We start from the raw sequence: 63,335 nt of genomic DNA on the forward strand, positions 1-63,335 counted from the left end.
TGAGTGTTTGTGATGTGGCCCCTTCATTTGTTGCATGTCAGCTGGCACTCAGTTAAAGGTGAGGAGGCCAGGGGGCCAATACTACACTCCAAAGGCAGCCCAACTATTTTGCTTTAGTGGTCAACATAATGGGCTCTGATGTGAATTGCAGCGAGTGATTACAGCCCTGAGATTCTAATAGGTGGCTGTGGACTTTTTCTCTTCTCTCTCTGGATCCTCTGGAAGCTATGACATGAGGCTGCCCTGAATGAAGGCTTTCTTTTATCTGATACTTTGCATCAGTTGTTCTCTGATCTTCTTGTCCACTCTCTTGTTGATGTATCATGAAGACTAAAGTGTAAATGCAGACAAGATAGAGTCGGGGAAAAAAATTGGAAAATGGCTGACATCTTTACTCTTTTGATGATGCTTTTTGTTGTTGTTTTCTATCAAAACAACCATTAACACAAAGCTTGCTCATTCATAATCAAAAGCTTAAGACCGCTTCAAGCTGCAGCTGTCACGGCCTCTGTTCTCACTGGCTGCACAGAATAAAAACTGTTTTCTTTTCATAAATACTCAATCATATTTAAAGTCTTAATTAATTTTGAATGGCTTTAGTATAATTTGAAGTAAAATGTATGTTCAATATTTCATATGCCTTTCATTAATTGATTTAGAAATGTTTGGATTAAAGGATTTGACTGTCAGTAGCAATGAGGAGCTGAGGAGCCTGAGTGTACGTTATATAGTGACATGATGTAATGAAGCACCTCTTAGCAGACGGTGCACCAACAGGAAGCTTCTCATTCCTATTACATTACATATTTTCTCATGTTTGACTGACCCCAGGATGCATGTTTGGGTTTTCCAGCCCTGCAGAGTAACTCCAGTGTGATGTCAGTGTGGCTAACTGTATAACATGCTTCAAGTGAGCTGCTCTGAGTATGAAGTAATGTCTGTCAAGGCTGTCTGTCCTTACTGTGCCCAATTCTGTTCTTGCATAATGTTCCAAAACTGTAACGAAGCAATGTTTTGTTGATTTCTTAGTGCTAAACTCTCATTTTTTAAATTTATAACGTAATCATTACTGACACAAAATTCAGCAAATCAAGAGCTTCTACTTTTAATCATAACCACTAAATACATATATATATATATATATATATATATATATATATATGTATATATATAAAATGTGCATTTCTTTCTGCTCTAAACTCCAATGTGAAGAAAAATTCCAACCCACTGACATTTCAAGGCACGTGCAACTTCCTCCCCACCCATGTTTGCAGCTGCATGGTGATGGAAGATACAAGTTCTGTGAAACAGCTGGCATAGTGCAAGAGATTTCATCCTCAAGTCTCTAAAGGCTCGTGAGGCATTCTCTTCAATAGATGAACTCGATAAATCGTTTAAACTCATCCAGTTCTCTTTAAAAGACGATTTTTAGAGGGCTTTTAATGCCTTTATTAAGTAGAAATGACAGTGAAGAGGAAACCAAGAAGAGCGAGTGACTGTGTTGAACCCAGGCGAGCTACTCTGAGGGTTTAAGTCTGCACTTGGGCGCACACTGTAACCTCTGAGCTAAACCAGCAGCCTGAGTTTTCTTTTTAAAACTGTAAAATGTGACCTTACTGTTTTGTCAGTTACCATATTCTTTGGATAAACACAGGGAACATTGTTGTTTGTGATGCCTTGGTCAAAATATGTTTCACATGTACAACACACTAAAGGACAAACACATGGCTGCTGGTTGTTTCAAACACACGTGTTGAAAAAGAAACAGAACTGAGTGGATTTGATTGGACAAAGAGAGGGATTCAAATTTCCTTCTTCCTGTGATAAACAACCAGCCCAAAGCACATGGTCTCTTCTCTCTCCTCTTGTTCCTACCTGAGAAATACTTTCCATCGTTCTGCAAAGACAGCGACTGTTCAAACAGCACGTGCGCTGCCTCTCACAGACAGTGTTTACAAAGCCATGTCTATCGGCTGTTGTGCTCTTGTTTGCTCTGCATCTCGCCCTGTTATGTCTTCAATTTAAGAAAATGGAAATGTTTTCTTACGACCAATCCTCTACAATTCTCCGCGCCAAAACCCATTAGGGTTATATTATGTGTACGCGTTGCCTGGCAACTCCAAATGAATGGGCACTAGCCGAACAATGTTGGACCGTTTAATTTTAACTCCAAAGCGGAACGACCTGATAGTGCAGTGCTGAGAGATATTTTAACTGGGCTCCTGAAAGATCCGCCTTTCAAAGAGTCATTTAGTCGAGACAAATGGAATACCACAGAAAGGTGGTCACATTTTCCACACTCGCTCATTTTCCTCAGTCATGGGTATAATTCAAAGGAGAGGAGTGAAAAGCAGGCCTATATTTGGGAGGATTTAGATATCCAGCAGTGAACATGAGACTAATGAGGCTGTCGGATTAAGACCAAAGACAGGACTCGGAGCTATTTCTAATAAAACAGTACGGGAACAGCTTTCTTGTGTTTGTCTCTTTAGAAAAATGTATCATTTGACTTCATCTTTTATTGCAGTGTGTAATATCTTTATAATGGGGTGAGAAGAATATGCTTGTCAAGTTTCATAAAATGAAAATGTCTCAATTCAAGAGACCAAGCAAGTTCTTCTTACCCAGTTGGAAGTTGTTGTTTTTACTCTTTCATTCAGGCATCCTTTTCTCCTTTTTTTGTATCTTGAAATAAGAAATCATTTTGGAATTTTTTTGTAAATTGGGCAAATATTATGTCTACCAAGACATCTGCAAACACTTGCTTAGATATCAGTCTTTGCAGTACGGTGGTGAACAGGTTCAGTAGCAGGTTTGTGGAGAGTATATCAACCATAGACTGTATATAGAAGGGGACAGCATGGCTCCGCAATTTACCATTGTACGGTTTGGAAGCCAAAAAACTCCATCACAGGTGCCGCCATTGGTAGCAGTTATGCAGCCAGAGTCTGTGCAGTAGAGGCTGTGAGAGATTCTGGGAGAATCTGAGAGGAGCTAAGTGAAAAAAAAAAACATATATATATTTTTTTTCTTTTGAGAGTTCCATCTCTTCTTCGCTCTTCTTCCTACAGCAGCTATCAATCATTGTGAAACCTTGTTTTTAAACTCTTATAACTAATGAAAACGAAACTTTTTTTAAAAAAAGGACTTGAATACAAGGCAGCCAATGGTATCTTCAAATCACCAAAACAATCAGATGTTAAAAACATTTCTACGAGGCGTATTAAATTTGTATAGTTTGACCACAACTCATCTGGAATGACTGGAGAGACGGATTTTTTGACCTATACCGCAGCCAGCCACCAAGGGGAGCAGTTTTTGTCGCAACCTAACATCAAGCTGTGCAAGATGACATCCATTTCTTTTTACAGTCTATGGTATCAACATTTACGAGGCCTCAGTGATGTCACCCACTTGTTTCCGATGCAGAGTTTTGAAGCCCAACAATGGCGGTCACAATATTGAAAACCAAACATACAGTTGAATCAAAATGAAGCAATGGGAATAAGCTAAGGTGGGCACTAGGTATCCCACCAAACAGCAACAATGTGCCCACCCATCAGTCTTGTTTTCTATCTGCATACATAAGCAGCTGTGAATATACTTGAAGTGGACAGGAACACTCAGGTTACTCTGTGTTTCCTCCAGGAGCCTTCTCACATACCAGAAATCGCCTCTGGTTGTGAAGTTATGACTGTGTTTGTAGGTTTTCAAACCTCTGGAGTCAAAGTCTGTCAAACTACTCGGGTAATTTTTGCTGTTTGTTTCCTATTTCTAAGTGTAAACAAAATGAAGTCCACCTATGACCCCTTTGACTATGATGAATAGATTTGATTAGGTTAAGTTGGCTAAATAAACTTAATAAAATCCAATAAATAAAGCAAACCTTGTTTTTTTTTCTAATTGTTAAAAAGCTAAAAATGCCAGTCACAGTATATATCCATGCTGTTATATCCATCACTTTATATTTAAAAAGGAATCTTTATGTGAGATTCAGCTCTGGAGACTTTCGATACCATGTCCTTCTTTGGTTTGCATGTCTCTGGAGGGTTGTGGTTGTGTGAGTGTGGAACATGGAGAGTCTCTGGGTAGCATGGGAACAGCTCTCCTTAGCCTGGGAAAGGAAGCAGCCTGTCCATTTTTGTTGCACAATCCAATTAGCTCTGAGTTGCACTGATAAGCAACCACACAGAAGCTTTTTGCAACCAGTTGTGCTTCCGTCAATCGGTTGATTGTCCATTAGGAGCATCTTCAGCAAAAGCTCTGTTCTGAGGCGTTTGCCAGGGATCCAAAAGGAAATAATAATTCTTCAAACAGCAGCGCAAAGGCTGGGGTATGTGCTTACAGAGAGTTTTCTCTTTGCTTATCATTTTAGCTTTAAACTGTTGAAACATGCCACATATATGTGCTTATTGAATAACTGTAAGTGTTCCTTTTTTGTAAAAGTAAAATGTGTATATTTCAAAAAGATAAAACCCATCTTGTGTTTATGATTATATCTGTCCACTTTTACCATATGGATCCATTGTCAGTTTTAGAGTGCACAGAATTTACAGTATACACTCCAGTGTTTATTTCTAACACAACAGACATAATATTTGTGTTACCAGAAAGAATCCTCCTCTGGCTGCTTCCCCTGGTAACATCTGTTTCCAGAGTCTCCCACGAGATAAATTCATTAATTTAAGGGAATGTCCAGAACACAGATGGCCATCACTTCTGTTTTGCACAGAGCTTTATGTCTCTTTCTTTTCAAAATATGAAGCAGGTGTTCAAATGTTCAGATTTTGCATGAGGGCAGAGTTTGAGTAATGTTTAGACCATCAGTACACATCAGTGAGTAAAGTCTGCTCAGTCTGTATGTCCTTTTGTTGTCTGTTGGTCTGCATGTTCATTACATTATGTAGCAAAAACTGATAAACATGACTGTCATGTAATTTAGACACTTTTTTTTTTTTTTTTTTTTTTTTTTTTTTTTTAAGGAGGGGAAAGTCTGTCTTTATGACTGATACCAAAAAAAGTGAAAACAAACATTTGGTAAACTGGGTTTTGTTGATTCTGACACTGATTCTGGCATAGACTTAATATCCATATACCTAATTTTTGTTGTGTATATATCTAGAAGAGTGAGTTTGGAGTCTTTTTTTTAGAGTTTAACAGCTGATACAACACTGAGCAAAAAAACACATACTACACAAGTTCATATACACATACTTTATGTGCTTAATTTTTCAGTTAGATGGTGCTGACTGCATACTTTATGGTCCTTCCCTTCATTTGGACAGGTATGTAACAGTACTGGAGGATACAGAAGGTCGGTCAATATTGATTACTTTATATGATTAAAAAGAAAGTTATTTATGTATTTTAAAATCGTTTTAAGGGATTCTGTGTAGATTAAGGAACTAAGAAGAGGGAGCGGGGGTTGACATACAGTGTGGGTGTGAGTGGGTATGGCGTTACACTGCAAAAAAACAAACTCTTATCAAGTGTTTTTGTCTTATTTTAAGTAAAAACTTGTCTTGCAATACGCAATATTAGCCACATTCACCTAACCTGACACACCAGATGGACAGTTTCATATATCCGCAACACATATATTTCACTAGTCCATCTGGGTAGCAGCTCTTCGGATTTGTTTTCAGAGGCGGGACCTTCAAAAAAAAAAAAAAACAGGAGCTGGTGATTGGACGACTGTTCTGATTGACACACTCACCACAGACTAATCCACATCAAGCCATGGTATGACGTAGCTTATGTGCGCTGCTGCTGAGAAACAATAGACGAACAGCTAAAGGAACATGAGAAACAGCTGTGATAATGGCGTTTGACGACAGCTGCCATTTTTTTAAAAGTTAACTTAAGAATCAAAGGAACGCTGACACCTACGGAAGTCTGCTGACATCACATTTTTACAAGGTTAACATTCACTTAACCAGTCCAGAAAAATGTCTTGCTTCAAGTTATTTAAAGACAAAAATGAGGTCTGTATTGCTTGTAACAAGTAAAAAAAAAAATCTGCAATTTGCTCAAAACTAGAATTACCTCTTAATACAACTAACTTTTCTCTTGTTCCACTGGCAGATTTTTTAACTGTATACAAGCGTTTCAGACCTCATTTTTGTTTTTAAATAAGTTAAAACAGGACATTCTTCAGATGAAAGTGGCTTATATTAAACCTAAAGACATTTTCTACTAAAAATACAACAAAAATACTTGATAAGGTTTCAGTTTTTGGCTGCGTAGCATCCGGACATGGGATGGGTGATTCAGCTTAAAATTTAACTCATGTCTGAAAGTGTCTCCCAGGAGCTTTAATCTCCCTTTTATGAGCAATAAAAAAGCTGTCTCAAAAGTATGAGTGTCTTTGCTTGTAACAATGTGTTTCTAAAGTTAACATTTTCTGTTTCCTCCAGTAGTAGCTGCAAAATTACTCATCCTGCCATGTAATGAGCACATGTTTGATAGTAATGTGGCAAACTGCCTGTCAGAGTTCAACAGGAGCATGGAGGCGAGAGATAACAGGGATAGCTGCCCATGGCCTGACGTCAAAGGGTAACTTTCCCACTTTTTTTCTTTTTCTTTTTTTTTTTAACCCTTCAGGTTTAGATACATTAGCAGATTTCACACATATTCTATATTTGTTTGGGTTATAAAGGACTAAAAAAGTAGGAAATGCTGCAGTAGATCCCGTCAGCCTGCAGATGCCAGCGGGCTTTAATGACTGCATTATGTTAGTTCTGTCAGATGCTCTCATTCAATTTATGTCCATTTAGAGAGCTTGTTTTTCCCCTCAAGCAAACCTTAATGGTTTTGTAGTGTTTTATTCCCACATGGACACACCAACAAATTGGTTTTGACCCGGTACAGCTTTAACCTCACAACCCCACCGGACTCTGTTGGCACAAGCGGTGTTATCCACTGAAACACGTGACTGCAAACTAGTCATCGCAGCAATACAAAAATAACTGCTGTGTTCTCAATGAAAAATAACAAATTACACAATGCAAAATTACAGCTACAATCACAGGAGTGCCTCTGATGAAACCAATGTATCAACAATCGATTAGGCTGTAGCTGTTGCAGCCAAAACAGCCTGTTCAGAAATTTCCAAAACTTTTGTAAATATTTCATTTTGACCCTCCTAAAAAAATACATTTGGTCCATCTGGGTTGAAAAACTTGATTTGGACATCTCCATTTTTAAGATAAGTTGTTTGAGATAAACAGACAAGTATTCCCAGAGCACCATGTTGTAGAGCCCAGGGACATAAATCACATGAATGAGGCTGGATATAGTTGCATTACGTACTTTTATTGGGTTTTTTTTAGGGAAGATATATGACCTGTCGTCATGGGAAAGTCAGTTACTTTCATGTTTCCTGGCTACATTTAAGGCTAATTACTCAACTCGTGATGATAAAAACACTACAGTGTTGCTCCTGAGCTTAAATTTCCAGACAGCAGATGTAAGAGGAGACTTTTCCCTCTTGCTTTGCTGCCTACAGTAGAGTGCAGTAGTTACTAATTATGGCTGTAGTAATCCATATTTTACTTTAAATGGTTTATATGGTTTGAGGCTGAGCTACCTGACAAATGAAATGGTGTATTATGATTGAGTGTCCATCATCACTGCTAGTACAGCGTGTTGATCAGGCCTCTTGCTGTCAGACTCACTGGCTCTCGGTGGATGTTTTCCACACCAAAACCTTGTAGTGACAACTGCTCATGTGATTTATGCTGCTTTAGTGAAGCTTTGGTTGCTTCTCCACCCAGAGGACGTGACATATCAAAACTTAACAGTGAAATTTAAGCCTTCTCCACAACATCAGTGGGTGATTTCTCCGTTAATAAAAGGCTTGGAGACGCCAAGGCTAGATGTTTTTGGCACATTTTATGTGATCCCCAAATAGTTAAGCACAATCACATGAAGACATACCTTCAAAAGAGAAGATTGGTGCACTTTTTAATCAACTCTTGCCACTTTCCGACTCGTGCCTTACCAAAAAAAAGACCTGCTGAAAGCAACCAAAACACCCAGCATTGTGCCACCCACCTTAAAAACAGTGGAACAGTAGATAGATGTTGATAAAACAAAAGAAGAAATTAGAGTGGAATACAAATGCATATATTTTAGGTACTCCTAGCTAGTCTTAACATCTGTCCTTTATCTTGCTCTCTTCCTCCACAGCATCTATAACCAACTAAAGACCTGTGTGGACGACTGGGCCAAGGAATCTTGGTGTACTGGTCATGGATTTTTGGTTGACAACATCTTCTTGGAGGTCCATCAAACATACTTTCATCAATGTGGACAAATACAAGACCCCCCACTCTTCACTCTCATTATGTTAATAGCACCCGTCATCATTGCCACACTCCTCATGCCGATTCTGTGTGTTCATCTCACCACCTACGACAAAGAGATGCCCAGCACCACGGGGCTGTGAGTTGCTGTGTTGTCACACGACTGTAGAGTTCCCAGCCTGGGATGTTCCAGTCTGAAAAACCTGAATTAGTTTATTCCTACTTAAAGAATTACGTGTTGTATAAGTAAATCAGTATGCATTCGCTACGTGAAACTTTCTGCGCATATAAATCCATACTTGACTGTGTAAATACATCACTGTGCTTTCTGGAACTCATTATTTTGTCATATATGCTGAAGCCCACCCAACTTGCACCTACAGAACGTAAAGGAAAACAAAACTCTGTTAATGATTTACTGCACTGTTTCACACCAGCCTCACTCCAGCAGTTAGTGATGCCTAAATCTCTTTTGTACTGACACTTGATGAGAGATGATGGAAAAAAAAAAAAAAAAAAAAAAGCTTTGTCTTGTGCTTAAAATGTACAATAGATTTTTATTTCAGACAAAAAATAAATAAATAAAGCACAAGATGGACGTGCCATGTGTGCATGTGTGACCATCGTGTCAGTTTGTGTCAAGACTATGAATATACTACTATCATTTTAACCTTAGTTCATCACACATCAATGAAGTTTAAAGCAGATCACATGGAGATGTGCATTACGCTGTGTTTTCAGTTTGAAAACTATATCCCGTATGATATGGGTGAATGAAGCACTTCCAACACTTCTGAGAATCAACACCCAAATCTAAAGTTCTATGTTACGCTAATTGAGCTATTCCTGTATGTAGATTAAGTTGGTAATGGGACTTTAAATAAAGTCAAACATTTTCCTCAATTTGGGGTCTTCTTTGTTCCATTTCTGTTTCTTTGAGGTACCTGTTTTACCACTGTCTGAGTTCATCAAGGTAAACAGCACAGACGTGTCGGATTAGTGAATACAGCTGATAAAATATATGATCTGTAACTCCAGCTCTCTGTGCCAACTCGTAATTTCACCTTCAGAGGTAGTGAGAGGTTGCTCATATGGGTTCAATGTACTGTTTATTTGCACAACACACATCTTTAATGACTTCTACAAAGTTGAAAATAGTCTTTTGTTTTAAACCCAGCTCTTTGTTTTTGGACTGTTTGGACTAAATGTCTCCACTTGTGCTGCTTAGTGTCTTGTTTTCTGACACATTTCATATTGCACCAAATGTTTTCAATGGGTGGCAAGTCAGGGCTTCAGGCAGGCCAGTTAGGCCTCTTCATCTTTGACTACAGAGCTGACAAGGATGCTGACTTTTGAACTGTGAATGTATTCAGACAGGTGATTCCCAGCCCCTCTTTGGAGCAGAGAATCTGGCATCCATGATTTTGAAAATAACATAACTAATGTAACACCGATTTGTCAGACTACAGGACAATATTCTACTTCTCCTCAGTTCATCTTAAATTGGCTGTTGATATAGTTTCCTTTTTAATTGGTAGTTTTAACATTTATTCATGGATGCAGTGACAAAGCAGACAGTGGTTTGAGGGAGTGATTCTGGGCTTACGCAGTCACTTCCACTACAGTCATGTATGTTTTTAATGCAGTGCCGTACAAGTGCACAAACCAGAGGCTTAAAACAAACCTAACAATAGAGGAGAGAAACTTCTGTGCTGTTTAGATGTGAAAACTGTACGAGAAGCGACCAAATGTTGTGTGCGGTAACAGCTCACTTAAACAAAAATATCTGAACCAGAGGCAGCCTTTTCTGCAGTCTGAATCCCATCCACAGGTCCCTGCCTCACTTGACACCTCTGTAATGGCTTTTTAGATCATGGAAGGTAAAACAGAAAAATCATAGAAGCCTCAGCTTTTTTAAATTAGCTGGGTGAGGTAGACCCGCCACATTCTGAACAGTACACCAACTGTTACAGTACTCAGTAAAATATATCTTCTGTATAGTTGTGTAATTGTTAAAGCTATTACTGCATATCATGTGGTAGTACTCCATCATCACCAGACGTCTCCTCTTAAAAAATAAAGGATGAGGAGGTTAAAAAACAACAGAGTACAGTGTTGGAATTGAGTGGGTGGTCTGCCCGGCCATCATGGTGGTATTAGGTGACGAATTGCAGAGAAGTCTGAACATTGAGAAGGCAAAACCTTTCAAGGGTCAGAAAACTATTTTTCTCTTTCAACTTGCCTGTGTAAGATCCAGCCGCTAGACAGAAAAGAGTGGCAGCACCATACCTTCTATTATCTAAAATAACACCCACAATTCCCTGTTTTCCCCTGTGTAAGCATGGAAAGGAAGTTTGTTTAAGGATATGTTCACTGGCTGGTTCTTCGCTCATACCTAAAGATCTCAAAACATACCCAGTCAGACACACCGGTTCTTGACATAACAGGAGCACGTGGATGTGTTGGATAGTCAGACAGACTTTTACTCTCAGACAGTAAGGGATGTTGACCTTTTGAACTCCTTAAACCACTCTAGGTGAACTAAAACAGGTGTAAGATACCAGACAGAGTACTAAGACTGGAAAATCTTTGGTCAAAGCCAGAGTAGATTTCACAGACATACTCAAAGTACCCGTGAGGAACTTAACGTCTGTGATGGTTTTGGAGTTTCTTGTGGACAAATCAGTAGACCTGGCTTTTGTTTTTGCAGAAGAGAAACAAATATATACAACTAAATATCGTTTTTTTTTTCAGACTATAATTTAATTTGAAAAGGGCAGAAAGCTCTATGACAAAGACAATCATTTCAGACAATCCTGTAGGGACACGCTGAGACATTACTCAAAATAAATACAATAAAGATAAAACAAAATTAGATGTACATTTTGTTTGGTTTCCTAAAGTTATCTGTTAGGGGGATGAGATGGCTCAAAAGCAGTATATCAGAAAGTTTGGTTACAACTTTGAGCATCTAACACAATCTGTCTTGTGTTCTTCAAGCATGAACATTCAGCTATCACTCAGTGGCTTTTTGTCCTTCATGGAGCTCCATAAGTTGATTCAGCTTCACCTGCCAAGCAACACCATGAGCCTGAAAATACACACAACTGGACATTTACATTCATTCATGTCAAGAACACAGTTTGACCATGTACAACGAAGCTGTGTTACGTATCATTGCCCAAAGTTTGCCATTCAAGTCTTTGTAAACCCTGAAACATTATCGTGTGGTTGAAAACGTCCAGTAATGATTATTTTTTAAAATGAAACTGTTATCCTGTGCTAATGAAAAGCACATTCAGTAACTCATTAACTTGAGGAGCTGCAGAATTAAACACAGCCTAGCAGATGCACACTTCACATCAAAGTATAGCTTCAAATGTGGGCTTACAGACAACAATGGAGGGAAAATAAAGGTTTTAATTTACAGTTTGAATTCCATGTGACTGCACTCGAGCAAACACATCATTCTCTTCAACTTGACCTCCTTTTCTCCTTTGTCTAACACAAAAGCCTGAACTGTAAGCCATATATTTTTACATCGCAAGTGTTGGATTGCCTTGACCGCTTTATGTACACAAAGGAGACAACAAACTGAAAGGCTGGGAAGCAATATTTACAGATCAAAGGTCAGTTTCCCCTGAGACAGAATTCCTGCATGGCTCGTTAGTAGGGCATGGTCACGTAAAATGAGATGTACTAATCTGTGTGGTTTCAATACAAAATCTCTGCTACACTGCTCATCATTGAGAGGATGCTTTGATTTGAATGTATTTTTAATGTCATAATGTGTCTTTTTTTAAGTGATTGTTTGTCTGCAGTAGTAGTCATACTTATCAGATAAATACAAATATATATGAATTTATGAGCTTTTTTTGTCATATTTTACATCTATTTACAGTACGTTTCAGCTTAAACACTGTACTTACTGATTCCAACATATACTTCCTGCACATTTAAGCCAATACAGTGGAAACCAGACTATAAAAAGAAACACAGTTAAGAAGGAAAATAACATTTTTTTGAAATATTTTTGCAGATTCATTTTGTCTCAATTCAAAACTTTGCCACAACACTCCTACTTTTGCTTTGTTTCCTGCTTTATCAACTATCCTGTTCTCTCTAAATTAGATGAATAAAGACTTTAAAAACTCTTTATTCAAAAAAACAAAACAAACAAAACACCTTAAATCAGAGTTGTCAGAGTATTTTAAGGCCTTTTCAATAACTTTGTGTTTCTTTTTTTCTCTAGGTGTCAACCATATACTGTATAAAAGGTGTGTACACAGCCTCTTTGACATCACTTTGTTGCATATCCCCCCTGCCCCACCTAGGGATAGGTACATTTCACATTTGAAACCATACGATACCAAAGCCTGGTACTTGGCAATCAGTACTGGTACTCAGTGGTACCAATTTTCGGTACTTTTTTGTGTTTATGTGTTATGTGTTATCAATATTTAACCTTGCAATGCTGTGTTCATGTCCAGCATGTAAAATTGCCTACCCTTCCACTCCCTAACAGTCAAAAGGATGCATTTAGGTACCAAAACATGGTACCTTTTGATTTTATGTGAATTGGTTCGCTGCACTTTTGACAGAATTCAGTCGGTACCTATGAAGTACCTAATTCGGTACCCATCCCTAACCCCACCCATCTGTTAAGACTCAAAGTCTACACCTTGGCTGTTGCAGTCTTGTACTTTTTAGATTTTGAAGTCATATTAATAAAATTTGATCTAAATAGGATCTTAAGATCAAGTTTTGATTTTTGTAACATTTAAACCTATTAATCAAGATCATTAATGTTTTAGTGCGGCGATAAATTAAACCTGAAGTACGGTCTTTTTATCATCTGCTCTGATGCAGTCGGACACAGAGTTGCCCCCTGTTGGCTATCAAAAGTACTGCGTGTTTAAGGCACTTATATCTTTTTTATTTGTTTGTTTTACTTTTGGAACCAAGAGGCTTTATCCACTTTTTATCCACAGTCTATGGTGGAGTGTTAGTCTAAGAGTCCAATCAACTAGTGTTTCACAAAACCATACACAGCACAGGCCTCCTGTGAAATTATGTGTATTTCCTCTGTGCAGACAACTGACAACTGGTGTTTTTGTGCAGCAGAAGTAGTGTTTCTGAATATGCTGAAGTGTCACAGCTGAGTGGTAATTAGAATTCTATAGTGGGCTCGAAAATATAGGAGGTGAAAACTAAATCTCTGGGCATTTCAAAACAAGGCTGAACACAGATGGTACATTATAATTCCAAGCTCACAGTGGTTCTGTACAATGCATCATTCATACATCCTGCCAACACTCAACTGTTCCCAAGTGTTTTCAGTGCTTGTGTGTTTGCTTAGTTTCTATGCTTTTTCACTCAAGTGTGTTTTTATATTATTTATGACATGTGTGAAAAATGCACCACGCCATGGAAATAGTGCAGAGAGATGAAAGAAAGGGTGAATAATGACATTTTCTGTTTTCAATGTCTCAATCTACACAATGTTCTTTTTATTTTATACTAGTATATCTATAGGTATTTGGAGTCTAAACACCACAAAGAATCTTGTATGAAGTCCAAAGGTCACGAAATAAATAGGTACAACAAAGTAGAAAAATAAGGTTTAGACCATGTCAGCTATTTACGTACAGTATACATCCAAGGTAACAATGGGAGGGTAAGAGTCCTGGTATGTTGGGCATTCAACACCTAACAAAGTACAGTAACACCCCATGAAGAGGCTTGCACAGTCTCTGGTGAGGTTTTGGCTTTGAGGGGAGACTACATTCAGGGAGGAGGATTTGTGCCAGGGAGCTTGGTTGGCAGCGACAAAGGTAAAGTTTTGCCCAGTCAAAGTGCTCATTACAAGACGTCTGTACAGAAAAGGAAAAGGACAATTTAACTCCTTGTTTGCACATCATTGCAACCTATAGGCAATGGCAGTGGTTCAAAGAAAATCGGGCAGCTAACTTACATAGGCAGTAGAATTCAGGGCTTTGAGATTTAGGGTCAGTCTGCCAAAAAATATCATAACTTTTGCTGAAAATCTGCTTAAATATGTGCAGACTAACCCAAGCTCTCACCTTCAGGCAAAAACAAGGGTTAAGTTATTCTACTTCCTGTAGTCATAAAGGAGGTCCTCAACAACATTGCACTTATGCCCACAACCTGCAGAGTAATTAAAGGGATATTTAGGAAAAAAGGATGGTAAAATATATAAGTTAAGCTTTTTCTGCTGTACTTGCATCGTCCACCTCAGGAAGGTGCTCAGGGTTGTTTTTTTTATGGCCTCTGATACACAGAGATCAAACATCAGGTGAGCGCTTTAAAAAAACCTGGACTTAACAAGGGTAAAAAGTGATCATCACTTCATCATTTCCTCCCGCTCTGCAGAGAAATGCTGAGATTTCAAAGCTGTAGAGCTGTAGGATGGAGGAGGAAGTTCGGTTTTGAATGAGTCCAATTTTGAACTTAAACAAGCATGTGGATCTCGTTGTACTCATCTCGTCCATCTTCGTCAAAGTTTGGAGAATCCTCATCACAATCCAGCTGTTAAAAAGAACAACAAGATAACTTTAGGATTTTATATCAGAGGTTTGCTAAAAGAGAAAAATACTACACTGTAAGATGCTTCTTCTAGTTGGTGAGAAATACAAGATCTGGTGTCTCTTGTACTGTGGGTTGAGTGAATCACATTGTAGATAAAGTGTCACTGCACTTCATAAGTCTGCTGCCAAACATGATTCAACATTTTCATCCTGATAGGAGAGGCAAGGTCAAGGAAGTTCAGGTATGAAAAAAGAGTAGTAAGGCAGCTCTGCAGTGCTTTGGGTTCACGAGACCTTTGGCTGAACACGAAATGAATGGTGGTCAGGTCAGAACCAAGCTGTTTATCCTTGATCTTGAATAAATTGACATTTTGGAAAGGGGAGGTTTTAATGTCACAGTGATGACATGTATGGGTTTGGGGGATCCGACCAGGAAAACAAGCAGCCCTGCCTCAGGATAGGCTGTGAAACTTTTTCTGGTTAAAACTCAGAGCAAAGAGAAATATTTGCATATCGTATGAAAATATTTGGATGAGAAAACTGTCCATGATCACAGGGGAGGAAATAATTTGTAGATCATTTGTAGGATTTCTTTCTGGATTGTTAGCAGATTCATAAACATGCCGACATCCATCCAATGTCAAATTTACAGTGAAATAAGGATCCAGAGGCTATTGCTGTGGCAAAAGTCCAAACATTCCTGGAAAGTGTCTGCTACCAAACTTACCGCCTGCAGCTCACGTTCCTCAAAGATGCGGGAGAGGATGAGGCGACGCAGCGGCACCGTCATGATGAGGACGAAGGGGAACGCCAGCGAAGCCTCTGTGGATTTCACCACCCACAGAGCCACAATGCAACCCAGCTGCACGATGGTGAACATGTTCATGCGCCATGTCTTCACCTGAAACAGTGGATTTTTATCTTTACTTATTTATGAAGATAAAACATTATCTCTTTAACTTAAAACACACTCAGACATGTTGTATATGGGGATACTCAGAGACACGTTAAGAAACACTAAACTGTATTGAATCCTGGAGTTTCCTTGGCATAAAGAAAATCTTACATGTTTCTGGCTCCATCTAGTGGACAATCCATTTCCCACCTAAGTGTGGAAATGTGTACAAGAGAGAATTTCCTTTGTTTTAGCTGTGTTCTAAGAGCTTCATATCAAACATAATGAGACAATTCCATGGAAACAAATTGCACACTTTGTTTTCATTTGTTTTTTTTTGTTTTTTGTTTTTTTTTTTTTATTTTGGAAATCACTCCATTAAATGCACAAAAGGATATTTTTTGTTTTGTTTTTGTGATAACTTCACACATGGTAATTCATGAGGTGCAAGTCCATGTCATCCTCTAATTTTTTGCCTTTGAATGAAAAAGTAAAATGTTTACATTTAACATGTTTATGAGTGCGTTTCATCAAAAGTGAATCAATATATATTTTTATGTACTTTTAAGGCTTCATCTCGAAACTTTTAACACTCTTTGTAAGCCATTTAATGTGATGTAGGAAAAGTTTGTTTTCAATCCATCAGAGTTTTTCCAATAAAATTCCTTGGACATATTATCATCAAATGAAAGATGTTTTTTTAATGGTCAGTATAACAAACAACACAAAGATCTCTTTTGAACAAGCTTTCAATGGGAGGGATCGGAGACATGATCTTTAGTTCTTGTGCAGTGGAAAAATGTATTCATATGTTTACTGAAAGATAATACGTTGAATCTCTTTCACATGAAATACTCTCTAAATGTTCCCAAAGACAGTGTCTCTTGGCGGAGCTGTTTCAGTCTAACCAAAAACAAAAGAGGGAATTTTGTAATAAAATCACAAAGTTTGGATAAAGCATATCATCTTTCTTACTTTAGATAAACTTAAAGAAGACTTTTATTGTGCTGAACAAAGAGACTGGGTGTAGCCTCTCATCACTTACACTTGAAGCTTATTATGAAGAGATCTCTGAAGAGCCAATGTGAACAAATACAAAATCTTAGTGTTTACATCAGCACTTGGAGACCACTTGTAAAAGCTACACACACCTATCTTTAAATATTAGCCTCCGCTGCTACTTTATCCACTTTATTACTTTCCAATATGAATTACAGCCAGAGCTGACACAAACTTAGAAGATGCAGTCTGGAGAAATCTGAATTTGAAACTCCAAACTTACTGACCTGTGTTAAAAGCAGGCAGCAGTGATTATTCTCTTTTGTGTGTGTACTATATGTACAAGAGGACATCAAATTCTTTAAACACTGACAACCAGATAGAAACCAAACTGTATACATCTTAAACCTTTGAGATAACTCTTTTTTAAGGAAGAGCTACCTCCCTCCATGGGCCTTTTGTGCTCGGAATCTCTGCTCTTTGGTGGTAAAGGATTAACATTTGCTTGATGTAACAGAGCTGACTCTTTTCACAGTAATCAAAGCCAGTGCAATTATCATGTAGCACGTGAAAAGGAATCTAAATAATCAGATAATCCTACCAAACCAAGCTAAAAACCAACAGTGCAAACCAATGGCTGCCTGAACTTTGCTGCAGTCACCACTCAGCTGGGTTTGGCTTTTCCATCTCACCACTAATAACAGAAGACGAGGGCATGTAAACATTCTTGTTGCTTATTGTGTTACCTTAGTGACGTAGATGTGGTCAGGGTGATGTTTGGCGGGCGTGACCATAAGTGTGATGCGTTCGTACAGTTGGATGCCAGTCAGAGAGGTGACCCCCATGTATAGGAAGATACCAAAGAGCACAGCCAGAGGGATGAGGCGGAGCATGTCTGTCATCACTATGGACATACCTGAAAGGAAGAAGGTGGTTAAAGAAAAGGTTTTGATTAAATCAGGTATTTTTCAGATGCTTCAGAAAAATATACAACTGTGGAGGGCATTATTCTTTCAACATGGGAGCAGGCCTCGTGATAAACAGGCTGTAATTACTGTTTATTTGAAACATATCCACTGTTCAGCTGACTTAGTTAAAACACTACTTGAGCTAATCCAAACGGCCTTATTCCTGATCTGAACAGTATTTCAATCAAATAAAAGCTCAACAATCACGATGAGTCATAATGGTTGTGTACCCATACTGGATTAAACTACACTTAAGACGACTTTGGGAACCACCTTAATTGAAACAAGATATTCTGCTGGAAACACAGGGCCAGCCAGTGGAGGAAAAAACATGTTGAAATGTCAGATATACTGTTTAAGTTCAGCTATTTTTATGTGGAAAAATATCTGTTGATGGGTTACAGTGAGGGTCAGTTAGATCAGAATTTGTAAACAGCATCCAAAACCTTTTTTTAAAGATCTTAGCAGTAGTAAATCCATGCTTCATGGATGCCAAGATATGGAGGAGCTGCAGAGGCACAAATCTGTACCTTCCAAACTTGATTTTGTTTTGAAACCAAGTGTTGAGCCTTAGACATAATGAAGGCTTTAGACTGAGATTATGAGGGCTGCCATACATTTTCTAAACTACCAGATATTGTGTTTGCATGTTTGAAGCTTCAAACTCAGGATCAGTCAGCCATCACTTCCATTTTGGGAACCATGCTAACATTTAGGGCTGGGACAATTCTCGTGATACAATGCTATTAAGGTTTTTGGGGTGCTGATGTGATTTAAATTGTGATGAAAAAGTTCAGTGATTATGATAATGTCTACAGACTATATCAGGAGCCATATTTTCCCATAAAATGCACATCATGTGAGTCAGAGAGAAACAAATCACCCTCTGCTGGAGAAAAGTGGTAACTTTTTTCCAATCCAGTTTATAAACAAAGCCTGAAAAGAAGAATTTAAATTTGAAAAAGAAAAAAAAATAATTGACAAAAATCTTGATTTTGATATTGTCAAACAAAAAATCCAGATATAACAATTTTCAATTTTTCTTCCACCCCCACTAATACTTGCAGCTAATGTGTAAGAACAGTTGCTAATTCTTCATCCCCAAAACTCCCATCATTCCCTGTTATCTTACCAACAAGAACAGCCACCAGGAGCCCAGTCAGCCTCTGCTCTTTCACTTCTTGGATCATGGGCTTCTCTCCAGGTGCCGTTGCTTTACTCATCACGGTGAGGGCATTGACGTGAGTGACGGAGCGCACAGTGGCTGCGGTGAGCCATGGCAGACCAAAGAGAGGACAGATGGCACCGAGGATGACGATGAGAAGAAGATCCAGGTGGAAGCCTGAGCCTTTGACCAGCCGACGCTCCTTCTTACTGACAATGAGTCTGAGTAGAAATTGGATAGGTTAGTTAGAAATAAAGCTCTGTGTTGCAGCATCACAGCAGATGATCCAGTGTACGTACGAAGTTATCTGAGTTTCCATGAAAATGAGGATAAAGACTAGAAGTGCAGGTACGATGGATGCTCCCATCATCCAGGTGGGAAATGGCTGCTTGTCACCGAAAGGACTGATGAACCAACCACGCTTATCAGGAGAGGTGACGGAGAAGCCTGACGGCACGTCCAGTTTCTTTAAGTAAACAGAGATAGTGTTTGAAAATAAGACTTGAGGCTGATGTGTTGAATTAAATGCGTGACCGTAACCAAAAGAAGTGACCTTTGACCTACCTGAGTGTAAGTATCTGTAATGGCATAATCCACTAACACTGACAGGAGTATTGAGATTGGGATGCCAAAATCACCAATGATTCTTCTAGCCTGGAGGTTTAGAGAAAACAAACTTTGACTAAGTCAAGAAGAATAATGAACCAGAGTTCAGCTCAAACCACAGAAAGAGCAAAACAAAAAGAAACACCTCGTTCTGAGCGCTGAGTCACTATTTCTCTGGAACTACGATGGATTTTTAGAGTTCCTGAACTCTTATCCACAGAGTTGAGACGTTTGGAAAGAGCAGAACTTGCTTTTTGAGATGTAGGCGTATTTACTGTTGTGCTATTTTGTTTATATACAAGAGGGATTTTAAGAGCTGATATCTGTAGATAGATATTCAACTTTTTAATCTGACCAGGCTCATTAAACAAAGTAGGTTCAGAGAAAACCTGGGGAGTTTGAAGATAATTTTGTTAATATATTGAAATTTGGACAGGAACGAATAATGTTTCCACGACTTTGTCGACATCAATGCTCCGTAAGATGCTCACACAAAGCTTTTAACTTATTCTCTGAATCCAACAACTCAACAAGACTCAGTAAAGCAGTTTACCTTTCCCCCTAAAAACCGACTGTTTCGAAATTTCCTGAGGAAGAAAGCAATAAAGAAAGTTCCCATCATGAGGACCAGAGACAGCAGAGCAGTGTTGGGCTGGTTATATACAGGGCCATCATAGTCTCTGAGCCCGGTGGCTGGGGTGGCGTCAGTGGGATATATGGCCATGAGTGGATGTTCCCGAAACACCTAGGTACAAGATCAAAGGAAGAATAATGAGGTGTAGTTTTTGGATGTCTCTTATTAAGCTCAGTGTAGTGTTTGTGTCTTGTCACCTTGATGAGCTTTGAAAACGTCTCATAAATGAAGATAAGAGAGATGAGAAAAGCAAAAATCTCCTGGGTGAAGGGCGAGATGTAGCGGACGAGAAAGCTTCCCTCTGCTGCTACAATCACCAGGACGATGAAGATGAGCCAGAAACCGATCCACACGCGACCAGTCAGGTACTCAAAGTTGTGGGCCTGACAGAACTGAGTAAAAAAGTCGGATATAAGGACAAAAAGGTTTACATAGCGCGCCTTATTTAACAGCTGATTTAAATCATACACATTTTTTGAAAGAATACCTTGTAATATGCTTCTTCAAACACCAACAAAGGCCCTGAGAAGCCAATAATGAGGAGCGGCTGACCAGCCAGCAGCGAGAAAATAACCCCAAGAGTAGCAGTTGACACTATTAGCTCTGTCACTCCCATCATGCCTTCTGTTTTCTCTCCTGAATGTGCAAACAGAAAAAAAAACACATTTCACATGCACAGTTAAATAAACATGATGGTATACAAGTAATACTCTTGTGTGCTGTAGCTTCTGTTTACCCAGCAGGCCTCCGAAGGTAATAGTTGGGGACAATGCAGCAAAATAGATGAAGATGACCGCAGCAACGCACTGCATGTCCAGGGAATCTTTGAGGTCGCTGATGTATTGTGGATAGCGGCGGCGGATGTCGTGGATCAGGCCTCCGAAAGGGATCCCTGAGCGCTTTAAAGGGTCCACCTCCTGGTCTCCTTCCTCTTCCTCTTCAGGACTCACCTCTGGAGAGTTTGGTAAAGGGTTCATTACATGATGAAACCACCACGTTAACTGGTATCATATAAACGACAGAAGTAGTTTAAACCTTTGGCACTCTGTGGTATCTGATTTGCCTCAAAGAAGTGTCCCATATAGAACTTTGTGGACTACCTTTGTTGTTCAGCTCGATGCCCCCTATTGATTGTTGCTTCTTGAGTTCTCTTTCTTTCCTCTTGCGCAGCATCTGCTTCTGGAAATCAGCCACGGTCTTTAGGAGGTCTTTTCCTTCAACATCTGAAGGTGGAATGACGATGCTGCAGTCCAGGAACTCATTGATACCATTCAGGAGGTCTTGTCTGTCATCAGCAAAGTAGGCCACCTCATGGAAACTCTACAACAGGACACAATCAAACATTACTCAAAAAGGTAACATCGATAAGTAGCCTTTGTATCTACCAACTGAGGTAAAGTGGCACCCCAGCCTCCACAGTGTTAAAGTTAGTAATCCAATTGATTGTATGTCTTTTATGCAATATATGTAATCAGATCTTTAATTAGGTAACTAAAATTTCACATCACATCTTTTAACCTCCAAACCTACCTTGTCAGACATTAAAGTAGAGAAGGAGCGTCCAATCTCATGATAGTCCATGTTGGACTGACTGGGACCAAGCAGGACAAAAAGAAAACGAACAGGGACGGGGATTTCCAGGACGGACTCCAGAAGGACGGCTTCACTCAGCCTGACGAAGGCCATGGCAGGCTGCTCCAGAAACTCGACACAGCCTGAAGGGAGTCAAAGGTTTTTATTGTTTTTTGATGGAAGGTCAGCTTTTTTTTTTTTTTTTTTTTGTAGACACTTGTTTTTTCTAAACATCTCAACAGAATTGGTTCTGCAATAAGCTAAACTGTCTATAAGGCTGAATGAAGACAATAGTTGATAAGAACAAACAGTGAATTTAGAGCCATGAGCATTGAGTGTGTCCTCGGATTCAGACTCATATAATTTTCTTATTTTTTATTTAAAGCCCAGCCTGAAGGAGGCTTTACCACCAACAGATTTTTCCCATGACAATTTCTAAAAATGAAGCAAACAAAAGACATAATCCCTCTGACTAATGTAATTTGTCAGAACTACCAGAGCTTACCAACTAAAACAATGACAGCTTCAGCCTCTTTGGGAATCTTGGCGAGCAGTTTCATCGATCTGGCTGCAGCTGGATGGCTCTCAGGAGGCAGAGGGTGGAGGGATTTCTGGGAGGGAGAACACAAGTAAATTCAACCTCATAATCGTTCTATCCAACAAGAAGTGACACCATTATATACAACATGGGAGCAAACAATGTATGTACAAACAATAATAATCTAATGGGCTGGAACAGTTCATTTCAAGTAAGAGCGTGACTGCTTCTTTATGTCTAAAAAGAATTATTTTAATAGGCTGTTTTAAATTTGCCAACATTTTAAGCTGTGGGGAGCATTAAGATTTCACAGTTAATGCATCAAGAAGCTTTAACTAGAAGCACCTGTAAGCTGACTAAGAGCATAATTCAACACATGTGGCACAGGGAGGCTTACTCTCTCCAACTTCAAGAACTACCTACACGACTTCTGACCTCATGGAGGGTGTTTCAAAGAACAATGCTAGAGCCACAGGCCTCACATCGGGGCTTTAGTGTAATCATGCTTAAATCTCTGCTAACTGCTGATTCTTAGAACTTAATTCAAACCATAAACTAGAAGGAGACACCTCAAGATTGCTTTTATCTCTGTCCATTTAGATAGCTGAGTTCAATTATCCTCGTGGAGTCCTGTCAAAACTAGTTACTCTGGCTTTGGCAAATCGTATTTACAGCTCTGTCCGCCTGCGCTGTTTCAACTATGTCACAATTTATCACCGTCCAGGCCTCATTGCGCTCAGATCTTTGCTTACAGCTTTTAAAAATGGACCCAAAGAATAAAGGAAAAACACAGGCTGATGCAGAGTTAAGGTCAAACAAATGTCAGAAACGTACAAACAGGCTGACAAACACGTCCTGTTTTGGGTCGTATACAGGTCCTTTGTTATCCTGGTGCTCCTCGTGCTCCTCTGTAACCAGCGGCAGGTTGGTGTCCTGGACGTGGTTCTGATTGAAGCTGTTGTGACCGATGCTGCTGGATGACTGATGGCGATGAAAGCGATGCTTCAGATCACTCGGATGGCTTTGAAAGAAGAAAAGATGGAACACAAGCATGAGTCTTTAGCTATGATAGCAACTCTGTGAGGCCCTCTGTGGACACAGCTGTGCTCTGAGCTAATGCCAACAACAGCCTGCTAACGTGATGACAAGGACTCAAAATAAAGCTGGGGCTGATGGGAGTTTCTGAAAGTTTACTTCTCCTAAACAAAAGCAGGATGCTGAAGAGCTACAATGTTATCCTGATTATATCATATCCTGTGTAATTCTCATATTAAAACATCCGATAGCTGTCCAAACATTCACTTTTTTGTTCCAAACAATTAAAAAACCACATGTGCTGCTAAATGGATAGTTTTAAAGTCATTGTGGACAAATACAGCTAAACACCACACATCTGACAAAGTGTTTTCTAAGGATAAAACAGCTTATTTTCAAAGATGTCGAACATAATGCTTCTAATCCCACTCAGCTGTGCTGTGATTGACCAGTACTTGTTGACTCAAGGCTTGCCTTTAGGGAATTTTGGGCCAGGAAGCTTTTTCTCACCCTGAGGAAAAGGAAAGCAGAGTTTGTGTCCAGTGCAAAACTCCATGGTTACTTGTTTTTATAGCTCAAAACATAACCTTTACTTAACCTTATTACTGGTGTAAGGTGTTGCTGCTTCATTAACTGTTGAACACACACTGTTAAAAAGACTCAGTTGCGTTTCGCAAACAAAACCAAACGGTCAGTTTCAGGAAAAAAGGACGTTATTTTTCACTTTAGTTTTGACACTATCAGCATCTCATCAGTAAAAATCCTTTGTGTGGCTTTTTTGGCTTTCCAAGCAAATCTAGCAACTAGAAGTTGGAATTTAAGACACCCAAACATGAGTGTATATCTACTCAACATCCCCCCAGTCGTTAATTTTCTACCCGTAAAATGGAAAATATTTACAATGCATTTATATTAAACTGCCTGCAGGATAATTAGGACTGTAGAAGTGTCCAGCACAGCTGTGTTTCTTCTTCACATAATCCACGTTCTGTTCATTCAACATGTTAAATAGCTTTACCTCATGTAGTTGTAATGCAGCTCATAAATTAAGAAAAGCTATCAGCAAAACCCTTCATAATCTAATCCATCTTTCAATGCAGGCTTATTAGAAAGCACTTAAGACAAAGTCTGAGTGGAAACAGTAATTTATCCTAAAGTGATATTTGCATTAGAGCAGCAATAAAACAGCCCGAGACTAATCTGTTTAGGCTTATTATCCGTACTTTGTGCATGTGAGTTCAGGAGCAAGCATGTTTCCTCTCTATGAGAAGTATTCAATGTGTCACACCAGCCAAGTTTTTTAACAGTGCACCATTCCTGCTCAGTCCAATGGTGACATCACTTCAGACATGAGGACAACATGGTCCAATAAGACGGCGCCCAAATTGGACGAGACAGCGCCCAGGACAAAAGAACGAGGTGTGACTCTGAAATGAATTGTGCTCAAGACGTTTCCAGAGGATCTTTAAAGTGCTCTGAGTAAGCGATGAGCTAAATTTTTGCAGCGCCTCAGTGTGTTTCTTTCCACGTCGTAAATCGGATATCTCACACTGGTGATGATTCCGATGATGAGAGAGTGTTATTTTTTTCACGGTGGAAGCAGTCAGTGACATGCTGGGAGTTTATGTGGAAAGGCTATAAAAACTGGTATTAATGCATGAGGCCTGCCGCTAAGAACTTCTGCTTTTGAGCTCATCTCTTGTGTGATTCTGAGAATGCAAAACCCATCCCATGCACGTTAGTAACACTGCAAAATCCATCACATCAGTTTAAGGAACATGTTTGTTTTCAAAGACCTAAGAGACAAAGAAATCTTTAAAAGTGTCGGCACACCAAATCCTTTTTTCATGCAACATTACTGTTACTGGTAAAACCTGGGCTGTACCATTCTGAATCAACAGAGGGGGAGCCAGTCACAGGGCTTTGGTCTGGTGGATTGGGAGAGCTGTGCACAGAGACATGACGGTGAATTATTATTCTTAAAGGTATGGGATCATTTTTTTTTCAAAATCACTTGTCCCAGGCAGTTATTGAAATGGACAAACAGTATTTTATTTTAAATCACTTCAACAACCTCAAGCTGAAGGCAGAGCTGGAAGAAAAAAATACCAAAACTTTAGGACTCATCTTGGCACAACATGACAGAGAAATCCATCCAACAGACGCTGAGATCTATCACTCAACTGCACAAATGTGTTGGCATTTATGTAAGTCAACTTCAAAAAGTGACCTTAAATATCTTAAAAAAATAAACCTCCAAGTCATCTAACATGAAAAACTGTTTTGATGACAGAACCGTGCTCCAGCAGGCATGACTTATCTTTCCTTTTTGTAATTCAACTTGACAGCCGACGTTTAGTTCAGTGTTTTTTCTGGTTATCTAACACTAAAAGATCTATAACGCACCACATGATGTGCACTGTTCCATTGGCTGTGTGTGTAAGGTCAGTTTAGCTGGCATGTCAATGCAAGTTTCAATCAATAAGAGGGGACCAGAAATAGAGGGAGGGAGAGTACGACATGTCACATGTTTTCATCCACATGCTTATTTGATTTTAAAATAGCAGCATACAGGATGTGATGTAACCATGCCCTCTGGTGTTCTGTGGGCACGGCTGAGAGAGTCTAAACTTTTATATTGAGATCTGGACACCTGGAAGTAAACTGTGGTGTCCAGTGATAACCATCTGCTTTCCAGACTTACTCCCACTCTGCTCATTTACCAAAATCACATCCAATTACTCCCAACAAGTCCGTTAAACTTCACTGAAAAACAGCCTGCTCATGTAGAAACCACAATGCTTCCAAATCTCAAACTCCAAAACAACAACTGGCCCTGCCGGCGAGCAGAGGTAAAACTTCTGAGCAAAGACACAGAATGGCTGGATGTTTAGTCAGACTCCTTTCATCTTCTTTATTCAAAGCAAACATCAGAAAAACAATGAACCTGGATTTATGAAAGGGAACAAAATAGCAGGGTTTCAACCTAGCTGGATTACATGTTTTTATAAAGCCTCAAACATTGTCTTTTTACTCTCATTGTGTAGTTACCAGAACCCGATTGAAAAACCCACTTAGGACTGAAAAGGCAGTGTTGAAAAAGAAGAGCGAGAGATCAAAATGCCAGGGTGGTTTACACGATTGCACAACCACTAACTTTGAATCTGAAGGTCTAGGTTTTAAGACCTACTGCAGTTACAGAGCATTTCTGACATTTGAATCTAAGTCAACCTCGGGGAAGTACACTCGATGATGAGCCAAGCGTTGTTAAATGTCACAATTTGGAAATTCCCTGCTCACTTCTTTCGGAGTTTGCCGTTTTGTAACAACCTCCACTACAGAACAATGATTAATGTGGAGGAAGAGGAGGTCGAGGGTTTTCTTCTCTTATACTTTATAATCTAAAATCCGTAACCAACATGCAAACAAAGCTGTATCCCCACTACAATGCAATGACTGGTTTGATAGTAAATGAATAAAGTAGCAGCTGAATCCAAGATAAAACATTTCAGGACCTGGTTCTGACTTTGTTATTAAATGGGATTGGGGTTTTTGGCAGTTTAATCAAATATGTTGACATGGTAACTATCCCACAGACCGAGACTGAGAGACAGAGTTCTTATTGAGGCTTCCATTAAACATGTAATTAAAGAATCAAGTCCTCAAAATCAACCTCTAGTCTTAGCCCTATGAAAACAGTCCTCCCACAGGCTGCTGCAGGGGAGTATGGTTTGCATAGAGTCTTGTTTAAATTACTGTTTAAAGAAAAAAGAAAAAAATAGCTGCCAGTATGAGTAATAGATGTCCTTTACGGAAGTCCTGGCAGTGCTAGGATCAGAAGAGGATGTTGTAATGTACTTATTTTGTAGTGATATACCAATAGGAATGTTTCCGGCAAGAATTTGTCACATTTTCACCAATGTTTTTTCTCCATGACTCTCTATTTAAAAGTGCTGAACTCTCTGTTTACAAATGTCTATCGCACATTTTTGATATGCTTTGCTTTGGAAAGATTTACTCGAATAGCTGAACCTGGAAGCTCAAAAAGGCTTGTCGTCTTTCTAAAATCTTGAAGGACTCTTGTCTTGATATTTCTGTTTTCTTTTCCTCATGCGTGGGTAAGAGCTAAATTGGAGGAGAATGATACCAGGGTGTAAGAGCTCCCTGTTGAGCCTCCTAAAGTGTCATGGGACTAATTTGATGCAACATCAATGGATAGGGGATTTCTCTTGAGTATTCTGGCGTGAGCTGTATCTCACTGCTCATTTACTTGTTCTATCTTTATGTCAGGATTGAGGGAACATTGGGGGCTTGTGGTAGGCTAAATAACTTATCAGTAGAGCATAAATATGGGTATAAGGGTGCAATTTTGGAGGGTTTCTTCAATGGCTGCTTAACCTTCCCATTGGAGTACAAATACTGTGTGTTTATGTCATAGACTGAGGATTAAAATGCTTCACAACGCTCACTTTCATCTTTTCCTTGACAATGTTACACGTGAGGCTTTAAACGGCTCATACATCAACAAACTCTGCAAATAAACCAGATTATAGTTGAAATAAGATTGTTCTTTTTGATGGTGGTACATTAAGTACTGTCCTTTAAAACATCAAATTGAATGTTAGCCTTGTGACTGACCTGTGTTTGAGAAGCAGAGCTCTGAGAACACTGGGTCTGTCCTCAGCTCTGATCTGATCAGAGATGATCATCGTTTCCACCACCAGATGGGCGATACCAGGCAGAGAGTTCTGCTCCAGGTCCAGAAGGACAGCGCCTAGTGAAAGGAAGACCAAAAGAAAATACTGGCTATCAAGTTGTTTTTTAAGAAACAAGAAGTGTAAACAAAGATGGAAAGATTCAAACCTGTGTCTAAGTCTTTGAGATATTCAGTAAAAAATAGCATGGATTCTTAATTGAATTGACTGAAATTAAAAGTATCACAACAAAAGTGTTTGTGAGCATTGTTTTCGTCACTTCAGTGTCCATGCAGGAGCTCTCTACCATGTGTGATGGTGCGCCGAAGCTCCAGCAAGCTGCGAAAAGACAGCGAGGCCACATGAGGTTTTCCCCAGCGGTCGGTCTCCTCCTCCACATCCTCTTCAAACTTGATCCAGCGAGCACGCTCCTTCCAACGCATTTCATGGTCCTTCTCCACAATCAGCTCGTTCAGCTCCACAAACAACTGAAGATGAAGTGGAACAGAGTGTTATGGACATGCAGCGTGTAGACGTAAAAGTGGAAAACTGCTTCTATCCATAGCTTTTCTTTTTCTTTTTCTTTTTTTATAACAGGCAGAACATGATCTTTTACTGATGGCAAACTGAGTTCAAAGACGGCTAATCCGATGACACAGTCGACACACATGTTTATGGGGACTGACTTAACTCAGTGGTTTGGATGCTACGAACGGTGGTTTGGACTGAGAGGATGACTGAATGGTTTGGAGAGACTTTTGTCACATTCCAACATTGAACTTTTAGCAAAGTGTTCTAAAAGAAACACAAAATAATATGATGTGTGTTGTTGGTACATTTATGCGGTCAAACTAAGGTCAAACATAAGGAACAGATTCTGTTTAATTTTCACCAAACCAAAAGAGACAACTCTGTCTAAAAATAGACAAAAACCTGATATATTGCTATTTTGAGACAAATTAAAGACAGCATTTAAAGTAAGTAGAGATGGTTATTTTTCTATCAGTTATAACTTTATGTCTCTTCTGTTGTCTCAAAGTAGAAACCGCACTGATCAACCCCTCAGCCCCTCATTGGGTTTTAGCCTCTTTTGGCTCCCTGCTTCGGTTTCTTCCTTTGTTGTACAGTCCAACATCATGGTGGAAATAACAAACTGATATAGTTAGCAACAGGCTAGCTAGCATAGACAGACAGCAGAAGAGTCAAATATTTCCTTCAGAGGGCCGTGAAGACCAAAGTGGAGGTTAAGGCAGAGGAAATATTGACTTCATGTCAGAATTTGTGTACAAAACTTGACTGGAGACCAACACTTTCAGGTTTTCAACTTGTTATAAGGATATGTGACTCAGCACAGACTGACGCATTGACAGCAATCAGACACCAAAGATGGAAAGTACAGTCAATGGCTAGCTCATGTGTTCACGTACTGATTTGCTCTATAACAGCTTCTCTTCACATGCCTTAAGAGGCATCGCGACATGCTACTCTTCCTCTGCCCAGAATTCTACTGCAAAGTCAAAACAGGAGCGGCGAAATATAAAAGAACTATTATACAAGCTCAAAATTAAATAGAAATCTTGAGCCCAAAAACAACGATAAAGCCTTAGACTGCTAATAATTCTACATTTAGCTTGCTTTAGCTTCTATAATTTGCCTGTAAAGTAAACTACTAAATACAAAACATTTAGTTAGGTTATGGAGTATTTCTCATCACTGCAGAGTTCTTTTGGGGATTATGTCAGTAATGTTATATTCAGAAAGCTACATGTGTAATTTATCAGCTCTCATTTACAACTTTAATTTGAATATTGGGGTCTCCAGAATGAACTTGGACTGGAAGGTTAATGACAATCTGGTGTAGTCACTTCCGCTGCCCCCAAACCCCAAGAAACTAACTGCTTTTAAGATGAAGAAACATCTGTTATAGATGAAGGACACTCTGAGATTTCATGTTGCAGACTCGTTGAAGGTTTCCTTGGCTGGAAATGTATTTAAACGTCAGAATCAAACCTCATGAGTCTTCTTATCTGCTGCTCTCTTCTTCTTCTTCAGGCTGCTTAAAGGTGTCGAACTGTTGCTGCTCCGGTTCATCTGACACCGTGACGATTTCTTCACCAGGTGGCGTCTCACCCCGGGGTTGTCCTCAAATCTGTGACCTGAAAAGACATCACAAGTATTTGGAGTCAAATGCAAAAAGGTTGCTAGGTCGTGATGTCCAACAAGCACTGTGTAAATAAAACATCTAACTCAGGGTATGTGCTCCATACTGGAAATTCACAAATCACATTTGTAATGTCTACTTCAATTTCCAGCTGACAGAAGAAGATCCTCTAACAGAAGGTGAAAGCTCCACGGGTGAGTGAGAGTCTGCAGTGTGTCCGCCATGGGAAACTGTTACAGAAGAGCTGGTTTTGCTTAGAGACATTTGTCGACTGAAAAGGAGTAATTTCATTTTCAATTTCCTCAACCACAAATCATGTTTTATTAAGTTTAGAAAAATGAGGAGGTCTCTAAATTACAGAAAGTACCTGGCAGTCATTTGCAATGCTGGTGAGGGGAGCTGAGGAAGTTATTTAATTTGGATAAAGTGTCTTGGAAATGAGAAAAGGTTAACCACCTGTGAGGAGATGTGTTTAAAGGGTGGTAAAGGATGTTTTACATGATTTGAGGAAATAGTTATAATTTGGTAAAATTGAGACACCCTATTTTGATATACTATTTGGAGGTCTGGTGTGTGCTTTCAGGCAAAAATGGTCAAACTCTGGTTCTCAGCGGCTTAAAGGGAAATTGAAGAATAGTCCTTTAACTTGTTTTTATTGCTAATCAGGTGTGCTTACGTTTCGTTTAACTACTCTCAGAAGGATCCCTGGAGTATTTTGGTTGACCTTCTACTTTCCAGACAGAATTGATGTATTAATCTCACTTAAACCTCACACATGTATGAATTTTAATCCATTGTAGGAAACATCATAGATTTTTGCCAGCAGAATGTCACTGAAGCAAAGACATTATGTGCTTAAAACATTTGTTTAGAATAAATGAACTGGGAAAGAAAATCCACTGGCACAACAGTTAAGATTGAAGATTAGAATAAAGGGTAAGTATAAGGTTGTATGAGGTAAAGCTATAATATTGGGTTGGTGTGTTTAAGGTCAGTGAAAAAAACATCTGCGGGCAAGTTCTGAAGCTGACATTTGAGTCTGGATTGAAAGAACTGCTCTCAAATTAATTTTCTGACTAAATAAACACTGTCTTTTTTAATCTTCGACATGAGCAGCTGGACCTACGTGGAGGTGACAGAAAGAGTAACTGTGTGTGTAGGTGTGTTTGAGTGTGTGTGGAGTAACGGCAGCAAGTGTTCCGTTCTGCTGCGTCATGCCTTCCTCAGGGAAACAGAGAGAAATGGAAATCAAGATGAAGTTAGACTGTGTTTCATTCCCAGACTCTCCCAAGGGGAACACTCTGAGGCTGTCCTTTGGTGACCTGCTCCAGCTGATCCGATGAGCACATTTTTCTCACCACAGGGAAGGGCATGGATTGGGCAAATAAAATGTGGTTGAAAAAGACTTCAATCTTGTGCTTGTTCTCTTCTCAAATCTGTTTTTGACCTTTGGCAATTGGTTTACGGTTTCACGAAAGACTCATCGTTTTAGAATGAATAACACATAACAATGACATCATTAAAAAGGATAAAACAGATAATGTTGGACTTCTTAAAGCAAGGTCATTCTGGTTGTATTAGTCTATTTCTTACAAAACAAAGCCTCAAGCTTCTCTATAAAGGGGTCTAAATGGGCATCTAGGTTGTAAATTCGGTCAATAATGAGACACTTGTTTTCTATAGAAAAATTAAAACCAAGAAAAAGTCATCTATCCCCATGAGACCCATCATCTCCTTTCCTAACACTGTCTTTTGTAGATGTTGGAACTTGAGGAAAGACAAAAATAATGAAAGTACAAAAATGACCTTGAAATTTGTCAATATCAAAAACACAGAGGCAAATCATTTGTGTGCCAGGTACTGTGTCGTCCATAATTTCTGTTTCTTTTGGCTCTGAGGTGAAACCGATCACTGTACAAATGTTATTGGAAAGCTTAATTTAAGAGCAAAACAAAAGGTTCTATTACTGAAATCATAATCTTGTGTTTATTTGTAGAATAAAGACTTCTTTTTGAATGACAGCGTGTGTGTACAATGTGAAATAGAATCTGGTCATTTTAAATAAAAAAGACTGAAAATCTAGTTCAGACTTCTCACTAATGTCCCATTTTAATGGGATGTTCATGATCATGTGTATTGAGTAGAATGTCCTAATCTCTAAAAGACTCTTGGAAACAAAGGTTAGCTTACTTTTTCTTTGTGTAACTTCCCACCAAAAAAGAACAAATATTATGATTGCTCTTTCTTCTGTGTTATCAAACTTGATTGTTAGTGAACTTTCATGGGAAAGGTTGTCTTTTGTCAGCTGCATCACAACTGGTCATAAACCTCTTTTTTAGTTATCATTTTCAGAGCAGGTTTTCCTGTTGGATGGAGGAGTAGTTGTTGCAGGCCCGAGAAACTGCTTTGAAGGTGATGCTGAAGGAGTCTTTGTAAAGTTAGACTGCATATTACATGGACATAGTCGCTGTGACATCACCCATCTGTTTCTGATACAAAGTTTTGAAACCTATTATCATTGGAAGCCATATTGAAAATGCTAAACTCATTCTCCCTTCTGTCAAAGACTGATCTACTTAGGCTAAGTGTACTGTCACGATGTACCTGTAAGTAATGATGAGTACCATGATGAAAACAAACTCCTGTAGGCATTTATCATAGTTTACACAACACTAATCGGCTATACTGTTAAATAATGCAAACATTACTGGTCAAGACCAGGGTTATTTTTTTTAAATTGAGTGATAAATATTTAAGGAATGTGGGCAAAAATATGTTTTGTCTCAGCTGTAGCTCTTGTTGATTACAGCCACTGCTGATTGTAAACAATCACAGTTGATAGACATCACATTACATGAGATGGTGTATTTTTGATTTTAAAAAAAAGCTGAACAAAGAACAAAAACAACCTAAATTTGATGTGAATCAAGGATCAGAGGTGGGTACTGCTAGCTGTGCTAACTTAAGCCACATTTAGCAAAGTCAATGTAATTGTTTACCCCGAGACTCAATGGTTCTGTGGTCAGTCATGACTCATGTTTGTTTTTTCTTAGTTCAGACTTGGAATTTTAAAGTCCATTTGAATGACCAGCAAAGTTTGCTTTGGATCATCCCTTGTTCTAACAAGACTTGAAAAGAGCTATCAGACATGGCTTAGCAAAATCTAAGTCATCTTAGCTCAAAGAGTGCTTCAGCCTAAAAATGAACTGAATTCCAACTTCATTTCTTTGCATTTCTAGGAAAGAAGTTCCATAAAACAGCAAAAAAAACATTTTGCAGGTCAATGAAACATCTTTCCACTCTATCAATGGTTAATGGCAAATGGACCTGTCAAATAGAGGCCACTGGATCAATAGGAAAGCAGGAAGTATACCCCAGCCGAGCACTGTGTCAATTCACTCGATGCAATGGTCAAACTTTTGTATGTGACAGTGAATAAGTTCTATTGCCATTAATTAAGCAGCAGCAGGCTACAATCAATGGCAACAAGTGAGCTTCTATTCATTGATTATCCATGAAAAAGCTGAAATGAATGCTCATAAATTTCAAATCTTAGATGCACTATTATTACATAACAGCCTTTATCACCAACAGCTTGACACATTGTCAATGACCAAGTCTACGTGATTTAAGCTCCACGCCTAATGGACAGCAGGTGAATAATTAAAAAAAAATCATCAAAAACACAGCTATGCAAAACTTACATGTAGGCTCGATTGCTGTATCAACTTGAGTTTGGATTGACTCAAGCAAGTCATAGTCATCAAAATCCAAAACAAACTCATCAAAATCCTCAAATCCCTCAGCATTGGACATCGAGCTGCGGTAATCATGGTGGCTCTTTGTGGTGCCTCTTTGGGTACTGCACCGGCGCTCTTGACCATGGTGGTCAATGCTTAGCCTCTTATCAGAGGTCCCATGTCCCTGGTTCTCCTTTCCCTCAGTGTCTGTCATCTCCACGGCCGGTACCTCCTCCTATCCTCCTCTCTCCAAGCGGACACACTGCTCATCCAGGGCTCGTAATCATGAACGTGGTTTCTCCTGGGTCACTACGGATGAGAGCTGGTCCCAGAAGTCACTGCTACCCTACTTGACTGTGACCAAAAAGCCAAGAAATTTTGTGTAAACTTCAAAGACAATCTCCAATGTGTGACTTCTCAAAAAGTCCAGCCTTTAGAATGCAAAAGTAGGCTTTTTGGACCAGTTTTTGGTCCAACTTGTGAAAATGATACAGGAAGCTAAAACTTTTTAAATGAAAAAAAAAAAAAAAAAAGTTTAAAACAGGTGGAAGTCACACCCTAAGGCACAGACCCCCCCTGCTGCATCCACAATCAGAAACATGCATAAATGGCAGCAAATATCACTTTAGCTACAACTTCATACCAAGTATTGATAGGGGATGGTCTACTCAGAGGGACCTGCCTGTCAACTGGATGGTTGTCCCGCCTTTTTTAATGATGTCCAAGCATATTGATCTTACTGACTGTTGGAAAGCCAACACTTAGTGGTTCAGGAAAGAGGAGTTCAAGCCATTGGTTTCCATCCCAACATCCATCAGATCCCCATCATGTGACACATGGAGGGGTATGGGTCAAGTTCTGGTTTTTGCATTACAGCAGCATGTACTCTATATACCACTACAAGACTTTAAGCATGCAACTGTCGCTAAAGTAAAGTAAAGTAAACATCAGAACATGCAATGCCATTTCTGTACCTTGGTCTTTATAGAAGCCAAAGTAACCTCAGTGGTGTTGTGGTCTGACTTGTCTACTACATGTCCACTAGAACAACAAACATAAGGTAAATCTGATTGTCTTTCAGGTCACTTGACTGTCTTACATACTTGGCTGTGATTGATCGAACGCATCAACAAAACTTGACAAATCCTTAAGAAATAAAGGCAATTCAAGACACAATTTAATCACACAAGTAATAAAGTGCTAATGAATCTAGAGCACTGGTTATGATTTCACGTTAGTTTCCGATAGCACTAGGAAAAATTATGGAGGATATTTTTATATATATAAATCTCAAGTTATTTTGTGAGCAAAAATTTTAAATTGATTGCAAATGGCTGGCCAATCACCAACAGAGAGAAGAGGAAGAGGTGAGAAATTGGCCAGGAATGTCAAAACACACAACTGGCACTGTGAAAAGGATGTCGACCAAAAGGCAGCAGACAGGGAGATGACCTTATACAGATGCTTCTAGTGTTTTCTAGATCTCTTTAGAAAGCTAATCAAAAGATGTTAATGTCTGATATGTTTAATTTTAGTTTAACCTGAAATTAGACTAATCATAATAGTAGTAATAGGGTAGATGCCATGGAGATGCTACAATCTTAAATTACAAGGGCCACTTTTTTAGCTGCTTAAATAAGTTACAAAAAATAATAAAATCTGTGTGCCACTGGCCAAGAGGTTGAAGCATCAGTCCCATATATAGTGCTAGAAATAGCGAGAGTGTTGCTAAATAAAATATTCACAAGATTATGAACTTCTCAACACAGACACAGTTGTTTTTCAGCCACATCAATCTTGAAGTCCTTTACACAAAGTACTGAATAACCAGCAGGACTCCACAGATTCATCTAAATGGATTAAAAATGTGACATATTTCTTGAAATTGACTGTCATAGTGGTCACTGGCTAAAACTCTTTTTACTCGTCTCAAATGTGCAGCTTATGTGGCTGAAGAGGTGAAAAAGCATCTCCAAGAGAGGTAAAAGAAAATGAAAACAAGTCACAACAACATCACAGCTGACAATAATGGAACAAAGGCCCCTATAGAGCAGGGATTTATGGCCTGACAATTTGAACTGTCACTCCCTGCAAATCCAATAACTGGCTCTGATGGGCTGTTGGTGCCCTGTTTTCTGTTTCCAGAGGGTTCCCAAACAGTCAATGAGCACTCCACTGTGGTGAAGCAGGAAAAGCCAGAGGCAGGGTCGCTGCTAAAGGGGAATCGACTGCAGCTTCGGTTAATTAGTGCCTCTGGATGCTGGGAGAGAGTTTTGCTACACGATGGGTTGCCTTTCTGTATCTGTCGCCTTGTACGTGTTTACTACTTTTCTTCTTGATTTCATTTTCTTTATGACTCAGCTTGGCTGGATCTATTATTCATTTATAAACTTGCATTGTACTAACATAATGAAGGAAACCTACAAAACCAAAGACAATTGAAAAACAGGCCACTCTACTGAAAGTCCAAAACATATAGGTTTAAATGTGCTACTAGCTGTGGAATTTAATTTACATTTAAATCATAATGAGAAATGTTTCAGGCAGCTACCCATACAGACTTTTCTTCTAACCGACTGCAGTCAGTAATTTGTCTGAGGGGGCATTTATTTTTCATCAGTACAGTGACTAAACCCAGTAAAACTTCAGAATAAAGTGGACTGAAAGTCAACATGCAGGATGCCTCACTCTTAACACGAAAGCCGTGTCCTTTATTTCCATAAAATTAGTTTCTTGTTGGTTTTGGATCATATGAGGCTCTGAGATGTGCAATTCTGTCCAACTTTTTTCCCATTAATATGTCAAAGCAAGTTACACCAAGCTGCAACTTAACTTATAATTGAGGTGGAAACAGGCAGTCATTTTATGATGATGAAGTCAAAAACCGCACACACATTTATCCCTCCAATATATTTAAACTTGACCTGCGGCAGAAAGACAAATGGAGTGAAAGTAGATAAATTATTACTTAAATTATTTTAAGAGGGGAGAATGATGAAACCTGTGTTTCACTCTGACCAGCAGAGGGGGCTAAAGGCCACAGACATCTCTACAGAAACACCTTTTTATGGAGTATTTCCCCTCTTTCCAAGCATTTAACGTTTAATGTCTGAATGTTTTGAGAACTTTCGCTTGAATAAAATGATAAAACATAATTAAGATAAAGCTAATTTCTCTTATTAAACATCTTACTTTTCCACAAGATTAAAAATACTCCCCGTGCATTGCTTCAATGTATCTGATTCACATTTTGTCACCCGATAATGATATGTAAATATGACAATTTAATAAGAATGATGCATAGATACTGAATTGCCTCTGTCCTCCATCCTTACAGCCATTGTGTTAGAAGCTTATATTTAACAGCGTACGAAGAGGCAGGAGGCTGTGTAGGCTGGTTTCAAGAGACAGAATGCTGGACGCCTACAGTGGAGCCAAGTGTTCAGCAGCAATAACAACACTTGTCAATTATCAACATCAGGGAAGCAAACCTGCCAATGGCTGTCAAAGTTGACAAAGTTTGCAAATTTTTAAAAATGTCAAGGAAGGTTAGAGGTCTCCAGATAAATTCAGAAGGCTTTTGAAAGGCATGTTTTGATAATCAAACACATGGTTGATGATTAATCAAGAAATGGATGTTGTTTTAGGTGGATCTTAAGAAATTTTAAGTTAGTTTCACAGAGGTGTGTTGCATTACATTCCTGAATCTGGCTGTTAGAAATATTTTACAGAGGGCGTTCTGATATCACAAAGCCAATTGGCCACAATTGTCTCCTACCCAAACACAAAAGATAACATCTGAACATTAATGAACAGAATGCAAATAAAACTTTTAGAACTAATGAAGGGTTCTGAAATGACATAAAGGTCTTAACAATTAGGAGCCTAAGTATTTTTGAGGACCAACAGGCGCTTCAGTGCAAACAACAGCAGATTTCTCATACTCTTTTATGGAAAAATGATGAGTGTTGTTGGTTAAAGTAACTGCCAAAAGTATTTGACAGATTTTTAGAAATTCAAACATGTATAACAAAAATAGCACAACTGCTACAGCCACAACTTTGAATATCATATGTGTGAAATGACTGAGAATTTGTTTTTTTTTTTTTGCTGCCACTAGAGGATGCTGAAACCAAAGTTTGGGCGAAAGACAACTTGACTCAGACAATGCTATTCTTGATCCATTCTGCAGCTTAGATTAGTATTTCAACAGAGATTTTCACATTGTATAGTGATAAAGCAGAACATGCCTCTATAGGATCATTAATACTGTCTATCTCTTCAAGAACAACAGCAATGACAACATCAAGAGAAGAGTTTCTGGGGCTGGTAGAAATAACACTGACAATGCAAGGACTTGAGGGTCTGGAGTAATGCTCATTCATGATCAGATCAGAGAGCTGATGTGATACAAAACCAGCAATTTATAGCTCTTTTTTTTCCTGTTTATGGTTCACTCAATCCTGTAGACCACACATCTACTTTGATAATATTTGTCATTCTTATTTTGGGCTGGTTACAATGTTATATTAAAGCAAGATAGGTTTTTGATTGGAAACAAACTTCAGATCAAATCAATTGCTCATTATTTCATTGATATCTTATCATGATTAAAGCAGAACTATATGACATTCAGTGTATTTTACCTTGAAAAACCTTACAATAGCTTTAGATACTATACGCAGAGTTGGTGGAGCACATTTTCTAGCTGATTTATAACAACCATGCTAGACAAAAACACCACAGACCCCACAGTGTTGTGAAAGCGTGGGGTGAAAAGTCAAACTGAGTCATCTCTAAAGGTACTTTTAGCAGCAGATGAGATCACCTCCGAACGCCTTTCTCTCACTTGAAAAAAAAAACATTGAGGAAGTATTTATGGAGTTATTTAAGTCAGTAAAGTGGGCTCAGCCACGTTATCACTTTTTAAGATCAGAATAAAACAGAAGATGGAACTTATTCCTTTTAATGCATTTCATTTTGGCTCAAAATTAATTCTTCTGCAGTACAGAAAAACATCTCCTTTGACAGCTGGTTGTTTGGAAACTCAACAAAGTCTCTGAGATCATCAAAGGTACCCTCCTGAAATGTGCATCATCACTTAAAATACTGATATTACTTACTTTTCATGTCATCTAGATCAGCGCTGGCCAACATCTGGGCCTCAGCCTCATCAGTGGGCACCTGCTGGTAGACGGCTGTCTCATGAGCAGTCATACTCCCGATACAGATCCGCTCCCGCAGGTCATAGTTGCTCCGCTGAGTGGCTGCTGGACGATGGTGGACGGGCTTCTTGCGGAACCAGCCGCGGGTGGAAGTTGAGCTTGAGGGATCAGGTTCTTCAGTAGCACTGAGAAAAAGCAAAGATTGACCCTTATGACATGATATGTGTGAATAAGTTATGAGCTGTAATGGAAAATTAAATCACACAAAAATGCTTGAAAGTAAAAGTCTCTGTTGGGCCTCATGGTTGCAATATTGTCTCCTCGCCAGCAGAGGGCTTCACAACACAGCACCAATCAGGATGTCCTCTCAAACCCTCTGAGTCATCCTCTGCTGTGTTCACCCAGTCACAGTGACATAACCTGACACTGCACAGGCTTGATGTTGTGTTCTGTGCTCCTAATTTCCCAGACATTTTCAGAAGCAAACACCTGAATCAGAGCGAGGCCCTTGACCTGGAAACCTTGCTCAATTCTAGTTATGTAAAACCACAGCTGGTGCCATCAATGAATCATCACAGCCAGACAAACTGTGTGCACGGGTGATTCCTAATGACACAATGAGGTTTCTCACAGAGCTCACATGCATTTAATATCTGAGTCTATGCATGCAATAACAGCTCCTGTCTGCTCCATCCTGATCAGTGCTGCTTGCACCAGCTTTATTTAACACATACATTTGATACTGGGGTCAGTTCCAAAATTAGAACACAAAATAACCTTTAATATTAATTTAATCATCTCTAATCCAGCTTTGGGATCTGTCTCCAGTGGCTGTTAAAGCGTCAGTCCTAGTCAGTTCATACGCGAAAAACAGTTCACATCCAACATTGTTCCTGTGTCAGTGTAACCATATTAAATTAGACATAAAATTAGGTCATAAGGCACACAGTAATAAACTGCAGGTTACCATAGCAACTCTCTGAGCTACAGGCCTCCTTTGGATTAGCGTAAACTCTCCTCGTTGAAATGGACAACAGAGCGCGAAAAGGGAAAACAAAACAACAACAACACAAGAAGCTGCTAAATCAGTATTTTTCAAACCAACCACATCAGTTTAAAGGAAGTGATTTGAGACAAGACTTTTATTGTAAAGGAAAGAGGGCCTCTTATTGTGGGAAATTGCCAAACTATGCAGCTCCTCAGCTCTACAGTGTATTAGCATCTTCAGGTTGATTGTTGTCTATGTTCCACTGCTTTACTGTTTACAAGCTGTCCATTAGCCACAAGAACAAAGACGATGCGAGATGCTAGCAGCTGGGAACAGTGGAGCACTAAGCAGCTACAGGGAAACATATACTTCAGATATAAAAGGTTATGCCATAGTGGTGCAAAAACAAGAGCAAAACTGGACTTCAAATATGTGCGTTGACTTAACTTAAACAATGCCAAATTAACATATATGAGATATTGAAGAAAAAAAATGATTGATTACTTTTTAGTACTAAGACATTCTTATTTTAGGTAACTTGACAAACTTTTATCTTACACTATTTGGCAGATTTTTAAAACAATTCAAGCCTAATTTTTGTGTTTTAATATCAAAAAACTTTTTTTTTCTGGACTTGTCAGGTGACAGTAACTCATATTAAGTCTAAATAGAGATATTTAGACTTAGAATTTTTGTGTTTTAATATCAAAAAACTTTTTTTTTCTGGACTTGTCAGGTGACAGTAACTCATATTAAGTCTAAATAGAGATATTTGACAAAAATTAAGATAAACACTTGATTAATTTCAGTTTCTGCAGCGAAGTGAATGGTAATATAGGTGTGAATGTAAGAATTTTTTTTACTTTACAAAATTGACTTTCTCATTTCAATATTTACTCAAATTCTAGCAGTGTTGTGATTATAAGCCATGGCCCTTGGGATGCTAAATGCCTCAAGTAATGAATTTCACTAGCTCACAGTGTTCACTGATTTTCCCTGAAATCCACTGCTGCTGCTGCAGAAAAAAAAATCTAATATTGCACTAGCCAGCCAGAAAGAGAAGCGATTAGCTGAAGGGTGCTTAATAAAAGAAGACTCAACAGAGGTGAGAAGTATTACAGAGTCAAGTTGTAATTGTCTAAAGGTCAGCCACTATTAGAAACTTGTTATAGCCTACCTGCTGCACGCTGCTTCCTCTCCTTCCACCTCCTCTTCCTGTCCGCAAACAGTAATATTCCCGTTACAAGCCTCCCTACTGATCAGAGCTGGTGTCTCCTCCTTTGCCAAAGGATGTTCTTCATTCTCCATGTGAAAGGCAGGGTGTGGGAGGGGTTCCTCCAAGTCTTCTTGGCTCCCCAAACTAAACTGAGAGGAAGAGGGAGATCAGTGTGAGGGGAGAAATATGCTCACAGGTGAAACCACAGGTAGCTCAGCAAGTGAGCACCACTACTGCCTCAGCCAGAATCAAAGGAATCTACAACAGCTGCATGATGTCATCTGCTTCATCACACCATATTCATAGGTTCATCTGTCTTATTTTACCTGCCGTTGGATATTAGTTGTCTCCTTGCTTGAGGCAGCAGCCCCCTGTCGGTCAGTCTCAGACTCTGCCTCTTCCTCGTCTACCTCATGGATGGTGGGTGTAACATCAGAGGGGGGCAGGGAGGTCTTTTTTTTCTTCCGCTTCTTTTTACGTCTTCTGTCTGAGCTGTGCACCCTCTTACGTAAGCGCTGGGGCAGGGGCAGGTGAGTGGATAGGGGGTGATGGGTGTGATGAAATGTGTGTCGGTGATCTGAAATATTAAGAGCGTAATGATGTCAGATGACTCTGTAGCTAGTGTGCACAGATGTATTTTACAACTACAGCACCTGTGATAATTACTTTCCCTGCGTCTTCAACACACACTGCCTCACTCTGACAAGTCCTGTTGTCTTAACTGCAGCTGTTTGATTCAATTAAATAAACAGGCTGCTATTCCCAGAGTATATGTCATATCTCTTCCTAATACCCTATTAAATACTGGAAAGACACAACACAAAGGCATTAGATTTTAATTAACATAAAATAATAGAGAGATGCACTGTTTAATAAACACCAGAAGAAAGAAGCTCTTTCCATTAATAGATGCTATTATCTCCTACCAGGTGTGAGGTATTCATCCATTAATCTTTCTAAAATTAATCCACTGGAAATCTGATGCCACTCTCTCCACAAGTCTCATCCTGACAGACAAAACTCACAGCTAATGCAGATTCATTTGCAGCAAGCTGAACATTATCATCCACGTTTTTTGCCATGAACAGGCGCTATGAACTAAATGCTAATACAAATATGTTCACTTGGTCAGATAATATTCAAGCAGACAAATGCCAGTCAGATATACAAAACTATTATGACTTAAGATGATTTCAGAGCAACTTATCCAAAAGTGGGTAAGACGTTGATATGAATCTTGAGAAGAAAAACACGAGGATTCACTCTTTTGAGACTTTTAATGTTACTTGCACTTTCTGAAAAGTGAGGAATTACAAGTTGACAACTGGAGTTAGTTATGTTCTGTTAACCGTGACAGACTTTCTGGGAGTTAAGTGTCTGAATACTCCACACCAAACACCTTTTATTGGCGCTTGTCATGTAATTCGGAGGGAAAAACTGTACATGACAGCTTGGCTTACATTCAAAGTCCTTCTCAGTGTAGTGTCGGCCCATCCTGTCACTGCTGGTGGAAGCAGACTCGCTGATGATGTCTCCGAAGCGCTCCACAGACAGAGCTTTCTCCCACTTCTCCTCCTCCTCCTCTTCATCTTCATGTTCCTCCACTGACCCTTCCTCATCTTCCTCCTCCACTTTCACCTGTAGAAGAGTGGCGATTAAGAGAAAGCTTAATCATATTTGAATACAGAGGAAGAGTTAGAAAAGGGGGATATGTCTGGGTAAGTATCAATACGCTGCTATTGTTGAAGGGCTGTCCATTCACAATCAGTGAATGATAGCTGCTGAGGATAAGGGTTTTACTGTTATATAAAAGTCAAAGAAAGGCATAGGAGTACAGGAGCAATCATTCACTGTGATTACAAGCATGAATAAGGAAATCTGTCAACTCAGAGAGCAGCCACCTAAATCTGGGCCTGATGATGACATGACTTGTTCTATGCTGATTACTCTGTCAGAGTACAAGCCTATAGTGAGTAATGCAATCAGACATGTAAGCATGGCTGATAGACTTTGGCATCAGAAATAACAGCCACACAGAGGCAGGTTTATGCTAAACCAAAGGGAGACTATGATCCCGGGTGAAAAGAAAAGCACAAATTGAGGGGGTTTGAACACTAATTCTCAAACTCACTGTTGTCTTAAAATGGGCATGTATTGTTTCACCGCTTTTTGAGTGATTTGGGTATCAATGTATCATTACTGATTCAAGTTCAAATCTATAGGAGATGCTATGAGGAGTATATGTTTAAATTGCATTCCCTCGCCACCTTGTGGCCTGGAGTTTCTGCACACTGTCATAAATTACTTTTAGTGAAGTGTGTGTTTGTTTTGGAATTAAATGGAGGTCAGGTCAAGACAAATTTTTGTTGTTCAAGACAACTTTTTACTGGATACAACGCGCAGAGGTAAGGTATTTATCAGTACATTAATGTAGTGCTACGGTTTGAAACGCGACATTAAGCAGCTCAGCCAGCTACATGTAGTGCTGTCAGCAGCCCGGTGCTCCAACGTATCTGTAGGCTAATGTGACAACAAGTAAACACTGTCAGTCTGTAAGTAGTTTAGTAGCCGTTCATATTTAGTGCAGCTGGCTGGTGCTCTAAGACAAGTCCGAGATGTGTAACATCAGTAAATCCTGGTTAGCTTATCCTGCCAGTCATCTACCAAGCAGAGCTATAGTAACCTCACTCTTCATTTTATTGATAGACTCTCAGGTTTGAACAGACCACTGCAGACTAACTGCTGCATGTGGGTTGGAATGGACATTATCACTAACAGCTTAGCCTCTGTGTTATAGAGTGATACGGCCTGAGCTAAAGGCTAATTAGTCTTTACCTTGAGATCTCCTGTGTAGCTTTCTTCTGTTCTTTTTCTGTCTGACAGTTAGGCTCCTGTGTCCACTGGTCCACAGATCTCTGTGTTTCATCTCTTCTCTCTACTAAACTTTATCAGCCCGTGTGGTGTTGTCACAGAGACCTAGGCATGTTGTAAATCAATCCGGTCCTGGTCAACCCGAACTGGAAGCTTAGAAGTAGCAATTTAAAACAACCTGTAACCTCAATATTGGTGCTGTTAATGTCATTTTAAAGTGTGGATTACAGTCAGGCATATGTCTAGAAAGGGGGCTTTTTCAAGATCACTTTCAAACTACCCACAGCCCCTTAAAGAAACATATAAAAATATGCTTCCAAAATTATAAGAGCTTTTTCAAAGGAATAGTTTGGTCTTTTGATGAGGGTCTGTATTAGACAGTGATATGCGGGTTATGTCCAAGGAAAGTGATTAAAACAAAGCAACGTGAGAACACTGGCAGTGTTTGTTTTCTTTTCTTTCTAAATTCTAAATCTAAACAGCCCCGAGAATATTGATGCAAATTAGTTAGATAGCTATTTCAGACCCAATAGTTCCATTGAGCATGGCCCCAATCAAACTAATATACTTATCTGAAATAGTTTCTTTGTTTTCTTTTGTTTTCTTAAATACTCGTGCAGGTAGTCAAAAAATGTTATACAGCTTGTGGCTGATTTTTCAAAAAGTCTGCCAGGAGAGCTACTAAATAATAAATAAATTACAAGCAGCCCTTTTTATCTGTTGAAGGAGAAAACTCTGATGTGTATTTTAAAATACTTCCAATAAACAACAGCAGGCACCTGGTGTATGTGCATCCTCCACTTTATGTATGGAGAACAATAATCAATAGGACAAAGTGCTAAGCAGCAGAGGATTAGTGCCCAAGCCAGCCCCTGGAGACAGCGGAGGCTGATGGGTGTGTCCTGCTGGAGCTGTAAGGAGCCTCTGATAGGTCAAATCACAGTGACAGGCAGCTTCCTTCACCTCAGATTGGTGCTGGCACGGTAAGCACTCTGGCTGCTGCTCTGTGGTCTCCGATTTCTCTGTGCCAAGGCTCCATTACTTCCTAATTACCAGTGGGATGAAGGGACAGGATGCGTTTAATGATCTCAGCTACCTATCTACACAAAGCCGAGGCAGATGAAGCTAGTCTGAGTACAAAAGAACAATTTCAAATTGAGCAGTAAAAGCCTTGTTTTTATGGCTGGCCAGCTCAATTTGGTTCGTTATTTAAGGTGGCCTATATTTCTGCAAACCAATTCTACTTCAACTTGAATCCCGTGCATCCTCCAGGTCTCACCTTGCTCTGTTGAGCACAGTGTAAGTTAATATTCCTACAAGAGGGACTAAAATGTGAGCAGACAAAAATATTAAACTGAGGGATTTCTGTTAAACCTGGATCTGATTTGCTAAAGCTACAGTGCACTGGAGCAAATGTCTGAAAACTCTTTCATGTCAGCTTTGAAGTCAGTTTGGGTGGAGGGACACAGGAGGAGGGCGACCCAGGCCCAGGTGGTGGAGGTAGTGTGTGAGCAGGATTTGGATGCTGGAGAGTGGAGGATGGTTATTGCCCTTATCACAATAATGCAATTAAATTCAACTCAACTGCTGCTGAATTTTAAACACTCAACTTTTTGAGTGTCCAAATAAATTTCTTTTCAATCATGGTCAACACTTTAGGCTTATAGCACAGAAAATTCTCTGGAAACAGTGGTTTATTCCTGTGCAGTGCAAATATCTATGAAAAAAAAGCAATCCATTTCAAAAAAAGAAATAAGAACAGTACACTATTTATGTTGTGTAAAATGTTCCTTGCAACCCACCTTCTGTACCAACACATCCCACCAAAGAGACACTGCCCACACCTGGGGAAATCTCCAGTGTACACTGTGTGAACTGAGCCCTATCACGTCAGTGTTAAGATAAACTAAACCCCTCAAACCCAACCCACAGATGTGGAACATAGTCAGCGTGGGAGAAATCCTAGTCTGCAGAACTCTGAAGATACACCAGTACTTTTAAAAGGTGTCCTCCACTTTCAGAAAAGGAATTGAGGCGTAAGTGAAAAACAAAGCCTGAAATATTTTGAGAAAAAGAAAAACTGCGTCCTTTTGTGTGTAAATAATGCACTGTTTGTGTCTTACTTTCCCTTTAAATTCTGCAGTTTGCTCCTGGAGCTTTCAAGCAGTTACTCAGGCTTTGCCCAACTTTTTGGACTCCACCCCTCCCGAGAAAACACAATTCATGGATGGCGACTTCAAGTTCTCTTTGAGTTAGTTTCATGAAGAAGCTGTGTTTGAGATTCCCCCTGTGTTTCCACCTCTCTCATTAATCACATACAGAAATAGCAGATGTTTATCTAACCCTAACCTGTAAGCTTTGTGCACTCTGAATTGCCTCATGCCTCTGTGAGCAGATCACAAGATAAAAATAACAGCAAAAAAACTTTTATTTATCCATTTTTTACTCAAAACTATTGCGTCCCTGTCTTAGTGTCCAAAATCTTGTCAGCATACCTTAAAAACTGTACCTTATATGTGAGTCCCAGATCCAGGAATGATTCCATGTAGTTTCACGAGAACTCTTTTTAAAAACTTTAACTTCTTTTCTTAACATTTTGACTATTTTTCTCAAAGTGCAATGACAAATAATTTTCCTCTACAACTTCATCACTGTCTCTAAAACTTTTTGGTCATTTGATTCTGCTGAAGCCAATGGCTCATTATCTTGACATTTTCCTCTACTTAACAGTATTTTTTTCTGATTGACACAATCAATCTTTACTCAGCTGCAGTCCCAACTCTAAAATAGGACTCCAGTTGGATAAAACTTGTGGTTATGTGAGCTGGATGAAAGCTTTATCTTTTACAGTGTGTTTGATGCAGAGGTGTCGATTTAAATCAAACAATGATATCTGATTCTTGTAACTTCAGATATTGTAGGCCTCTGATCGATAACAGGAAAACAGAGTTAGCGTTTACTTTAAAACCTGCTGTCTCACTTTTTTTTCCCAGATCTGTCGAGCTTCTACTGCCACATCAATTTTTCATATCTAATGGAATGCTGAGCCAGAAAGATGCATTAAAATATTTATTAGCTGCTGACTAATCGGGAGGAGGGTGTGTTTTTGTGAGCCTCTGTGTGAGCTCTGTATGTTTTCCTTGTAAATAACCCCCATGATCAGTAAAACCTGGATTGGAAGGTACTAAACATTTTTTTTTTTTTTTTTTTGCACTGGAGGTCTCTGTAAAGAACATTTTTAGCATCTTACATCAGGGTTTGGTTTATTACTTGTGCAAATTTTTAAAGGGCTTTAAGTTAAAATCATTTGGATGATGTTAAAATAGTGTCAGTGAAGGATGGTAGTAGCTCATTCTGTAAGGAATTGATTTAGGGACCAGAGGGTTCCTGTTGAGCCAAAGTACGAGAATTGAACTTGAAGTAGAAGAGGTTCCAACTCTCATTGGGCAATGCAGACCGACTTACTAAACTTGACCTTTGATCCCTTGACTCTGATCAGGAATTGGCCCTATTGGAGCAAGTTTTAAGTGTCAAATTTGAACATATTCCTGTTCAACACTGTTGTTTTCACAGTTGGACAAAAGAGGGCAAACAACTTTAAGAGCATGGATTCCCCCTCGAAGGTAAGAGGAGATCAAGCTAAGGTGAGAGTGGATATTGACTTTACAATCACAGGGTGGTCAAAGACATGACTTCAAATGAAAGGCCATACAACTCAGTTTCTGCAAGATGGGATAGGCAATGTTTAGGTAACTACCTTCCAACTTTGACTTGAACATGTTTTGTCAATGCTGTCTTCAGAGCTGGTTTCAAAACACTCAAACAGCAATATGGCTTTAATCCACACAAATTTATAAGGCAAGGGGGACCAAGATGGAGCAAAAAAATGTGCAAGATAACAAAGCATAGTGATGAGATGTAGAATAGACTGAATATACAAAAGAGGAAAATAGAAAAAAAAATATTTTACATGGTATGAGGTAAACCTTGGCATCATCAGCTGATGATGAGCTCATTGCTAAGCTACTATAATATATTGTATGACTCAGTGCTTGGTCTGTCACATCTTCCAGTCAAATGAAGTTGTCTCTGTCTCTGTGCTGAGCTAGAGCTCAGAGCTGATGTCTTCAGGCTGCATTATGTTACACCATGTAACAATATGTCACTGTATGTCTGTCGCTTATCAAGCAGATTCATTATTTAGGCTTAAGAACTGGTGCCAGAGAGGAGCTTACGATTGGGTATTCAGTACTGAGGAATCAATTCAACACGTTAATCACAATCTCTGACTAATTATCCCTCTCATTACAATTCAGGATGATTAAAATGTAATAAGTTTGTTTGCCCCGCTTTCAGTTCCCTCCTGCTCTCTTTATTTAGCTGTGTTTAGAATCTGCTTCCCACTCCCTTCATCTCTCCCCTCTGATAGAAGCAGTTGGCACATTTCCCAGACCAACAAACACAACCAACATAAATATCAGCAGCAGTGTTTTGCTTCGCTTTTCACTGCACAGCTGATGTTTATGAGCAATTACCTCAAAATGTTGGCATTAATGCAAGATGTGGTTTCTTTAGATTGTAGTTAATCAACTTTTTTTCTTCTGTATGATCCAATGAATTGGTACGCAAATGTTTCACTGACACTATTGTTAAAGCCCTCTTAACAATTCTATTATCCAAATATCAACCAGGCCCCTGAGCACACATCCTGAATCTCCTCTGGGTAAAACATTGGTCCTGCTTGGTTTGACACAACACTTGTTTGCAACAGTTTCCAATCAAAGATTACATCCCCCAATCACACATTGGCCCAAAATCCCCTGAAACCTGTTACTTTGATCATAGTTCAGAGCAGTATCCATCAATTTTGTGGACCGACTCTGCTAAGAAGCTTTTCTGTGTCCCTATATTGATGCTTTGTGTGCATCTGTAAGTAACTGCATGTGGGGGTGAGATATTCCTCACACAGCCAAGCAATCGGCTTATTATTTCCCTCGGACTAGTGCCACAGTATGCTGTGCACACTGCTAATGGCATGGTCCTCACAGTGCGTGATAACACATCACCTACTTAATTGGCAGAGCCTTTTCTCCCAGTGACAACATGCTCATCTGTTTCACTTCAGCAACAGCTACAAACAATCTGCAAAAAATAAGAATGTTCCACACAAACATGTGACTCAGCCCTTTGCTGGGGTGTCAGAAAAAAGTCTCATGCCAACAAGTATCTCTCTGTACCATACTGTTTATAAGAGATTCCCACTCTTTAAGAATTCTAAAATTCCCCATCCATCTGAGTAAATATATGATTTCAGAAACAGAAAAACCAACATCCAATGGAGTTGTTGTTCCAGCATAAAAATCTCAAGCGATTGACTAACTTACTGTGTGGTAAACCGGCCTCTTGGCAGCTCAATGGTATGAAAATGTGACACAAGTGTTATTTTGCAACTGAGACACAAGTTCACACAGACACAAGCATTGTGTCAGGGCTATTTGTCAAACGAGCTCATGAACTGTTTTTTCACACTGCACTTATTATACTCAAGCTGCCAACTTTAAACATGGTCTCTAGTGAGACACAATCAATGTCCAGTAATCTCCATGCATTGTCTCTTGTGCAAAGTTTAACACTGCTCCACTTATCAGTAAGTGATACTAGCATTTCAGTTTTTTTCAAGTTTTTCATTGTCCAGTATCAATTTTTGTCCTTTGTTCAATTCAACTACTCACAAGTTAATCAAATCACTGGTTTTAGATGGTGAATCCCCTGAAAGTCCAACACAGTATAACAAACAAGCTTTCAAAGTGTAAAATCTATGATAATTGGACCGAAGCTTGACAGGGCTCTTTAATGTGTTTCAGATCTCATATGCTCTTCATCAATAACACCACCAAGTTCAGGAAAATAATCATACCTCTTGTAAATTGATCAACACATCTATCTCTGGGGCATGACCTCCTGTAGCCATGGGGCCCGGCGTGCAGCCAGTGGGTGAAGAATAGCTCTGTGACGTGGACTGGGGCCTGCAGGGAAGGAGTTTTGTGTGGCTGGAATGAAATTAAGAGACAAGGGATGGAGCGGCTTTAGGGGGGATCTGTGGCGGAGAGATGTGACAGGATGAACAGTCCTAGAGGTAAAGGATGACAAGGGTAGCAGGGTCAGGTGTGCTAAGTGTAGCTGGGCGAGGAGGGTGAGCAGGAGAGGGACACAGGGGAGAGATGAGGTGCAGAGCTGCAGGAACCTGGGCAGGGACAGGGATCAGCCTTTCTCTTTCAGGGTTGGGGATCCAGGAAGCCTTTGGGGTGGCATAACCTGCAGAGCAGAGGAGAGGAGGAGAAAATGCATTAGGAAAATATGAACAATGATGCACTTTTTTTTTAGTTAGCAGTACAAGACTGGACATGTTTATCGTTATCGCAGCACCAACCCCTATCAACCCCTCCAACCTATCACATCATACCATTACTGCTTAAAACACACATGATGGTTTTGTTGTTGTTGTTGTTGTTGTTGTTTTTAATAAGGACGTATTTTAACACATGACCAATGTGTTCCCAGTGGTGTACTGGCTGCCATGGTGATAGAGAGGGCGGCAACACGCTCAAAGAGCCCCATCAGGAGTTAAAGCTGGGGTGGTGGGTCACACCCATCTTCATGATTTATTTTGTAGAATGTAGTCTGGGAATTAGCAGGGGGATAAAAAAATGTTGAAGCACACAGATGGAAATATATCTAGCTATCAAAACAACAATTTCACACATGGTGTATGTTTGTACTGGATATACACTTCTCTTTTATTTAGATTCCAGTCCCCACCAGTTCCTTGGAGAAAAAGTTGCTTCCTGTGTCTGTGGTTTAAGCTCAACTTTTTTTCTCTGAAACTGCAAGGTAAAAGTGGACACAGGGTGGAAAAAATAATGAGAGTGGTACCAAAATGATGAATTTTGTGATCACACAACCTTTTCTTTGTCATCACAATCAGTTAATAGATCTGCCGTTAAGAAATCAACAAGTATTTTTTTACAGTAGTTACAGCCATTAGTTTCAATTAAACTTAACTACTGTATAAAAAATAAATAAATACAAATGAGATGGCAATATGGCAATTAACAACTCTCTGGCTTCAGACTGACTGATTAATTGTTGTTTCTGGTGTTTCCCTGATGATAAAGATAGATGTCTTATCATTTCCCAGTAACAAATCCTACAAAACCCATCACTTAACTCTACTTTATCCCAATGTATTAGTCAAATTTAAAAACTACTGCGACACACACACAAAAACAAACAACAGAACAAGAGAAGGCACCTTGAGACCGCTTAACCATCCTGATGATGCCAAAATAGACACGGCTGATTATTTTGGTTTTTCACGTGAAGAGAAACAGGTGCCTGTGATCCATGTAAACATGCCAGGGATTGTTGATCTGTAATTATTTTTGGGCAGTGTGGGGGAAGACAAGCCAGATGAATGCCACAGAGTCAGTAAATACCTAATGACTCAGCGTCAGTCTCAAAGATTTCTATCAATTTATAGTTTTTCTTTTCTACAGGAGACAACTGTGAAGGAAATACTAGAATGTACTGCTCACTTGATCCCTCTTTGAAAAGCAGGCATTTATCTTGTATTGTAGTATTGTTGTTCTTGTATTATCCTGTCAGTAATATCTTTCCATGTGACATTTAAAAACCAATCGTACACTGAAAGTAAGATGTTTCCTAAAATAAATGTGTGAATGAGAAGAAACAAGCATGGTTTATGGATATTAGGGAGTTTTTAGAAGGCTGATTTAAAAAAAAACACAGATACAGCAAGGAAAAACAAAATATGGGATTGAATTGAGCCACCAGTATATGAACATTTGATTCTAAAGACAGAGTCACATAAATTGATGGAATATAGCTGATAAATCCTGACAGACCTATTCTGTTTGTCGCAGCTTTTTCTCACTGTCACAATAAGACGCCCTACATCTGCCTCCGTTTTATTCCGCTGACTCATTTTCTCCCCGTGAGACAGTTACAGCTGGCTCATAGCACACATTATGCACAAGATGCTGCACAAATAAAAGTATGCTGATGAGCTGAGTGTGTGGAACAATTTTGGGATATCTCTGGAGAGCTTTTGAGCACAACATGGCATTATCACACTGCAATGCATCTATAAGGGCCTACAGTGGAAATTTGATATGCAGGATTGCAATCTTTGTTTTCGAAGTTTTTTTTTTAATTATTGAACTTTTTTAAGGTGTAATTGTTACTCCTGCATTTTTAAACTGATGTAAGCAACTTTCATTTCTGAAATGCTGCTCATGTCATTAAAATTAGTCAACCAATACATGCATACATGTAGATTTTTGTAGCTTTTGTAGGTTATTATTACTGTACTAGCTCTGGGAATAACATCAGCATTCCAATTAAGTCTGCAAGTATACTTAACCCTGCACACACATTTAGATAAGCTCAATCCACCTCTCACCTGTCCAAAGCCAACAGCAGTATTTGTGTAGCAAAAATATACCACTGATAAATAATCTCCTCTCAAGTTGCTTCCTACCTTCTATTGTGTCTGACGGGCCAGTGTGTCATCCTGATTGGTCACCAGTGGAGTGAGTAGTCACCTTGGCCAAAGCTGACCCTGCTCCTACCCGGCCTAACACTGCCACTCACTCACCCACCACTACAGCAATATCAAGTGACCCGCCCCCGTCATACCAGCTGTGTAATCAGAGAGCTCTGAATGGCTCGCCCTTTGAATGTGTGAAGAGGACGCTGACATACACAAGTGACAGACACTGATAGTGCAGTGGTGGGGGGACAGGAGCAGCTGGGGAATGCCAACACACACACAAAAGGAAAACAATATAGCACAGGTGAAGGACAGGACTACTATACACATGAGGATGACCCCCTAAAAATAATCCACTCCATACTCCATTGAAGAAAAGAAGTACACTGTTTCCTGGACAAGACGTGCGCACACTTATCATCTGATATCTGATTTCTACTGCCAGTAAATGCTTCGCACTCGAGATGTTACTCAAGAGGAAACAGTAATGCAGTGATAACTTCTATTAAATACCAATCTCACATTACTTTACTTCAAATAAAACTGCAAATAAGCAAAAGCAAAGAGCACTGTATCAGGTCAGATTACTGGGTGACCTTTCTCTAGCAATAACAACAACATCTTTCAGGCAGGAGTTTTTCTATGTGCATGATTTAAAAGTGTTGTCCTCATTTAAACTTAATGCTGTTCCATCTGCAGGTTTTAGTGTCAACAAGTGATCAAATACAAAAGTGCAAAAAAACTGCAACTCCTCAAGTGTCCACTTGAGGCTGTCTTCAGAAGTCAAAGAAACCCATTATCACCTATATGAGATATAAAATTCCCATTTTTACAGTAGAAATAAACCTGATGAAAATATTGCTAAAAAAAACTAAAAGGCCATTTTTAATACTCTAATTTGATTTGCCTTCTCGCTTACTTACTTTTACACATCATTTTTGATTTTTCACTATAGCTAATCAAAGCTAAGTGATTTGTACAAGACATGGTACACTGCAGGTAAACACTGTTAAATTTGTTGACAAGGGTGGCTAATGTTAGCACCACTAATAACATTTGGTCCTCCCATTAGGTTTGCATGCTTTAACTGGTCCAACATTGCTCCAGTCAGTGTTGTAAATGCCAGACATGAAAACCAGACACAACCTTCTTTCGACTTCCTCTGGCAGGCATTACAGCTTTGTTGCATGCTTTGGCTGGCATTTTGGGCATTCAATAATAAACATGTGTATAATTTGTGTAAACATTTAATAACCATGGTGCAGAGGTTAATGGCAATTAATTTTTTTTAGTCGAATAAACCCCAGCATTTTTCTGTTCGAGTCCCTAAAAATGTAGAAAATAAAGTCAAAGTCATAGTTACTTTCAATGTGATAACATCTAAATCATGCTCATTATTGTAGCGTTTATCTACCAGATGCCTGACATCAGTTAAAAAAACATGAACACAGGATAAAAAATTTCAGCGTTCAGCAGAAAAACAAGGAGTGTTTTTTTTTTTTTTCCTTTACTGCTAATTTTGAAATACGAAAGGTTGTATAAAAAAGCTTGGCTAAATGAAATAAATAAATACTGTTTTTTCTTATATTTATTAATATTTTTTCAATTAACTTTTTAATATAATTACTTAAAATAATTTATTAATTCATTTTTATTTAAAGCAGTTTTGCTTATTTTGTTTTTCCCTAACACCCAAGAAAGAGAGCTTAGTCTTTGTTGGGTTGTATCTCAGTACATAGTGTTTGTTTCACATCGTTATGTCAAGGTAACTGCAGTGGACCATTTGTCTAATGGCACTGTGCCTTGGTGCAGCACTTCACAAATTATGCCTCTCATATCTCCCCTTTTATTTTTGTGGCCTTCAGACGGGACCTCCACAGAGTCTGAAAGCAGTAACAAATGACGGAAATCAGACTGTATTATTATCTGCCTTCAGCTTGGTGTTCAGACTGAATGATATTCTTTACAACACATCATTTATTATCTGTATACTAGAGCATCTTTGGATTGATAGCACACAACTGCATTTTTATAGGTCTGACTAAGTGATAACATTTTCTTTGGTCAATTACAGTGCATATGAACACCTTAATAAAGCCTATAACCGTATCAACCTTCAAAGTGACCAATATTGGGAAATGTGTTCTTAATATTTTCTCATTCTTGGCAAAAATCTATGAGTCTCTGTATCTTGGTACTATCATAGCTCTGGAAACACCAGAGTGTTCAACTTTAAACAAACACTAGACCAGATTTTCTGGCACCAGTTCACATCTTGTAGAGTTTCACAGTTCATATTGACAGCATGGACACAATTTTCAGTGCAGACAGTGAGTGCAAAGTCCCTGGCAACCACAGTTAACCGGTGCAACCACCAATAATCATCTTTAAAATCATTAACACCACTTAAAAGTTAATGAAACCTTGGATTATGCATTATTATTGCATAGACAATGCATTTCCTTCAACAGGAAACACTGTCAAAAACACTGTAATCATAGTATTCTGTTGGCCAGAAAGTCTGACCATAAGCCACCAGGGAAGTCGATACAGGTCTTTACCCTGTACAACCATTTCCTGAACTCTACACTTCATACAGCAACCCTGGACACAGCCATGAGCTGCTTCATCATGTTTGGCTCTATATTTAGAGACAAGTGGGCAGCAAACTCAGAGACAAGGGGGCTGATAGATCAACAAAGGCTTCACACTTCAGTAGAATGATAGTGGAGACCAGTGCAACAAGAACAATGCAAAAGTATGAGGACAATAAGCAAGCTGCAAAGAGCAAGTAATACAGCAAGTAAGTCACTGAAATAGAGTGAAAACAAATACTTTAGTGCAACTGCACAAGACCTCATTTACAAGATGATCTTCTCTGCTTTAAAGTCTTTTAGTGAAAAGATCATGTGACAAAATACCTGACTCAGTTCACCTGAAATGATGTTGGTTGTTCAAAATTGGGCAAATCACCACTAGAGGAAAATGAGGAATGTGTTTGAAAAAGGTTGTTCTGCAATTTAATCTCTACAGATCAATCATTTCATTTTTACTACTGCAAGACAGATAAATTTATCAAAGGTTTAAAGCTATTGTATTGTCTATTTTGTTTCCCCAAAGCTTCAGCATATATATTATTTATGAACATGAATCTGAGGACATACAGTACCTTACACAGCCTCTGCTTCCTCTTTCTCAGAGTTGAGTGGTTCAATAATCAATATTTGCACTCAATTCTAAAATCCCTTATTTATAAAACACTGAAGATGGAAGGTGTCACGTTACTACAGCCCTCTAGTGTCGACGGGAACCAACCAGATCTCATTTTTAGCTCTCATTTTAGTAAATCATATGAAGCACCATTAGTCTACTCTCAGCTGACGATTGTTGCTGAGTCATTACTATGTGACCTATCAACCCCCTGCTACGGGGAGAACTTGATTCTCAGACTGTTTTGCACGGATCACGGGTGACCTAAAAAGCTCTCAAACAAGCTCTCTGCAATTGTCTATGCACGGGCGAAAACACATTGGACAACCGACCGACAACATGATGCGAGTTCCCAATCAGCCACCGCCTCCAAAGCAGAGCAGCTCTACCTGCACACGATGAAGACGTCGCTTCCTCTCAGTGCAGCTAAGCACCTAGAGGCAACAGTATACCTGCAAGGACAGACGCGTCAGCATGCATTAACTCAATTTGTGCAAAATCCCAAACACTACAACGTTAGCATGTAATTTCCTTTGCTGACGCTCATGCATGCCTTTGTTGCATTGCAAGTATACAGACAGCGACTGAGCATCCTTTTGAAGTCAGAGCGTTTTGCACACTCAAGTCAATACTGTAACATTCCCACTTTGTTAAGCGTATCTATCGCCTTACCTGTGATTTCAGAGAGCAGTCCAGCCGGAGAAAAACTACAAGCAAAAGATGCTGCGACTACAGACATCAGCAGCAGCGTAACAGTCCATACCGTAACCTAGTGAAGACACGCCACGCAGCCTGCTGGATCTGCAAAGGATGCTCAGCCTGACCACGTGACACTGGAGGACAAACCTGCCATTCTGAAGTCACTGATGGACGGACAATAACAACAGGCGGTGTGTGCTTTGTTTTCTTCAAGGAGAGCAGGGAGGTTATAATTAACATTATTTATGTAAGCCGTCATCAAGATTATTTTTTCATCCTGACATTATGTGAAGGAGAGAAATGGGGTCAAGCATACGCTGAAAAAAATAAATAAATAATATGCAGAAATATCGAGAATACAGTCGAACTTTCGAGGGCCAGACAGCGAAAAAAAAAAAAAAGGCTCATACACGTTTAACTGGCACTGTAGCTTGATTTTTTTTTTATTCTCAGGACTTCCAATACGAACTAAAAATGGAAATGGAAATCAAATGATTTTTTAAATTGAAAATAATAATAATAATAATAATAATAATAATAATAATAATAATAATAATGTTAAATAGTTAACAATTTCCATAGCTGCTTGGACAAGGAGGACAGCAACGCATAAACCTTTTAACAAGTTGAAGAGGATCACTTTTTAATTTGTGTTTATCTAGAGCAGATGTCTTAATTGATAAATGTGATAGCTTGTTGATTTAATTAATACTGAATATGCAAAAACAAGCAATGCATCATTTTTTTAATTACAGCTCTGTCAAGCAGGCTTTAAACAATTTAAAATTGCTGCAACTAATGTCTTACTACTGACGTAAACAGACACTGAAACTACGAAATACAGTTAGAGACCTTCAGCCCTTATGGTCCCATAGGTCCCATCCCAGCTGCTTTTTTTTTTTTTTACAAAGCTTTGGAGCTTTGTGTGCCACTTCTTTCCTTTCAGCAGCTGCCTCACACTTGCATACATTTCTGTTGTATGAGCAAAAAAAAAAAAAAAAACTGTCAGTCATTTTGAACAAATCCTGTCCAAGTCTAAAGCAATGCATCAAAAGAATCAAACCTCCTCCTCTGAAACTGACAGCAATTGTAAGTCGGTTGCCTTTCTCCCACCCACTCACTCACTCACTCACTCTGAAAAACACATTTCCTCCAAAGCAGTCACCACATGGCCTCTGTTACAGTACACACAGTCAGAGTGTACAGAGTGCCTGCTCTGCTCAGAGCAGGATAAATCCATCGCCAGCAGTGTATCTGATACTGTGCATCATTATGGTTTCCCCTCTGATAGTATTGATCTGCATTCCCTCTAATAGCAAAGCTTTATTCAACAATTCATTTTAAGTCAGTTACCTGAAGGCTTTTGCTGTAGCACCTGCAGAAACACACAAAGATGTTTACTGCCCACTATATCCAATTATTTATCCCTTCCTTGGTTGTTTGGCTGTTTGTTTTAGTAAAAATAAACCCATTGCATGCTTAGGTTTAGTTGCAGTTACATGGTATGTCACACTAAAGTGATGTGAGGCCTGTTTAGTGAATCAAAACAAACAGCAATCAGTTTAAGATGCTCTCAACAGTCTCTTTGTTGCCCTCTACTGGCTGAAAGGTTGCACAGTAATTGCAAAAACAAACACTTCAAGTAGTTAAACCTAATATTACAAAACCCTTCCAGGTCTTACTCATCAGCCTAAAATACACCATGAAAAAAATCCAACCATTTCCAACCATTGGAAGAAATTATACTGACATGGTGTATCATTATAACATCATGAAACCTGAAAGATCTTAATACATGTATTCTCCAGGGTTTTTTTGTAGCTTACATTTAATATGTATGAATATATACAAAAGCGTGCATCATAATAATGGATGTTGCTCAATTTGGGCTCTGATTTATGCAGGGGTGGCATTATAATCACATGCAGGTGTTACATCCCTGTGTATTTTAAGGCAAAAGAATTTCAATATTAATATAGGTGTGTGATTTAAGAAAAAACTTCCTGGAAAGCTTTATAGAATATGTACCTACTATACTGCATTTGGCTGTAATGTACAACCATTCTTGTTTCAATAAAATAAATATACCCAACAAGTTATATGTTTCCCATTCAACCAAAATGTACCTGGATGCCATATCAACTTACTCCGCTAGAGGGTGCCCTAACTTCAAATATAAAAAAGACACCAATGTATATAGTTGACTTCAGTGTGACATAACGGCATACAGCATTTAAACATATTTCGAATTAAAAGTAGCCCAAACTTTTGAAAATATAAGACAAAACCATAATAAATTGTATGTTATAAAAGAGAAAGTAAAGTCCCCCATGCAATAGATTTTTCTTTTTTTTTTCTTTTTTCAAATCTGATCCAAACTGATGACAAAGCATGTTTTGTATCTCTTCCTTTATTAGATTTCATCATGAGTATGCCACACCATTTCCTGTGAGGACAGGCACAAAGACATTTCAGCAGTGTCAGGGAACCCTGTTAATGCTTAAAACTGGACGATGTTTAAATCTGCCAGGCAGACGTTTCACAGCTGGAGGATCATCCACACGGAACATTTTCCACTGACATTATTTACATAAGAGCAAAAGAAAAAGGAGAGGGACGAGAACCCATGATGTTCTGTTTCTAGGATAACAAGAATGCCACTGTTTTGTTTCTGACTTTCAATTGGACAATGTAAATGTTGTTAAGGCGTAAAACAGCAGAGAGTAGGAACCAGAATAAAAAAAGGGTTCACAGTAAAAGTACAGTTCAGTTGTTCCCTGATGGATAACACATACAGTATGACTCAGAATCCGACCCGTCTAACAGCACCTTTGAACTTGGATGGCATTGATCTCTGGCTTTGAGCTGGTTTCCTAATGTGACCTTAGACAGACTTCCTCTGGTGCATGAATTTTCATTTTGGAACCTACAGCTCCAAAGGCAAGCCTGTTTGTCGAGTGATTACAAGTCCCACAGAAGGAAATAACACCTGCAGACCACCGTTCATTAATGTCCATCTGTTCAAACACTTTTTCACTCCAGACAAATGTGGTGACGTTTGTCTGCCATTTAACGGCTTAAAACTGCACAAATTAATACTTGATACATGTGATTGGCTGTGTGCACTTTGAAGCGTATCACAAATTTAAAGCCATAATATCAAAGCTGATATCACAGCTGTTGGTCTGTGTCTGAGGAATAACAATGTATTCGCATGTCTTTGTTGGCTATACAAGAAATACAACAGGCTGTCAGGGATTAAAGGGGCTTAAGGGGGCAGCAAACTATTTCAATGACAAGAAAGAAATTAAATGTGTGTCTTGCACTAGACTTTATGGTTATTATTTCAATGTTGGTAAAGGCTGCTGCTTTGAAGTGTATAATTTAACCTTTATTTCAAATAAAGATAAAATATGAGTGATATGTCAAAATGTTAAACTGCAGTGTGAAAATTTTCATATAAACGCATAATTAGCACAAGGGTAAGAGGTAGAGCTGGGACAGTTGCTTTTCTCCTGATTTCATTCTTTTACAATTTTTGATGTGCCATTTTGATTTAAATTGCGGTTCTTCGATAGTTTGGATTTTTGCCATTTTTAGTTTGCTTTTTTAAAACCAGACCAAGTAAAAACGTTAAATGATGATGATGTCTATAAACTTTATTAGGGGCCATGTTTTTCCACAAAATCCTCATCACGTGTGTCAGTTTTTAAGATTTATTCAGGGGATCTGACATCTCAACTTTTATACGCCCTACTTTTTAAACAAAGGACTAAAATTAAGGATTGAAAATCAAGAAAAAAAAAAATTTTGAATAAAAAAAAAATCACTATTTAAAATCGTTGATCAAAAAATCCTGATACTATGACACATCAATCTTTTCTCTCACCCCTAGTTAGAGGTGTCACTTTGTCCACAGGGGGCACCAAAAAACACTATAAGTTCATCACTTTTTTTTTTTTTTTGACTGGAACTATTCATTCAATAAACCAGAATTATTGTAATTTGTAACTGGTTGACAAAACAAGTTTTACACCTTTTTTTTTTTTTTTTTTTTTTAATTTTATTTTGTTCTATGCCATCATATTTTTTGACTCATGCCTTGTTTTGGACAGGAAAACTATCGAGAGGAAGCATTAGGGGAAGCTGAGTTGCACCAGCAAATACTGCATCTGCAAAAGGAATACTTGTTCTACTGAGTTGATTTTTATGTGTGTCGGTGTCATAATTTTGAGACTCTGCTTTCACAGCTTGACATAACCACTTCTCAAATAGCAATATAATAAAGTTACCTCTCCCATGCTTTTTAATCAGTCAGTCCTTCCCCCTCATGCTTCCTGTGGAATTTGATGGAATCCATTAATTTAAATTGCGTACCAATGTCCTGCCAAATGTGCAAGTCACAGCTCGCTCTATCACTTCTCCAACTGCCAACTATTGAAGTGCGCCCTTATCTATCTTTGCAACTCGTGGTTTGAGATCACAAGTGAGGAGGTTTCATTTAAGACTGGTGTGTGTTATTGGACACAGCCCACAGCTGATAGATTGCTAATTAGCATCTTAGCATTATTTTTAAGAATATTCCAGCTGAAAATAATTTGGGGGGAGTTTTAACATTACTCTCAGTCCACTAATTTTTCACTTGTAGCACAGCTTTGAAACTGATGCAGATGGTGGGTAAATTATTTAAAGGCACGGTGTCACTTCATAACAACAAAGTGTGATTTATGATTTGTCACTTTTAATGGAGGAACATGAACGAGCTGTAAATTGTGAAGAGAAGGTAGACATTTTGAAAGGAAGTTGGAAGGATCAAGACTGCAAATGTGCAAATGATGAACAGTGAGACCTCTGGGAAGATTCTCAACACAGCTGAACATCTCAAAGGGACAGGACTTTAGTTAGGATGACTTGACAGGGCATTTGAGTCCAAAGTAATGGGATAGAGAGGTATCCATGGTCTATCACACTCTGATCTTAAGTTGGTCAAGTAAAAACAGACAGGGTTTGTTGTTAGAAATGACATCATTAAATCAAACCGAGCCACTTTAAACAGGAGAAGCTTTGTGACAATGAGGATAAGAGCCACATCAGGCCAAAGACAGGGTCCCCTAAGGAGGCATGCAGAATGCTGTGGTGAGCCACACAAGGCAGAGAGCAGAACAGTAGAAGAGAGGTAAGACAATTTGAGAATTAGCAAACAACATCTGTGTTGCTCTAAAAAAGACCCAGAGGGTTTGAATAATCTGACAACAAAACAACTGTGTTGAGTCATATACCCTACTTATCAACAAACCAGTCCATGTGAAACCCCACACATCCTCTGGGAGAGTTTCCCAGGTTATTAATCATAATTGTTCATTCGTCTAAGATTTTTTCTGATGGAATTCTCCCACACTAAATTTACAGTGTACAAGAACAAACTGCCGGAGGAAGTATCTTGGATATTTAGATATCTTAATCTCCCTTGACAGCGATCATTCTTATGGGATCCAACCTAGCAGAACTACAGCTGACTGTACATGATAGCTGCTAAACATGACAGCTCTTTTGCTCACTCTTGGGTTTGGGGATTCATATTTCAAGTGCTGACTTTTCAGATCTTGCAAAACACCCTGAATTCAGCTGCATACTTAATTTCCTTTTTGCAGCCTTGACGTGTCTCCTGGAGTCCAACCACGTTTAACAAGAAACATTTGTTGACCTCAGTATACTTTATGAGTGAACCCAAATTGTAGAGGACATTGATCACAAACGCTGAATGCTACTTTAAAGCGCAACTTCTGCCCACATGTGAGTCGTACATCAAGGCGTCTGGCTGGATCTTGACGGTTTTTACAGGGATGGCAATATAAAGGCCTGACTCCTGCGTAAACACAAACCCAGACACATTCAAAACCCGGCCTGCTGCCAGAGGAACTGTGTAAACAGTGTCAGACTACCCCCATATCCAAATGATGTTCAGTGCTTTGTGGCACTCCTTCATATATCTGCTCTGCCTAAACAAGGCTACACATGGGGTTGAATTACTAGCCTGCTTAGAAGATGCCAAACAGAGGAAGCAGTAGCATCTCAGAATAACTTATATTGCTTTTTTTAACTGAGAGATTCAAAAAGACATGCTCTCTTAGGGACATTTTCTCTGCAATGTATTTTTATTGGGTCAGTATCAGGGCGGGCCGCTGGAAAAATGTGGGAGAGTAGGAGAGATGTTGGTCATAGGTCACATTCAAACCCAGAGAGCTCTGCTACGCTCCCAAAACGTACCAGATACTGCATCCTACACGTGCAGCACATGTACAGCTCTGTTTCTGCCCACGTCTTTGTAGTTTTATTCACTCAAGGGAATGTGACTCAGCAGTGAAACACCACTTCAGAGGGGGTAAAGTGATTCAGCATTCACCAGTCTGGGGGAGTTTAGCCCCAGCCTATAGGTCTCCAGGAAACAAAGATAGCTTAACTTTTCCAGTCTGGTGTGGTGAGCAGAGCTGATTGTGAGGTCATTGGTGAGCATTCATTTTGGTTAGGGGGCTTCCTTCTCCAGTCACGTAATCCCTCCTTTGCTGCACGTGTGAATCCTTTTCAGAAGATTTTCTCTTAGAACCAAAAAAGAAAAAAAATGTAGAGCAAATGACTTGAAATACGATCTTGAAGTCAACCTTTCTTTTTTTTCAACAAACAGAGGGCCTCTGAGGACAGTAGCAGTTTTGCAAGTTACTGAGAGACAAACAAACATAATGGAGTTTGTCAGTT

The 63,335-nt window shown here is 39.1% G+C and overlaps 2 protein-coding genes across 3 annotated transcripts; one reads left to right on the plus strand and one right to left on the minus strand.

The window, feature by feature from the left end:
• The first annotated feature begins 4,103 nt into the window (after positions 1–4,103).
• On the plus strand, positions 4,104–9,133 carry LOC141808480 (receptor activity-modifying protein 1). Its single transcript, XM_074695104.1, has 4 exons — positions 4,104–4,333; positions 5,236–5,285; positions 6,417–6,555; positions 8,191–9,133. Exons 2-4 carry the CDS (start codon positions 5,240–5,242, stop codon positions 8,447–8,449), a joined length of 444 nt encoding a protein of 147 aa, XP_074551205.1. The 5' UTR covers positions 4,104–4,333; positions 5,236–5,239; the 3' UTR covers positions 8,450–9,133.
• A 1,911-nt stretch (positions 9,134–11,044) lies between these two features.
• On the minus strand, positions 11,045–56,712 carry slc4a3 (solute carrier family 4 member 3). Of its 2 annotated transcripts, XM_074695102.1 has the most exons (23): positions 56,556–56,712; positions 50,019–50,416; positions 42,691–42,868; positions 41,557–41,807; positions 41,192–41,379; positions 38,985–39,211; positions 29,971–30,116; positions 28,268–28,448; positions 27,905–28,040; positions 23,066–23,252; positions 22,199–22,304; positions 21,652–21,836; positions 21,222–21,441; positions 20,858–21,073; positions 20,609–20,757; positions 20,319–20,513; positions 20,041–20,232; positions 19,446–19,535; positions 19,181–19,347; positions 18,849–19,102; positions 17,495–17,664; positions 15,582–15,755; positions 11,046–14,855 (listed from the first exon to the last, which is right to left on the minus strand). In XM_074695102.1, exons 2-23 carry the CDS (start codon positions 50,070–50,072, stop codon positions 14,778–14,780), a joined length of 3,744 nt encoding a protein of 1,247 aa, XP_074551203.1. In that variant the 5' UTR covers positions 50,073–50,416; positions 56,556–56,712; the 3' UTR covers positions 11,046–14,777. The 2 variants fall into 2 exon arrangements, with proteins under 2 accessions (XP_074551204.1, XP_074551203.1); XM_074695103.1 differs by lacking the exons at positions 42,691–42,868; positions 50,019–50,416; positions 56,556–56,712 and having other exon boundaries at positions 11,045–14,855; positions 41,192–41,374; positions 41,557–41,697.
• Between the last annotated feature and the right edge of the window lie 6,623 nt (positions 56,713–63,335).

Source organism: Halichoeres trimaculatus, unplaced genomic scaffold (genome assembly GCF_033239565.1).
Source record: "Halichoeres trimaculatus isolate MK-OKI-2021-1 unplaced genomic scaffold, fHalTri1.1 fHalTri1_scaffold_19, whole genome shotgun sequence".
Taxonomy (NCBI): domain Eukaryota; kingdom Metazoa; phylum Chordata; class Actinopteri; order Labriformes; family Labridae; genus Halichoeres; species Halichoeres trimaculatus.

Excerpts from the sequence above, each read along its gene's own strand:
- slc4a3 (XM_074695102.1), bottom strand. The coding sequence starts at position 50,072 with ATGGCTACAGGAGGTCATGCCCCAGAGATAGATGTGTTGATCAATTTA. Across the intron at positions 41,380-41,556 it reads CAACTAATATCCAACGGCAG|TTTAGTTTGGGGAGCCAAGA; the intron begins GTAAAATAAGAC and ends TCTTCCTCTCAG. Across the intron at positions 19,348-19,445 it reads TTACAGATACTTACACTCAG|AAACTGGACGTGCCGTCAGG; the intron begins GTAGGTCAAAGG and ends GTTTACTTAAAG.
- LOC141808480 (XM_074695104.1), top strand. The coding sequence starts at position 5,240 with ATGGTGCTGACTGCATACTTTATGGTCCTTCCCTTCATTTGGACAG. Across the intron at positions 5,286-6,416 it reads CCTTCCCTTCATTTGGACAG|TAGTAGCTGCAAAATTACTC; the intron begins GTATGTAACAGT and ends TGTTTCCTCCAG. Across the intron at positions 6,556-8,190 it reads CCATGGCCTGACGTCAAAGG|CATCTATAACCAACTAAAGA; the intron begins GTAACTTTCCCA and ends CTTCCTCCACAG.